A 55,006-nucleotide genomic window follows, 5' to 3' on the forward strand; every position below is an offset into this window, starting at 1 on the left:
GGGGGGGGGGGGGGGGGGGGCGGGGAGGAAGAGGCCGGCCAGGCGGGGCGGGTTGGCTGCGCTCCACGCGCCGTTTCGGCGGCCAGGCCAAGCCTCTGGCGCTCTCTTGCCTCAAGGCGTTCGCGGAGACCAGCGCGCGCGCGCCGCTGCGGCCGCCATTTTAGAGCGTTTCTCCCGCCTTGTTCTCCTCAGCGGGGTCTTGAGGGGGAGGGAGCAGCCGTCCTCTTTTAGGCATCTGGAGCTGTCTCCTCCGTCGGGAAACCTCCCCCGTTGCCGGTGGGGTGGGGGGAATAGGGGACTCCGGCAGGATAGAAAGAGTCTCCTCGGAAAGGGTCTTGTGGTGGGGACTGACTGAGGGCGCTGGGCTGCGGTCCTCAGACTGCCTTGCCTTAACCTCTAGCGCTGCCGACGTGCGGCAAGCAGGGGGGCTCGGTGTTCTGTCGACGGCGGCCGCCTGCCCTAAAGTTTAGGATGATGAGCCCCGGATTTTTTAAAAGGAGCAACAAAGGCGACCGGGGTTGTTGATGCCTAAGCTGTCGTGGACTGGAGGCCCCCATCCTCCGTCGAGACGGGCTGGAGGCCAGAAATAGCTTACGCCTTAGGCAGTCTCCTAGCCCTTACCGTGGTGGGGTTTTTTAAAAAAATTATTTGTATTTGCTGTAGCAGGTTTTCCGCCACTGCCCGCAAAACATAGTCTGAGTTGCAACGCATTGGCCAGCTGCTCTCGGAATGTGCCCAGCTGTTTTGGTACTAACGCGCAGTCGGATGTGGGGTTCTTTTTGAGGACCACAAGGAGTCCCCCGCCCCCCAAAATCTCTTGATTGCCTTTCTGTAGTGTATAGGTATAGATGCGTACAATCCTTATGGGGATTTCTTTGCATTCTTGTTCACAGTGCAGATCAGTGTTCCCTCTAAGCTGAGTTAGTGTGAGCTAGCTCACAGGTTTTTAGCCTCTGGCTCACACATTTTTGTCTTCACTCAGGGAGGATGGCTCCAGAGCAAACTAACTTATGCAGCAGCCAAATTGCTCGCTCACAACTTTAATGCCAGTAGCTCACAAAGTAGAATTTTGCTCACAAGACTTCACAGCTTAGAGGGAACATTGGTGCAGATGCCATTTGTCCCAGTGCCTTGGTTTCCTCGTCTGCTTCCCGTATATTTCGACCCGACTTCACTGGTTAGGATGAGGTCCAGTAGTTCTGCTGTGTACATTTTACAGGCTACTTTCTCTTCCACCCAGAAGAAAGAGCTTTCCGGGGCTGCTAATATCCCAGCCACCCTGCTTCCCTTCCACTCCACTGTGGCTTCAGCAGAAAACTTCCTAACCCCACGATTCAAAAAGCAGGTGTCCTTGAGTTCTTTTAATTGCGGTGCTCTTCCAATTAAACGTTTAATTGGAGGTTGCTGCTTTGCTTTTTAATTCCTAAGGGTTTTTCGTTCATGCTGCAATATCCTAATATCTGGAGAGGCTCTGGCTGTTTCTTGGTAGATTGAAAAGTGGGGTTTCTGTGTCTTCAGGTCTTTGAATGGAATTTTGACTTGAATTTTGTGTGTTCCTTCCTTGAGGCACAGAAGTACTAAATAATACCGATCTCTGGATCGTAACTCTCCTTGTTCCTTTTCTCTTCTGTAAGGGTAATATATTTTAGCCACCCCACTCGTAGGAAGTTTTGACACAAACAAATCCATGAGTTTCAGTCCAAAACTTTTGAAATATGCAGGTGCCCTGTGAACCTTTGAAGATTAAAAAGAGCAATGTCTGACCCACTGTTCTACCTCATCAGCACCTTCCATTGTTCAAGGCTGGTCCTGTAGGAAGGGTTGGGTGGAGCTTGGAGGTTATTTTACACCAGCAGTGTGTCCCTTTCCCCTTCAGACTTTTGTCACTGCTGCTATTCATGCCCTAAGAGCTACCTGTTTTTTTGTGTGTGTGTGTGTGTTTTTTTAATGCCTGGGGGCTGTTTTCCCTTGTTTTGACTTATCTTACTGCAACCATGTACTTCTGAGTCTTGGAAAGACAAAATGTTTGTTCAGATGGCAGACAGGTCTCTGCCTGTGTTTGGCAACAATAAAGCTTTTCCCAATAGAAGATCTAAGTTAATATAATTACGACATTAACATATCTCAGTTTTTATTTCCTTGGCAAATATCTAGTTTACTATTGTTTTGTTACAGTTATGTGTAAAACCCCACTGAATCTGCTGTGTTGGTAAAATATTTGGGTTTCAAAGGAATAAAGTAGTTTTCAGCAATATTTTTGCATATAATATTGATTAGGGGTCTGTTTTTGAAGGCTGCTTTTATTGTATATACATTTATTTTACATAAAATACTGTTTCTTCCTTACAAGAGCTTAAAAAGAAACCAATTGGATTTTATTAAATCTGTAATATAAAATCATGTCTTCTCAGTAATGTAATGATGTTCTTTGACATTGGTCTTTGAGCCCCCTGGGAAGCACTTTTTCTGCTGACAGAAAAATCACTTTACATGCACATAATCCTTGGGTCAGCTTTGAATGTGAAGCTTATTGAAAAGCCAAGCTTGTTAAAGTTGCACCAGGACATGGTCTGATAGCCCTTTCTAAAGGCACTTAGCTGTTTCTGGTCAATGCCTGGGTCGTAGATCACAAAGGTGTATGTCGCTTCAAGTTAAATAAATTCAGTGCAGGAAAACCAGGATGTAAATATAATAAATATTATTCCATTTAATGAATGTTGCAACAGTGATTTTTGTTGAGGATGACTTATGCATTCACTGCAGCTAATAAAATCTGTAATGTGTGAGGAAACTGAAATTGCAATGCTTGGTGAGCCATAGTCTGTTTATTTGACCTTAGCATCATACAATATTCATTGGGTATTTTTCATGCTTTAATAGGATGCACAGATAGACTGGTCAGAGATTAAAGATAGAATTCTGCTGTCAGTATAACCAAGTGCAAACAGCTTTATAAACTGACACTGGCATGCCAGGCTTGTGCCTCTGCACTATTGTAACACCTGTTTTCTTTCTGCCACTCTTGGTAGCATTTCTGAAATGTACATACTGGTTTCTGTACAGGCTTGTCAGAAAGATTAAACACAGGATGTTGTTAGGAAGGAGGAAATGCACAGTATGTGATGTTTTTAGCCCTGGGGGAAAACTATGAAATGTTATGTTCTAGAGTATGTAAAATGCTTCTTAACCACAAGGATTGTCAGACTCAAAATTAAAAAGTCTGAGGACTTTGTCAATTTTTCCAAAACTTTTGTGGACCACTTGGAAAAAATGCTTGTTACACTGTAGATCTATATAAAATTAATTAAAATTAAAACAATTAATATCCTATATGTTTATAGATAATGTATAATTAGAGTTCAATATTATACAGTGTTATCAAATTTAGCTTACTATCTCAATGTACTGGTAGTTCTACCTATTGTGACTCTATGGAAGAGCTTCTGTCCAAATAACACTACTTTTTGATTACTACAGAATTGTTTTCTATCTTCTGCACTTACTAATTTTTTGTAACATTCAGATGGTAAAAATTAAAGATATATATGCAATGGTAATATAGGTGAAGTGGTTTCCAGCTCAAGTAGGTATTCTTGCACTTTTGATAATAGAAAATGAAGATTTTTGTACTTTAAAATTCTATAAATATGCCAGATAGCATTTTAAGTTTAAAGTTATGTATTTTACGTTGTTAAACCAGTAAAAGAAGTTGTCTGATAGGAAAGTAAGGATTTCATATATTTCTTTCCCACCCCCGAAGGGGATTTGAAATTTCTAGAAATTTCATATCTGTAGGCAGGACATCCCAGGTGTTAGTTCAAGTTCTTGGCTTGTTTGTCAAGTTCATGTGGCACTATCATAGTGCTTCAGGATGATTTCCATAGCTGATCTGAGTTATGTAGTTACATGAATCCTGCAATTTATTAATGTTACTAATGAGTGTGTAAAATTGTCACTAGACTATAACTTTAATTGGCTCTTCTTAACATGTTGTATTACATTGTAACCTCTACTGATGTTAATTTTTTAATGTTTCACATTACTTTTACCTTAATTAGTTGGGTTTATCCTATTTCATTATACTTTTATTACTGTATTTCATGAGAACCTGAAACTGCTGACCCCCTCTCATAATCCATTATGTGTAACTAGCAAATCTGTTCCTGTCATTTACACAGGGAGTCACAGCAGAAAGACTTACGATAAGATAGGCACCAAGCCTCTTACATCCAACTACTGTTCCCACCTTCTGTGACTCACTTATATCCCAGAAATATTTTCCTTCCAGTAAGAATTTGGAGACGGGACCTCTGATTCATGAAAGCTCATGCTGAAATTCTTTAGGGGGCCTCTGTTTTTTTCACATATAACTTTACCTATCATATAGGCATATTAGATGCCTGTATTTCAGATGAAAAGTAGTGGGGGAGGGAGTTGTATATACCACTTGGAGTTCCTTAAAGGAAGGAAGTAATTCATAAAATTCATTAGTATATATGATAGTCTGGGAGAAACTGTCTACTAAACTTTTTCATGAAAGCTATGGGTGCTACCTCTTTGAGTCTATGCTCTAGTTTAGTTGTTCTAATTGTATGTATTCAGAGCTTAGTTACCCTGCTTTTATGTGATCAGAGACGCATATAAGCATCCATTAATATATTCCTCCACCCCACAAACAAGCTATTCTCTAAAGGGAATTCTGTAGTGTGGGACCATGTTGGATTACACCAGTGCTCAAACCCCAAGTGCCAGGTCTCGATGACAACCATAAACTGGCTTCTGGCGAATGGCAGGTTTACAGTTTTCGCTGTGAAGTGTTTGCTGAGCTCTCAACTTTTCCTGGTGGGGTTTCTTTCAGAGGCGGGAAGGGCCAGTTTGCTCAACACCAAATTAAAGGGTGGGACCAGTCTGATCATATGCATGTTTACTCAGAAGTAAGTCCCATTGTAAACTCTCTTACTCCTATACGGCTTAATATTAATTCCTGTATAACTGCATAGGGTTGCTGAGAGGTAACTGATAGTCCATTGTAGCAGAATCATACCCTTCAAGTGGTACTTTAAAAACTGACATTTATTTCAGTATGACCTTTCATGCGTCAGAGCTCACTTCTTCAGTTTATTGTCTCACACACATTCAGCATAACCCCATTGGAAAATGTGACTGAGGTGGGCTTTGGAATAAAATAAGTGCTCCTTTGTGTCTCTGACATATAAGTATCATCCTGCTAAAGCAAAGGTTTTGCAAAGATATGGCTGTCTCTGTCAAATCCTAGGTGGGCTTTGGAATAAAATAAGTGCTCTTTTGTGTGTCTGACATATAAGTACAATATAAGTACCATCCTGCTAAAGCAAAGGTTTTTCAAAGATATGGCTGTCTCTGTCAAATCATATCAGTATCTTTGTTGTTTTTGGTTTTAATATGGGGAAAGCAAGTCATGACAGAGCTGATGAATATTAACAACTGAGAAACATGAAGCATATAGAAAGGCATCATGACATGGGGGAATTTCACATTACCCAGTTTCACCCGGTTTCAAGCCGGCGATCATCCGTTTTGAAATGAACCGGTACAGGGCTGCCATTTCACACAGGGCTTGCCCCTACCGGAAATGAGCCGGATCAGAAGCGGTTTGGCATTTCAGACTTGCACCGCTTTGTTTTCCTGCCGTTTTCCTCCCGCGCGGGTGATCGATTTTTTTAAAAAAACGTTTGATTTATAGCGCTATAGCAGTACAACAAAACACTCCATGCATTTTAAAAACTGACATTTATTTCAGTATGACCTTTCATGCGTCAGAGCTCACTTCTTCAGTTTATTGTCTCACACACATTCAGCATGACCCCATTGGAAAATGTGACTGAGGTGGGCTTTGGAATAAAATAAGTGCTCCTTTGTGTCTCTGACATATAAGTATCATCCTGCTAAAGCAAAGGTTTTGCAAAGATATGGCTGTCTCTGTCAAATCCTATCAGTATCTTTGTTGTTTTTGGTTTTAATATGGGGAAAGCAAGTCATGACAGAGCTGATGAATATTAACAACTGAGAAACACGAAGCATATAGAAAGGCATCATGACATGAACTTTGGGAAGGGGGGAAATCCTGCCTGATCCTTTTGGTGGTTGTCTACACACACACATACAACCCACATTAGAAAAGCACTTTCTCCGATTAGTATTTGTTGCTGTGGTGAGGAAAAATGTATTTTATTTTTGGACTTTTCTTTGGACTGGTGCAGCTTTCTGGGACTTCGATTTAGCGTCCCTTATAATATATGCTCAGTGTTACTTTGCTGGAAATTGTAATTTCTTCCCAGTTAGTAGGTCTTGGGGGACAGAGTGCTTTGTTGTTTGGTTAAATTAGGATTGGTCAGTAAGTAATCTTGAAAATTATGTTGTCTGTGAAACAACAATGACTTGGCATTCCCAAAAAAACTTTTGCCACAAAACATTTGTAATGAACAACTTTACCTCAGTGAGTGGTATGGATTCAAAGTCCTTGGAAATGGAAAGAAGCTCAGTGAGCTTCTAAATTTGGCACTCACTAAGTCTCTTCAGAGATCTGCTCAGGGTGTTTTGCATGACAGTGAAAATGTTGTGTTTGTTAGCGTGCCTATGGTGTGGGAGGACTTTGTCATATTTCCAAGATGTCAGAAGAAGTTCCCTCTTTTAAAATTCATGCATGATTTACAAATTAGCTGCTGGTGTTTTGTGTGTGTGTGTGTGAGTGTGTGTTGTTTTTATGTCATTGTGGATAACTTATCTGAGTGATTTTCAGTTGAAGAAGAAGTTCCCTCTTTTAAAATTCATGTGTGATTTACAAATTAACTGCTGGTGTTTTGTGTGTGTGTGTGTGTTGTTTTTATGTCATTGCGGATAACTTATCTGAGTGATTTTCAGTTGTCAGAATGCAAACATGTTAACAGCAGAAACGAAAATGTTGTTAGTTGGGGGCTGTGTTTTCAGTACTGTTTTGAATTCTGTATAATCTTTGACAGTATAGAGTAGAACAAAAGGGACACAGCTGTGTCAAAATGATCAAGATTGTGGCATGCCTACAATGTGAAGAAAAGATAACTGTATTGCTCTTTAGTTTATGGAAGGGGAAAATCATTTGTTTACTTCAGCATTACTTGTAGAATCAGTAAGTCTCCTTCAGTGGGGGGAAGTCATCCAGGACTATCTTGCAGTCTGTTATATCTTTTTTTTCTTTTTTTTTTGCCTACAGTTCTAATGTGTCCACAGCACTGGGAACTGCACAGCTGATATGTATATTAATGGCTCAGATGTGAAACACAAAGAAAAACACCATGACACACAAAATCTCATTTAGGATTATAGCCAGAAAACAGACTCTAGAACATTTCCCTTATACATTTTGTAGGAACTGTGGAACTGTTTTTTCCCAAGAGTATGGCATACCAGCTTTTAACTGTAATTGAGCGAAGTAGGACCAAGCATCACATAACGTGACACCATGTGGGAATGGTTGGCTACTTGTACAACAGTATAGTTGTCAGCTTTCTCAATTTCCTCAGACGTTCAGTTTAGTTAATATACATCATTCTGTAACAGTCATATATTCACAGCCTGTGGTCTGCGAATGTCATCCAGCAGTGAATGGTTGATTTTTGTTAGAAAGATCAGATCCCTGTGGCCGCATAGTTTAGCTGCACTAGTTGCAGAAGGGTTATTTAATCTAGGTCTGAACAGCTTAAATATTGTCGGATTGGCAGACCAGACAGTTGGATGTTAAGAGATTCTGGAATCTGCACAACCTGATCTGGTGGATGAAAGCCTTTCTGGCTGTTCCCTTTCAAATCACATGGTGCAAACTGAATGATTCTGGAGCTCTGGAGCTTTCCTTGGCCACGGATGGATAAAGTTGTAGGTGACATATTGATGTGATATTGCGTTCATATAAATGTATAATTAAATCTCTCTTCTCTTCCCCCCTCCCCAATTTCTTTCTAAAGCTGGAGTGTTTAATACAGTTGGTGAGAGCGGGAGCCACTGTAAATGGATGTACCACACGCTTTGCTCAAACACCAGCCCATATTGCTGCTTTTGGAGGGCATCCTCAGTGCCTCATCTGGTTAATTCAGTCAGGAGCCAACATAAACAAACAGGTATCTTTTTCTTTTTTAAAACCCCTCTTCTTTCTAGTCCATTGGTGCTTTCAGGTTTGCTGTCTGTAGAGCCTGCATCTTCTTCATCATTCTTCAGTCAAAACAATGCTGGAATTGCATAAGAAATTACTAAATATACTTAGTAGTAAAATAAATATCAAATATCATAAATTAGTCATGAGTAAAACTAAACTCTGTTGATTGCTGCATATCACACCATTGCTAGAAGCAGAGCACACACAGGCTGTTACTGTTGTTTAAAAAACCATTCTCAGAGCTCCTAGGCACTGTGATCCCTCTTCTTCTTTATATCACTATTTTTTAAAATGCAACTGGGGCCTTCATGGCAACAGCCAGACTGGTAAACCACCATCTACTGGGGACTCTGGCTGACAGTCATTCATAAGCACCTCAGTCCTTAAGTCCCAGTGGACTGCTTCCCACCCACTATGGAGCAGCAGCAGAATTACAGTGATAGGTCTGGAAAAGAAAATATTTCTGTCTGCTGCTGCAGTAAAAGAACTGCTTTAGGTAATCACCTGACATTGTCATTATGATAATGCTGACCCTGTTAGTTTGCTTGGGGTTGTTGGTGGGGTTTTTTTTTTGGGAAGGCATGGGTTAATATTGCGTTTTAGGGGAGTAATTATTGTATTTTATGTCATATTTTTAATTGGAAATAAATACTAGGAACACTTCAGGCTTTCATGATTTACTTTTTTTTTTTATTAGAGTCTTGTGGGCCACCAGCTGAAGCTGGGCACAGAATAACAGCCTGTGGTGGGGTGGGGGGAATTAGTCACAGTTACCTGGTGACTGTTACCCTGAACGAAACAGTTGTACTTGCTTGCAACAAATCCACATCTGAGATCAAGAATTCCAATGTCAAAAGCTAAATGTGCCGTAGGAGAACGGTGCACGATCTAGTCAAAAGGCACCTCAATTAATACTTTGATCTTACACATGAGGAGCACTTAGGTTGAGAAATACGTTATTAACCTAATGCTAGTCACTAAATTGATGACAGCAAACTTTCATTTATTTACAATTTTTTAAAAAACACTCTCTGTCCTGATTTCAGTGGCACTTATTCCAAAGTAGGTATGTATAGGATTACAGTTTGTTTCTGAGCAGATTTTTCAGCCCTGACACTTCAGTGGGAGAACCTGATTTAGAGCCTAATGTTACATACATTTACGTAGAGGTAAGTCCATGTTAATTTAGTAAATTTTGCATCTGGTAAGTATGAACAGGGTTGTAGCCTTAGAAGTTGAATAAAATAAATAGTAAAACCAGTATAATGGCTGTGAAGCTTACTCTCTGGGACTAGAATACTGCTGTCATACATTAATTACTAACATTTGGAGGGGGTTACAAACCTGTACTTCTCTTACTTTGGCCAGATTCAGAATTGATCTGTGACACGGGAGCTCATCATGCCTGGAGAACTGAGGGTGGTTATGGCTTCTGGCTGCTGCCATGAGGTCCATCAGTGGAGGGCTGACAGGGAACCCCATTGCAGACAGGCGAAGACTGGGACGCAGAGAGGCAGGGCATGCACTCAGTGGGGAGAGGCTGATCGAGGGCTGCAGTTGCTGCTGTTGGAGAGGGCATGCCATTGGGCCTCAGGAGTCCATGGGGGGGGGGCAGAAGCAAGATAGGTGGAGGTCATTAGAACAGTGCTGCTTATTGGGGAGGGCCTTAAAAGCTGTTGTGCAGCACACATTAAAGTGGCAAGTGGACAAGCACTGTGAGGATACAGTGTAAGAGCGGTCGGATGAAGCTGAACTGCAGCTCTGGTGAGAAGGAGCCACAATAAAGGTATTACTTGGAGTGAATTCATCTTCTGCGTGGTTGCCTGTGAAGGGACCAGCCAGGCTGGAAATACACCCTCTGCTAAGCTTACTGAGGGCACTAGTGCTCTACATGTCCCAGCAGGGAGCAAACCCCAGCAACATTATCATTTTGTTAATTTGAGAGAAGTTAAACACAGAGGGTTTAGTATCACAGAGTGAGAAATAACACAAAGGGGCATTCAAGCAACCCCCCCCCACAATAGTCAAAACAGTGAGTGATGTAGAAAGGAAGAACATGCAGAGCATTACCTCAAGGGAAAAAAAGAGGGAGGCTGCAAAGGCAAGGCAGTTTGGTCCAGTAATGCTAGATAAGAAACACAAATTTGCACAGTGTAATTCTGCTTGCAAAAACAATCAATGTACTGCAGTTATTTGCACAAGAAGATATTCCAGTTGGACTGCAACTTAGCACAGGCTGGCAGCTCTGTCTTTTTTTTAGTACATTGCTGGTCTAGCACTTGTGGAAATCTTACTTTGGATCCAGCCCATTGATAGGTGAGCATCGGTATAGCAGATAATGAAGCAAGAGAGCTGCAGCATTGGAAGCTCATATTGGAGTCAAGAATAGGAGCAGCTGAAGGCTACAGGGTGGGTTTGTGCTTGAAATTTCTCACAGTGAGCCAGAGTGCCGTAGCGGTCCATTCTGGAGTTGCCTTCATTCTGCTGCTGCTGCTGCCATTAGCTGCTTTACATGCCCCTGGTCCTGTTGGTGGTTTAAAGGCCACAGTGACAGATGATCACTCTTGTTCCTGTTCTTTCTCTGTTCCCCTTAGGTCTTTAATGAGACAGCTCGAATTGGTATGCTGAGGGGGAGGGGGAGCAAGTATCTGTGTGTGCAGTTTTGTTTCAGAGGGTAGCTGTGTTGGTCTGGAATAAAATCGAGTCCAGTAGCACCGTAGAGACCAACAAGTGTTTCAGGGACAAAGAGTCAGTTGACCCTCAAAAAGCTTATTCTCTGAAACACTTGTTGGTATCTAAGATGCTACTGGACTCGAACCCAGTTGTGACTTTTGTGATGTTCTGACCATGGCAATAACTAAAATGTTGCGGAGCATGCCTCTTGGCTAAAGCAGAAGGGGAGTGCCACAGCCAGCAACTTTCACCATCTGCTGTGAAGTATCCAGCAGGGATCGTGGATGTTCTGCCCAATACATTCAAATGTTTGCGAGGGTGATGTATTACATACAGTTGATGTCTCTTATCACTGCATTATTTTCCTATAGTCCATTCTTAGTTTAGATCATTCATATTTGATACTAATTTCCTACATTTTTTGCAGGATTATGTTGGTGAAACACCTGTTCATAAAGCCGCTCGATCTGGCAGCATGGACTCCATAAGTGCCCTTGTGGCTCATGGAGCTCAGATAGAGTAAGTAAGGTTTGGGGGTATCCTTAGTAGTTGTGTGTCTAGTTAACTAACATAGAGCAGTATACACAGATATTAACTAAATCAAAAAGCCAAACAGTTAACAGCTTACTGAGAGCTTTTAAATTAGACATGTTGAATTACACTAAGTGCTATATTAACATGTCTAGTAATTTACTTTTTAAAGGGATGTCAGTTTTGATGGAGCCTTCAGTATAACTTTTGAGCTGATAGTATTAACTTCACTTCTTAGAAATTTTTAAATACTGTGTATCTGTCTTTAAAATATGACAGAAAAGCCCAAATAGAATTGTAGATGTGCATGTTCAGTACCCTTTTGTTAGAGTTCTGTTCTTGCAATTAACTTTTTCTTTAAAGGTTTTATGTTCGTCATACATTCAGAAAATCTCACAAACCATGGACAAATTGGATGCAGTATTCACTATAAATGTTGAGTATAAGCTGTATAGCTTATAATAATGTAAATAATTACATTAGTAGTTTCTCTTTCAGCTAGTTTTATTTAAGTAATATTTTGTATCATATTTTGGAGGATGAAGTTTATTATTAGTTTAGTGAAATAAGAGAATTCACTGCTTGTTTAACCCTTTGGTTTCCATTAAATGATCAGCCAATATTGAAACTTCATAGTTGCATTACATTTTTATACATATTTTATGTATTATTCAACACAGTGGGATTTTAAAGACTATATCCAGTTTAATTATTCCCCCAGGAAACTTTGGCCTTGATAAAATGTGAGTCTTACTTGAAAAATGATATATTCCCCTTACCACATTTTAGGGTCTGCTGTCTGCTTTCAAATATGGATGCCTAAAATGAAGCCATTCTTATTTTGAAGGACCAAAATCGTGTCTTAGGTTCAAAACCCAAAGATCATTAAAGTGATCAAGATGGTTACCAAATTTAATGCTTTAAGATAAACTTTTTATACTAAGTCTTAGGTGTAAAACTCAAATAATAAAATTAAATTGAGTCCATGCAAGAATTGCAGCCACAGGGTACTTCAGTCGGTTGGTGTTGACTTGTTCAGTTCATTGAATTTTCAGATATCATGTATCAGGTGAACACTCATTGTTTGAAACAACATAATTCAGTTAGGGCTTTTTACGGCTTTACCTGCTGTAATTTTTTACTTAATAGGAGCATTTTCATATAATCCTGTGACAGGCCCATTACTTGGAGCCCATGGGGCTTGAGTTCCATCTCCTTTCTTGACTGCTATGGTCCACCTGAGGGAATTCCAGACACCCATTATTTGTGGCCCCTTTCCCATATCTTTTTCTGAACATTAAGGTGAACTTGAGATGGAAGAATTCCCCCATCAGTTGGTCAGCACTGCTCCTCTGCTCCACAGAGTCAGAGAGCAGTCAGTGTTAATTTTGGAGCTTATTGCAGCCAGCCGACATCATACTGCCTGTTTTGCACCTGAGATTTCTTCAATGTGTGAAATAATGGGAAAGTGAAAGTTTTGAGTGCTGTTGAAACGCAACCTAGTGAAAAGGAGCCCGGGGAAGAAATTGAACACAGCAAAACAAGAAAGAAGGGGGGATCTAAAAGAAGAAGGTACGAAAGGAGCTGAGAGCCCAGCTTTTTCTCCCATCAGCATTTAAGCCTTTTTCAAAGCTATAAACTTCAGGTGGGATAGAAAGACTTTCGTCCTTCTCTGCCAGTATCAAGAGTTAGCAGCAAGTGCAATAAGGAAAAATAGGGGTGATGTAGAAGTAGAGTGCAGGGGAGGAAAATTGAGGCTAACAGGGCAGCAGAGAGCCCTCTATGATATCTGATCTGGATCATCTGGAGATCAGTTGTAATAGATCAGTAGCACCTGGAGATCGGGAACCCTTGTCATGGATCTGGTTGTCGATTCCATTAGGCCGCAGAGGGCTCTGTTTGTTCTGCATCATCCTTGCAACGAAGCTTGTGGCCTGGTGCCTTGAGTGTGTTTCCACTTCTGAGAAATTATTTATCTGTGGTCATTTAGTTCATGGTGGATCACTCTCTTCCATGTCTCCTTAAAGTGCGTCACTGAGGTAAATGATGACACTATTGTACACCTCAGATGTACTAGTGGTAGTGCTCTCTTGAAACTCAATTGGCTCAAGTGCATGAGAGTACATTACAGACACCACAGTATCAAGGGATATTCAAATTGCTATTCACTGGTATAGGTAAACCTACTTTTACATAGTACATCAACCTCCTTATATGAGTTCCGTGATTGAAGAAGGTGCAGGTGCCCACGTCTTGAAATTTATATTTCAGATGGACAGAGAGAAAATACTTAGAGAAATGATGGTTTATGAGCAGATGTGAATCCAGTTGAGGGCTAACGTAAGGTAGAATACACAAAGAGCCAAGTACAAGCCTGAGGTAACAACACCCTGCCCAGCACTCACTTCCCTGTCACTGTTAAGGCACAGACCATACAAAATGTGCAAGTTAGTGCCTCATTTAAACATAATGACAAATCATGGCTTGTTCTTTATGGGAATGAGCCTTGGAAATAGTTATTCTGATTTAGACAAGCTGTTTCATTCAGAATACGCAGGTATGGTAAGAGTGCAAATCCGGGGAATTCCAAGGCTTGTTCCATGACAAACCATGCATATGTCTGAATGCAGCCCATAGGATTAGTAGAAGAGAGCTGAAGGTGTCAAATGGTGTACCAGATTAAAACTCTTAATTCACGTCTAGTTAGCATCTTTTCAAATAAGGTAACAAAAGTTAATAGCCCACAGTTTTTTAAAGCCTACCTACCTACCCATGTAAATAGAACCTCAGATTATGAGTGAAGTGACTTTTCTACCATATGTCTGTAATTGGGCTGCACACTGGGATGTGGCAGGAAAGGCTACTTAGAAAACAAAACTTCAGCAGTCTACCCCCCCATGCCCTTATTTCAGATATCTACTAAGTGAAAATATGAATGAGGTTTAAGCTTTTAAAACCCTCTGAATGTTCCAAGTTGCCAAAGAGAATTAACTTCTTCTTTCCCCCCGTCCTGTCCAAATTTAACACAGATCAGCATGTCACAGCTGAAGGTTTACATTCCTCCTGCACAGCCCAATACAGAGGGTTGTGAAGCAGTCTTTAATCAGCAATCCAGTTTACAGAACAGGAAAGCGAAATTCCCTTCACGTCTGGCCTTCTCCCTATACCTTCCCCTTTCCTTCTTCATACGCAGAGTTTTTAAGCCCATGACCCTTCTGAGTATATGGTGCGAGGAAATGTGGCCCTCAAGCAGTTGTTTGCACCTGTACAGGAATGAGAAAGTTATTCAGCCGTCCCTCGTCTCCAGTCCAGCCGGGCCTCTCTCGTGCTCTTGCTCTCTCTCCCTGCCACCTACCCCAGGGGAGTAGGCTATAAGCGCTGCCACCCTCCTTTTTCTGCTTTTGTCCACGTGGACAAAGAAGTTTAATAAGAAAATTAGGTCCTAAAAAGAAACAACGGTAACTGTTCCTGTTTGGGAAAAGAAAGCAGGCACTTACTTTTAGGAAAGTGCTGTGCACTGAAGGTTAGTTCAACCTTGTACTGAGTGTATGCAATGGGTTTTTTTTTCTTTTAAAAAGAGCTATAGGGAATTGCGACATATCCGGGGTCAGAATCTGGTTACCAGAGGACAGTTTCTACTGGCTTTTATCAAATGATAATTTGCAGATCTGCTGAATATGTATAGAACTCTTCTAGCTGTGAAGGCTTTAAAACCCTTTGAATCGTGTGTGTTGAGAAAGTCCTCAATAGACATGGTAATTTTAAAATATTTATATGCTGCCTTCCCTGCTGACTATGGCGGTCAAGGCACACTGCAAAGCCAGACAATGAACAAAGCCTTGACCAAGCAGCTGTGCATCTTTGCTACAAAATGCACCCCCCCCACTGGAGGGAATTAATTGTAGAATGTCCACCTAAAGACAGTGGTTTTAGATATCACAAAAGCAAACAAGCTAGGAGCCCACACCTCAGGAAGAGACATAATGTCTGCATCAAAAGCAGCCAGATAGAACCCATTCTTTGCCATTAGGTGTAATTGACCATCTAACATAAGTGCAGGATCCAATATTGGCCATAAGTGCTTTACAAAGGTAGCCCAACATGTTGGTAACCAACAGTTGTAAGCATAGCAAAAATAGGCACACGTGGAATTAATAATGTCATTTCTGAAAGTATCTGTGATGCCTTGTTGAGAATTAATCGTTTTATATAATTTGCCTCTAAACTAGCTGAATCTATTCAGGATGTAGTAGAATTTTTAAACAGTTTATGTAGGAACAAAATACTGTCTGGTACTGAATAATATTGGGACTGAGGCACAAACCTCTACATGGTCTGAAGAAACCTTCTATCTGTTTGGCAATTGTTAAATCAACGAGTTCTACACAGGTTAAAGAGGAAATATCTCTAAATTTCAGCAAGAATATAAGTCCTGAAATGCTCTATTGTAATTTTCAAATCTAGCTATTTAAAGTGAACATAGCCTGATAGTGGTATCCTTTTAGTGGTATCCTTTTGTTCTTGTATATGGCTTTGGCAATTTTAGGCACCCAGATCTGAAAACCCAGGCTCAAATGTGGTGATATTGTTTTCTTACCACCTTGGAAAAGTATAAAGCACTTTCAAAGTGTTGTCCTTACCACATCACTTTAAATTTTTTTAACTAATCTTGTGGTATGTATCACAAAGTGTTCAGTAAATCGATTAGTAGTTCTTATAAAATCATGTATAAATATGAACATCATATAGTGTTCATTGGATCTCTACTGAATTTGGTTGTGGCTACAGAAGGAGGTTGGTTTTAACCATACAAATTAACATGCTGTTGACAATTATTAATAATATTTAGTAATATTCTCAGTATCTTCATTTAACTAGCATTTTACAATTAAATGAGATAACCCTTATGGTTCTTGAAGGAACATGCATCTGCAAGATTTCTCAATTATGCCTTACTGTTAAATAAGTATACACTGAAATTTTATATTTTAAATGGTTTAAAACATGAATAAGTTGCTGCCTACAGCACTTAATGTATACTAAACAAATTCGTACCAGTTTTCTTGGGAACCGAAGGTCCTTAGCTTGTGGTAATTTCTTTGAAACTTCTAGTCTAGTCCTATAAAAAGAATGACCTAGCAATTCTGAAATAAGGGGAATTAAAGTATTTTAAATTAAGGTGATATGTTGCTTTCCCTATTGCTGAAATTGGATCTTTGAGCTGTGTATATTTAATAGAAAGCAATGTTAAATGTACCCAGTGAAAAATATTTTGATATGTTTGTGGTATTTACCTTTTCATTTTAGCTGGAGCATATTCTGTGCACAGTATGCCCAACAGACATAAACATGGTTGCTCCATTAACTTTGGTTCAGTGTTCAAGGACACGTGAAGAGGGGAAGCAGGTGGTCCCAATGTCCTCATATCAGTAAAAGGTTTGAGGTGTAACTTTTTAATGTGGATACATATTTTGGATTATCCATAGTAGTTAATTCATTATGATGGAAAATGAGAATAGCACAACATATGTGTCAGTATGTAACTTTGTGCCAGCGTATGTACAGCTTTTGGTGCCATGTTTTCCTTTGACTTTTTAAGCTTAACATTTAGTGACACTAAATCTAGAGTAATTTCTGAAATCCACATTTTAAAAACTTTGCTTGTTTTAAAATATGTTTTCACAGATAGCATGTAGTTTTCAGTAGACAGGAAAAAGTTATAGACTGCTTTTATAACTTGCATATAGAAAACAATTTGGAACCACAGTTGTGGGCTTCAAACTACATTCCTTGCAGTCTGTCTATATTCTTATGACTTTACTATTCGTCATCTTCAAGTTTCCAAGGATACCATCACCATTTGGGAGTGCTTTCTTATGACTCTCCAGTCTGGATTTTAATTCATCTGAACTAATTACTATAGGAAGGAGATTGATGCAGGTAAAATGAAGAAGGAGTTTAACATTCTGTTACAACAGAAAGTTTCTAAACTTGTGGGTGCCATATTATCACCTCACATATGAACTTTCAGAACCTAAGCAGAGCTCTGCAGGAGCACTTACAGACTATTATATATAACGTGTGAGTGTGCAGTTTATTTATTTATTTATTTATTTAACATTCAACTTTATATCCCGCTCGAACCCCCTTGTCAGGGGGGTCTCTGAGCGGCTTACAATTCGGTGCTAATCACCATTTTACTTCCCTGACTAAGGCCACATATTTGTATGGGGTGGGGAGACCTACCGGCACCCCTATGGTGGTGGTTGGTAGTTGGTGGTGTTCTCCTCTTCTTCCTGTTGGCTCAGGCGGTTTCTCAGGCGGGACGCTCTCCTCGGCGCCTGGCGGCAACCCCCTCTCTCTCGAGGCGCGCGACTTCCCGCCTCCTTCCGGTTTCAGCTGCGTCAGTTAAGTTATGGTAAATAATGTCCCCGAAATTAGAAGTAAATCCAAGTTTTGAAAGACAGAATGAGATTGTGAGTGTTTAAATTGTTTGAAAATTACTGTTTTGTTACAGCCATTATGTATTGCTACAAAACCAATGGATTTGAAGAGGCTAGAACATACAGGTTCAGCTCAGACATGATTCCATTGTGTGCACTAACCACTTTTTAGAATCCACGCCATGGTTTCCAACATGCAACAGGAAGTAGTGATTTGAGGCTGCTTGTTTGCTTCCATTTTCCATCTTCTCAGCCAGCATCCCAGAAGTTCACTCCCATCTTCAAGATGCAGAAGCCTTTGGAGGCTGAATGATGACAGTAATTGATATGCCAGTTCAGACATCTATGCCGAACCCTAGTAAACACTTTCACTGCGTACCAAACATGATTTCTCTTTGGGGGCCAAGTTCTGTTATGTTAAATATACCATTTATCTTTTGGTGTTCATGTTCTTTGGCATCTTATTCCTCTTGTGACTTTTCTTCAAACCTTGTATAATGGTAACATGCAGATGAAGGTCCATATACTAATATGCATTTGGCATTGTGAGGATAGATCACTTCATCCCGTAGCATTTCTGCCATAAGCTCCCTTCTTCCATTATCTTAGTTCCTATTTAATTTAATTTAAAACCGAAACACTCCAAGATCAGCTTCCTAGTTTTCTGTTTTTACACAGGCATTCTGGTTGCTTAACTGCAGGTGGTGCTATTGAGGGCAATGTCAACAAGGGTTTGTAGATGAGGATTGACAAATCAGTCTTTATTGGAGAGCATCTGGTGTTCATATCTATTGGGATTGGATTAGGATTTGAAGACAGGAGGTCTCTAAATTTAGTCATGAGCTGCGGAAATCAGCACTGCTGCAACTGTTTCGTGGCAGAGGAATGTTTACTGCTGAGAAGCATTGATTTTTGTGTCTAGAAAGCTGGAGGAGCAGACATAGAAAATCATATAATCTCCAAAGGAAGAGAACTAATGGAGGAGAGGAGTCCAATGTATGCCACCCTGAGTTCCTTGGAGGAAGGGTGGGATAAAAGTGTAAATTAAATAAGATGCATGTTAACCAAGTGAAAGGAAGACACTACTTCTTGTCATGCTTGGGACAAGGCTTCTGATTTTTTTGTGCTTGAATCAGTTTTCTAGCTATATTTTGTCTATGGCAGCCCTTCATTTTTATGAGTGGGTTTGCAGAGGGAAAAATATACAGACAAAACGATGAAGATGAAAAAGTATTATCTATAAAACTTAGTATTACTGCTTGAGTAGTAGCTGGATACAGTCTCCTCTGATAACAGAACTCTCTACACAATCCAAATGTTTTCCTCAAAAATTGGTAGCTATTGCACATCTGTGGAACTGACTTCTTGTTTGGAAAATACCGTTTATCATTCAGTATTCCGGAGCGTGTAGGAGACGATCTAAATGTCATGCCTATATACTACTTTTTAAAGCTTCTACAAACTCAAGCATTTCTGTTTTTAATTCAGACCTTTAATTTGCCAGCTAATAATGGAAAGGTCATCTTTGATGTCTTATGAATGCACAGTTGTTTCTATGCAGAATAAGTAAGACATGCTTGGTCGTAAGCCAGTGTTTCTTTTCACTGTTTAATTGCTTAGAGTGAAAAGATTGAACAGCAACACTGTCCTTGGCTTTGCTAAAGTAGTCACTTGGGTTTCTTTGTAGACCATCTGGCAGGACTAACTAGTGCTTAAGTTTGTTCTGTGTCAGTTCCTGCTATCTGAGCCACTTTTTTTTAAAGACCCCCGGAGGGGATTTTTTAATTTTTTATAATACTACATAAACTACAAAGAAAAGAAGGGAAGGGGAACTACAACTAAGGAGAAAGAAAAGTAACCCACACTAAACTAAAAACCCAAGAGTAGAAGATCATTACCCTGTTAGACTGCAGTTAGTAATGAAAAAAAACCTGTTAATAAACAATATACTTTGTGAGATCCCGTCTTTCTAAGCTTATGTGTTAGTTTATTACTTGTTATGAGAAGATTTCCAGAGCATCTCCTCCAGCTCTCTTCCTAAGGGCAATTTTCAGAGTCCTTCCGCCTTTACATCTATGCTAATTCTCTCTAAAGTCTTGATGGCTTCTTAGACGTTCACTCGAAATTCTGCAACCCTCCTCCGTCTCCAAAGGGATAACACCGCCAATCTTAAGCCTCTTCCTTCTTGGTCTCATCCTCGGGGCCCAGTGGCATCTCACAGGCTTCTTGATCTTGAAGTCAGGTTCAAGCTCTTTTCTATCAGCCGAATTTAAGACGACACTTAGGTCCTTGTAAATCTTTTCTGTTTCTCTCATGCTTTCCCTCCTTGTCTCTTTGAGATCGCTGTTAGTTTTAGTGTCCATCTCTTTTTCTTTGACAGCCCTCTGTTCCATCTTTTCTGCTATTGTTGCCAATTGCAGCTGGCGGGACACGAGTTGTTGATTTATCTTGGCAAGCTGATGGTTAATACCAACAAGTTGGTCAAGAATCGGCTTCTGCTATGAGTCCTATAACTTTCACTTCCCTTCTTCTCGGAGTTGTTTTCGCTGACTTTTTTGGCGTGTCCGCCATTTTTACACATTAATTCCAATATAAAATCGTTTTCTCCCCGGCTCTGAAAATCGCTTACACGCTGTTTAGTCGCTTAAATACCTACGGATATCTCCCATAGCTTTTCGCTTCCAAGTATCCGTTTACAATTGTCTCTTTATCTCTCTCCCTCCTCCCTCCTCTGCTTATCTAAATGCCCTCTCTCAGCACGATTCCAGTCACTCAAGAGGTTTGGGGGGGGGGGGAATTTTTGCTTCAAAGCATCCGTTTACAATTCTCTCTCTTTCTCCTCCCTCCTCTGCTTATGCAAATGCATCCGAGAGGCGTCCCTCTCAGCAGGATTCCAATCGCTTCGCCAGATCTTCTGCACTTGACTGGGTTGGCACATCTTGTGCCTCGCTAAGAGGACACAGACGTCAGGGCGGAGGGCAGCCTCAATTTCCCTGCAGATAGCAGGAAAAGAGGCTCACTCTCAAAAGCCCTATGGCCTGGGGGGCCTCCCTGGACCCCCCCTGGAGGTGCCGATCCAGCGGCACCCCTCCCCTCTGCTGCTGTGTGGAGCGCCCTCCCCGAGCCTCGGGAAAGGCATCTGCCATCGTTGCGCCGTAGACTATCTGAGCCACTTTTATAGGTTACTTTATCTCTCTCTGTCTCAGATACATGTTCATCTAATAGAAGCGCTATATTTCATCCCACAAAGAAAGGATGCGTTGCTACAGGCTTTTTCATTCTCTCTTTTTTAATCCCAAACATATAATCTGCACTCTGTTTTTTATCTCTACTAGACTGAAGTACAGAAATTCAGTACTTACAGAAAAATCATTATTAAAGTTAATGTTGTTGCAGTGGCATATTTACGGGCCAGGAGGCCATATTCTGTCTTGACCATGTCATGACTGGCAGCTCCTTAATCCAAAATTTTTTTGGAGTTGTCGAAACACTAACACTGTTATCCATGGCATTAGAGAACAGCATTCAGGAATGCTAGATAACTTCTCTTAGGACCAGTCAGTGTTTTTCTCTCACTGCTTTGTGCTTTTAGTAACACAGGGCTCCCCCGCTTGCTGAGTCTTAAGAAAAATGAATGGGAACAGTTCTCTGTAAAGTTGTGTGTTAAGTTCCGCTGCAAACTATTTCAGCCTTAAGGTGATGGTGGAGGAAACTTACAGACTTGATTTTATAAGAAGATACTATGTTGTACAACAAAGAGGAGCCGCTCAGAGACCCCCCTGTGGGGGGTTTGAGCGGGGTAGCAAGCCGAAAGCCGAAAGTTAAAACATGGCAACTACCATGTTAGTCTCTGATACAGATTGGAATTCACAGGTCTTCGTTTCTTAGCCTTACGAAGGAAAACATAGCAAAACTTATATTAGCAAAGCTAGATCCTAATAAGTAATGTGAAATGAAAAAATGGCACCAAAATATCTGTGCGTCTGCAGCAATTTCTGCAGCAGTTTTCAGGAAATTATTTCTCAGTTTTTCAGTAGCTGTTAAATCAGTGTTTTTGAGATCATTTCATTGTGCTTTCTATTCTTGGATGCCAAAGGGTTAAAACTTTCAGTTTATTGTCTTAAACATTTTGTTTAATAGCCTTGGGCTTGTGTCTGAGGATTCTATGGAAAACTCTTTTTCATTATAGGAATACAGTAGCAGGGGTAGTTTTACTTTTTAATCCCGTGTATTAGCTACCTTTTCATGTAGGCATAGTTAGTAATTCAGTTAAGATGCCGGTTACCAAATTTTTAAGTAACAGAAGCCATGAATTGACAATTTGTTTCTAGTACCTATCATGTTTACATTTCAGAGAACTGACAGAATTACATTGGGCTTCAGGATGAAAATCCGTGCTTGAGAGTCCGTGCTTGAGTCAGGCGCGCTGTCTCATTATTAAGGTGGTCACATGATGATGGCTTAATGATAATTATGTGCTACAGCACTTTATGTATGTTAATATAACTTTAAATCTTAATGTTGCCTGCAAATATGTGATCCCTTATGCTATAAGTTACCTGTTTTATGCACCATTGCCCGTTTTTTTTTAAATCAAAAAGAAGATTCTGAAACTATAAAAACTACACATGTCAATGTTTTACAGCTACGTAATTCGAATTGACTTGATTTTTTCAAGTAATCCTAGAAAGGGGGAGCATTCCATATAGAAACTGCTGAAACTGCCACAGGTGCTTCTCCGAAAACCTTACAGTTGTGGCATTGAATGTTCAGTATCGCTTCCTTTCTGCACACAAGGCATACTGTTGAGGTATTTGTTGCGGTGATTGGTTTTAATGCTAATCTAGGAATTCAGATATAGAATATATAGATTTGCATGCTTTTGCTTACCCTAATTACAAGTATCTATATTTTATTTGTAAACTAACAATATATTTATAAGTTTAAATATTTTAAATGGGCATATTACATTAAGAGCTGAGGTTTTTCTTAAATTGTCTTATGGCATTAATGAAGAAAATGTTTAAGTTGAAGGTATTGTGGCATTTTAGGGGTTGTTTTCTAAATATAACTGTATACCCCTTTATTAAAAATAGTATTTTAAGTGGATCTGTGTTTTTGTTCTAAGTATGTGACGTCATAAATGGATGGTACCTTCATGTGATCAAATGGCCCATCTACCACTTGCTAGTAGTCTACCTTCTTATCTTCTGCACTTAATAGATCTTCACAAGGAGGAGAAAACTAGGTTGCAGGTGTCCTTCACTAAAGCCAGAAATTTCACATTATTAGATTGATATTTAGGAGACACTTAGGGAAACCTTCTTTAAAATGTCACTTATGCCTTGATAGTTTTCCTTGCTGTGCTGGTAATTTTGAATTTAAAGGTGCTGCAATCAAAGGTTTGGGGGTGGTCTCAAAATTTTATTAATTATTAGCTACATCCTATTGGATGGAAATACTTTGAAAGGTATGTTATCTGATCATATGCATAGAACAGGTTATCTCGTACTTATTTCACATTATTGAAATGAAATTACAGTTATGTATAGTAGGAGAAATCTTCAGGTACCTCACAATCTCAAAGTAAAATACAAATCACATTTTGATTCGGTTTTTGCTGAGGTACAAGAATGCCTGCTTGATTGCTTCAGTGGGGTTTGATTTGCTCATGAATCTTTTATCTGGGAGTATTGCAGGATTTATATTCCTAAAACATTAAAGGATACAGCTAAATGGAAGACTAGTGAAACCCACAGATGGGGGAGATTCCTTGCTGAGTCTAATCATAAGTAATGAAGATTCTTCAAGCAGCACATTATGCAAGAGGGAAATGGATGAGGCAGATGAGAACTCTACGGTGACTGATATCCTTAGTGTTGCGATGTATGTGTACATATACATCATTCTTAAAGGTCAGATGTTAGCTTTTACCTCAGATGACATTTATAAAATACATTTTCATGCAAACAGCTTGAAGCAGAATAGTAGCTCCCCCAGCTGATCTCTCAGTAGCAAGGATTATCTTGCCCTCTCCCACAAACGCTTCGTGTTATATACACAAATACTTTCATGTGAACAGTTATTTCGCCTGTCCTCCCCCTCCCGCCACCAAACTTTGTCAACTATATTTAAAAGTATGAGATCATCTTTGAGTATAGCTGTGTTTTATGGCAGTATTCTCTTCTCCATGTGCATAATTTATTTTTATGGCAGTAGAAGTCATTATTAGTAGAATACATTTTAAGGAGGTATTCTGCACACATCTGTAGTTATTTTTCTAGTTCACCAGTGTACAGCATCTTTCTTTGTCACAGAACTCCTGTAGAAGCTAACAAATGACTTCTCAGCAGTCATGCACATTCATTGTACATCTCCTTGACATGGTTAGATGAGCTGCAAAACTTTGATAGGACATGTTTTTTAGCTTTTTCCCCAATTAAAACAGAATTCAGTCCTTTGAGGAATGTTATACCTGATTAGTTCTGTCTCTGGACCCCTTCTTTTCTATAGGAATATAAAGCTTAGATTACCTTTATGCAAAACCTTACTTAGGAAACCTTATCTGAGATTTAGTTCAAGCAATCTTGGCAGGACAATTTGTCAAATGTCCTTAATTTGAATCAAAAGCAGATCTTAATTCTTCTAACGTAGTCATGGTTTTTAGTAGGTTTCAAGGATTGGTACACTGAATTTATTGTGGAAGTGTATACCTTTGTTACATTGACATTACTAAATGGTTGTTTTAATTAATTTTTAATAATGCAGTAAAGCTTACACAGGTAATAACTTACAATATTGTGCCATCTCTTTACTTTGTCATCTTTGGTGTAAGTCTGAAATCAGAGCTTTCAGATTTCATGAAAAATAGCTTCTGTACCATTCTCTCCTTGAAGACCTTCTTACAGAGTCTTATTGAATACCATTTTTAAAAAATTAGTAAATACTAAGTTTCAACTAACCTTTTTCTTGCATTAGGTATTCCATTCTTAGTAGAAAATAAGAAAGTCTTGATGTGGTTAAGAAAAGGGAGTTTTTGCAGAAGGGCTTCTTTAGCTTTGTTGCACTGTCTTGATTTAGAAAGGTTTTGCTTAGTGTGTTGTGCGGAAACTGAGCACATTTCTTCTGAAAATTCGATTTGCTTTTCTTCTTTCTCCACCTATTTCCTCCAAGAAATAGCATTACGTGTCTCTTCCTTGTGACTCCAAATCATTGATATGTTCCCTCTCTTTTGTTGCATCCCTTTAACAGGACAACTGCCTTTAATTAAATTCCTACAATTTAGCATTCTTAAAAAATTAATTTTGATTCTTTAAGAAGGTCAGTGTCTACTTGGGGGTTTGCCTTTTATAGGCTTAAGAGATGCATAGAGGGCCATAGATATGGTAGCTCAAATTTTGCTTTCCTGTAAGAATATAGCAACATACTTCCTAGGAGATAACCACTAAGCTGCCATCCCACAGGAATTTTCTTTCCTGTCACAATACAATTTCCCTCCTATGAGGGAGGGGAAAAAATGGATTCAAGGGGATAGAATGTGAGCCTGAGTATAATTCACCCAAGCCTGGATTGATAACTGAGGTAAAATTGACAGGCATGAGATATCTCTTTTCCCCCCAAAGTGAAGACCAAGTTTCTTTGAGGAAAAAACCCCTGAGGTAAATATTAACACTTAACCAGGCGTTGTAGGATAAGTCAGGAAAACAGTCTCGGGCAGGTTTATAACCCATCCCCCAGCACTCTGCTGTACCTGAGTTAAACATCAGGCTCAGCCAACCCTATTAACCTCCTGAAACACCTCAGTATACTCCTTTCCCTCAGCAAGGAAATCTAATCCAAAGATCTGTGGTCTCATATCTTTAACACTCTTGTTAGACATAATCCTTCTCTCCCAACCTTTAAAACCTGACTTCTTTAGACACTCAACCTCCTTCTGGTCAGTTGCTTAACTTTTCCCAGTATAGCTCCGATTAGCTGATTCAGAGCACTGCTCTAATTTGCTGCTTTGTCTCTGGATGCACTTCTGTGCTCTGACTTGTCACAAATACATCCTGAGACTTTGGTGTTCGTCATTATTTGTTACAACTTTTTTGTATCATCTGGCAGTTTTTTTCCCCTTGTATGCGACTTCGCCCTGTTCTTTGTTTAATTTAAAGCTTTCAGGGGCTACCAGCATCTGTCCTCTTCAGACGCAGATCGGTGCCTCGGGGATGATCAGCGTAGTACCTGACAGGGTCCCCAGGTGACTAAGTAGCTTACAATCAGGGGAAAGGTGTTGTCTTGAACCGTATACCGATTCTCTACCCATGATTGTTGTCCAGGTTTTTTAAAATTGTTTTTAAAAAGTTTACTCAATGATATATTAACTTCTTGGGCCTCCAAACAGATGTTCAGCTGAATTGCTTTTCCGCTTGTTTTTCAGCAAAAACCTCGAGTAAACTGAATATGCCAGCTTCTGTTGCTAAGAGAACGCAAATTTGTAAACATCCTAGAACCCGTCAATCAAATAATCAAGTAGACAGCTCTCAATTAAAATTGTTGCTAATACTGCTTATTTATTTCTTGGATGAGTTAGAACAGATGTTTACTTAGTCACATCAAGCAGAGCTAAAAAAAAATTAGCTGCAATTCTTAAATGCTTGCTTCATTGGTCCATTTGCTTATTCACAGTAATAGGCATTGTTTCTTGTTTCATGATACATAAGTAAATACATCAGTTCTCAATTACAATCTTCTCTTTTCTGTATGTGGTAGCCATTTTCTCTTTTGCTATTGCTAGCTGTTTTACTTCTGTTATGATAACACTTTACCCTTTAGTGTTCATATTTAGAAGCCATATATATGGTTTTTGTAGTGAATAGAAATACAAAATTCTTCAACTTTAAATGTCTTTGTTTCTGTTTCATAAGCTCAAAGTCTAATGGTACATCTTTGCCAAGGAATAATCATATGTTGAAATAGTGAATAATCCATTTATGATGTCACATATTTTGAAATAAGAACTGAGTTTAATAAAGAACATTAGTAGGAAAATAATGTATGTGATACATATGTAAATAATTGATTACACATGCATACCTACTTATTGTAAAGAGCAATAGTGATGTATTTTTTGGTGTTAGATTCTCAAATGCCATAGACAACTATTAAGTTCTGTAAATATTGTTTTGGATATTTATTTTCTTTTAGATTATTCCTTTTATCAAATTAAATAGTAAAAGACAGGACTTGCATCAGAAGTCTGGAGTTTTTTGTAAAGTTCAGATGCTTCAGACTGCAGGCAAGAAACTTTAGCAGTTAAATAGGAAGCTTTTACATTTTTATGGCACATAATTATTCTTAATTGTACTGTTTCCCAAATCTTGCTTAGAATACAGTTATGTGCTAAGAGAATTTTATAATTAACATTTGATAACTTAAAAACCCTTAATGGGGAGTTGCAAAGTTCTCTCTCATCATCTTCTGAATTAGTAAAATCAGCAGCAGCAGCAGCCTAGTCGTTTTTATTATGGGGTATAATTCAGTATATTTGTATTGTACAGCTTGAGAAATGCCAGTGGCCTGACAGCAGCAGATCTTGCACATGCCCAGGGCTTCCAGGAATGTGCTCAGTTGCTCTTGAATCTCCAGAACTGCCCGCTGAACCATTTCTATAGCAATGGCACCTTAAATGGGTTCCACCAGAATACCAGCCCCCATCTACTCAGTAAAGGCACAAGTCGGAAACGATCTTTTGAAGATATGGAGAGTGCTGGAATAAAGAAAGCTAGGACTGAAGGTAAGGCACTGGGTCCCTGATACTAAGGGAAAACAGTAAGATAAATTAAATATTAGATAATACTGGTTTTATACTTAATAGGTATTGGCCTTCTTATGTTTCTGTTATTGAGAAAGATGTTTTACAGTTTCTAAATACGCTTCCTTATAAATGTGCATTTTAAGAGTGACATTTAGATGCAAGTGTCTAGTGTAATACATTGGGATTTATTTCAAGTAAGTGTATTGTAAATCATAACCTTTTAAACTATGATTCGCTGGCTTTAAACCAGTTCAGTAATAATACTTTTTATTATTTATGTAGCTTTCTTGTGTATTCCAGTAGACAAGAGTAAGAGTCCAGTAGCACCTTAAAGACTAATAAAACTTATGGTAGGGTATGAGCTTTTGTGAGTCACTGCTCACTTTTTCAGATATCTGAAGAACAGTGGCTCATGAAACCTAATATCCTACCACAGATTTTGTTAGTCTTTAAGGTGCTAGTGGACAAGAGATTCTTTACGGACAGGCCCACACAACTACCCATCTTGATTTGTATATTCCAGTTTGTGTAGAAGAACTTAAAGTAGCCTTGAAACCAATAGTAGTCTCATGTTACTGGGAGAACTGGCTAGGATTCAGAGAGGATGACTTGCCTTATGCCACCCTTGAGTTCATGGCTAAATCTATGATTGAGCTTGTACCTGGAGGGGTCACAGTGCATTCTCTTGCAGTGCAAATGTAAGCAGAGTTACACCCTTCTAAGTCAATTGAAGTCAGTGGACTTTGAAGGGTGTAACTCTCTTTAGAACAGCAGTGTAAATCACTTAGTATGTGCCTAGGCATGCATCCTCGGAAATAAGGATGCTTCCAGAATTGCAAGGGATGCTGAGTCTGTTCCCCTATCATTTGCAGTCCATAGGTAGAACCTGGCTTATCACAATGCTGATTGCTGTAAGAGGGAATAGCAGGATCAACACAAGTGGCATAGCAAATGTGCCTAAGCAGTGCTGGTGATACCATACTACTAGACAGAATATCTTCCCTCCTTTACACCACAGTGTGTTGTCACTTCCAGTGCTGAGGGGAAGTAGCTAACAGAAAGGATGAGTTCACCCGTTTATCCTTTAATACATTAAAATCCTGTGGTACTCTGTGTGTGTGGAATAGCTATCGTAGATCACACAAGTAGCTCTTAAATTCATTACAAACCAAGTGGGTGTGCAACTTCATGTAGTTAACTGTTCCATGAAGCACACCCTCCCCCATGGAGTTGAGATGATTTCATAGCAAAAACCACAAGATCACAACTGCTCACAACTGCGCAAAGTTTAGTTTCCTGTCTATATCACCTTGTCGGTGATAGAACTCGGCCTTCCTTAAGTTTCCGCTCGAGCCTGGATAAAAAATTTTAAATTCAGAATTCGCCTTGCTGATCTGGATTAATTACCTCATCTTCATTGAGTTATAATTGCTTTTTCTTCTTTATACTGGTTCAAGGTAGTTTATTTAAAATTTGGCTCCCTGTTTACAAAGCCAGTTTTAATAAGGAAACCTTTGCCAAATAAAATGTTTATGCTCACCTAGGAATTTTTTTTTTAGAGACTGGGGTTTGTTAATTACTGGTGCTAAACATAAATGCTCTCCTCAACATTATGGCATTGTGTTTAAGGATGCTTTTACTCTCCAGTCTTATTTTTATTGTTAGGCAAGTCCTAAGTTTAGACAAGCATATACAGGTATGTTAGGGCGATGTAATGCCTTTAGCTCAGCTGAAATGATGGGACAATTCAAAAATATTCCTTCAGAAAACTGCAGGTGTGTTTTTTGTTCTCATCTACCAGACTGCATATTTCATACTTTTCTTAATATCATTGCTAGTTTTAAAAGTCCTGTGATAAATATATTATTCCCTGGGTCAGATGCTTGGCAAGCATTCCCAGTGTTCAGAAATTGAAATGCCTATATTTCTGGAAATCAAAAAATTGCATGGTGAACGCTACTCTATTTTGCCATATAATTTCGGTACATCTGACAACCAGAGTTTATTTTAAGGCTGCACGGCCTTTAGGCTGTTAAATCCAGGGAAAGGATAGAAAGGTTTCCTGTTCCATCCTGTTCTTCTTAATGAAATAGCTGGCATTTTTTATGAACGATTTTTGAATTAAATTTGTATCCAAAAATGCAGTAGTACCACTTTCAGAATATAGTCTTAAAATTTCTCATAATTAAATATGAAATATTCTAAACAATCTGTTTTAACAGGTCAAAATATTGATGGCTTAATACCGATGACAAACGGAGGACATGAAGATGATGCTGACAATATGCATGTTGATAGAGAGTTTGCTGTGATACCAGGTGGGAGTGGAGAGTTGCCTGTTAACCACCACAACATTCAAACCGTTGAAGATACCAAACAGAAGAGTGGTTCTGTTGGACCCAAAGAGATTGAAATTTACACAGTTTCTGCAATGCAAACTCCTTGCCGTTGCAAGAATCAATATGCATTCTATCTCTAATTTAATCTGATAACTTCCAGTGTCCCAAAGTCTTAAACTATTGTATTGCTGAAAATAACTATAATAAGACTTTTAACTAGCAATCCACACTGGCAGTTTTGTAGAGGATATAGCAAGGATCAAGGAAACTGTTGATTATAGATCTGTTTAGACAGCTAGTGGTTGCTCCACTTCAGTTAAAGGTCTGCATGCCATGTGCCTTGATCATAGTTGATCGTGCTTGCTTCTTCAAAGAGAATTCATGGTTGTGACAATTTATTATAAAAAAAAAAACCTTACTGCCCTCATAGTAGTCCTGCCTGGCCATGATATTGCTAAAGCTAGCTCAACAAATGTACAAACTCTGCTCCAACATCAGTGTGTGTGCTTAAAAACAATATATCCCTTTGGATCTATCATTCGTTTGTACTGATGCTTTAGGTTTGTGGGTTCCATTTAAAACTAAAATACCATTGGGGGGGGGGGGAACCTATCCACATTAGTTAATAATGGTTGTAAGTATCATCTGCCAGGGTATGTAAATTTTCCCAGATCAAGGAGGCCTCTGCGAGCACATTGAACTCTCCCCTGCCCCGTAGGAGCTTCCTGTTCACTGAACTGGAGAAAGCAGCTCGATGTTGGCAGAGTGTTGTCTGTGCAGAGTTGCCTCCCCCTCCCTTGGAATGGAATGGGGGGAAGTTGCATTACTCTAGAGGCGAACTCCATGCAAGACTTTGGGGGCCTTTTGCACTTTACCCAAATTCTGCATCAGCACAAGTTGCCTGGTCTCCATAGCTACATTTTAAAGGCCTTGTCTTGGTGTGTTAGAAAAACACCTTGAAATCTGTTGTTGTACACAGCAGCATTAGCGTAGATTGGGATGACATAGCCATTACAGTACGAAAGGGAAAGGGAGGAAAATCCAATGTTAATACTATTTTGAAATTGGAAACTAATGTTAACTTTTTATACTGTGGCGTCTTTTATAATTTCAACATTTACCATTGCACTCATGAGAAATACCCTGCCTTTCAATAAAGTGCATGACTCTGGAACTATACAAAGACTTTAATAAGGAGGTAACAGCTACCTTCTTTTTCAGTAGGCTATTCCACTTACCAATCATAATAGTGCACTTTATTACGTCTTTCACAGTTCAACTGAGTGTTTTCCCAATAAACTAGGACTAAGTTATAAAAATTGACATGCTCTATTGCCATTATATTTAGTGGCTCAGTTCAGAATCAGCTTGAAGCCATGATTTACTTTGATTATGGTTAGTTTGTGAAACCAGTATTTGGTTCAGTCCTCACTTGACATATCCTAGTTTAAGCATTTTCACTCTCTTCCCTCACCACCTAAAAGCACCTCATGCTTTGACAGCATGAAGGAAAGCTTTGCATCCGCCCTTTGAATTTATACCTCCCGATAACACTGGCCAATAGGAAGAACAGTTCCTTTCTGTATGGGTTTGAGCTTTAACCCTTTCCTCACATCAAATTAAGTTAAACACACAAGCATGCAGAACAAGTAGGTGAGTACCTACTTGTTCTGCGGGGATGACATGCTTCCCAGACCATCCTTACCACAAGCTGGGAGACCTAGTCTTGTACCCCAGCAGCAGCAAGACAAGAAGTCGGAGTGGGTGGTTGACTCCCCTCCCAGACTTGCCCTGTTAGTGTGAAATAATTTGGACTGTTAAGCAAGCACAGCCGCCTTTCATGCTGCTTTAGTTTAACTGCATCTAAGGAAGGCCTGTGCCAGCATTCCTGGGACTTTAAGAGGACGGAGCGTAGCAGCTGAGCATGTGAATGCTGGTGAGAGGCTTAGATGTTGAGCTTTCCTTGCCGGTTGTTTCTGTAGCCTAGGGAGTGTGTGAGAGTGGTGATGTGGACCAAGCCAGGATTAAATCTTGATATCTCTATTCAGATGTCGTGCACAAATAAGGTGTCCAGCCTGGCTGTGGTTAATGAACCAACTTCAGGTCCTGGTTGGGTGACTGACTAACCATGTTCAGTGGGACAGGCTGAATGCAGACTGTTAAGCTACCCATTTTTAGGCAAATCAGAGCATGGCTTTGTGTGATGTCTGATATAAGCCGACGACTCTTTAAATAGAAAAATAAAATAATGGCATATCAGATTAATTGTGGTACCTCTGCTGTATATTTTAGTGTATCAGATATTTGAGGTGAAAAGGGATTAGGTATTTTGCCAAAATGCTGCACTGAGATATGAAGCAAAAATATCCTTCATTTGTACATAGATGTCTGTATTCCATATTTACCTGGACCCAGAGAATTCTAGACATTAATGTAAAATCCTGCCTTGCTAAACAGACCTGGCTATTCTTCTCTGCAAGTTAGAATATTTCAGCATACCAAAGTTATGCAAGTTACTTTTAGTGTCAGAACAATACTTTTATGGCCTTGCTACTGCTTCTAGTCATGTTGCATACAAGTCCTTATGTTTAGGAAAATATTACCAGTGAAATATTGTTTTTTGGGGGGAGGACTAATTATTGCATTAATTTCTGCAACTGAAGACCATTGACCTCTTTGGGATTTTTTAATTCTTTTTCACAATACTCCAGTCATTTCCCACTTACTATTTCTGGCATTTTTGCAAATGGATTGTGTAAATTCACAAAGTAAAGTTCCTAAATTCTTTAAGGAAGAACATGGATTTATTCTCCATTGCTGTGCTTTAAATAAAAAGGTAATATGAATTCAGTCGATGGCACTTGGCATAAACATTCTCACTTTCACATAACACTTTTTTACAGGGCCTGCCTAAGCGCATGTTCATCTGAAATCCAACAAAATTAGTATCGGCATAACCCTTACTGCTCTGAAATGTCAGCCTATTCACAAGGCTACATTCTGTTGATGATATTAAATCATGTACATTCTATTTCTTACATTTAGAAATATATCTAACACTGGCTTTGCTGGATTTTCCAAAATAAACTGAGACTTTTATGATCTAATTCATATTATAACTTAGAAAATGTGCTTACAAGCTGATCTTCAGCATCTTTACTCAGGAGAGAATCCCACTACGTTCAGTGGGGCTTACTCCAAAATTGCTGTGGGAGTAGAGTGACCTTCATACTTAATCAGTTTAAGTATATTTATGTGGGAAGTGCTTTATAAATTTAAAGATAATATTTACACTGTATATAGCAATTTGATTTGTAATATTTCTTTTTTAGCACATTAAGCACAAAGGTCTTGTTTCGAGGGTGACTTAGTAAACTGATTACAAGGCCTAAATCGTGGGATCTGTTTTGGGATAATTTGTTTTGATGTTAATTTATAAAATTCTTAATAAAAAGTGTGGTATATTGGAGACAGTTTTTATCTTTTGAGTCAATTTATGGTGACAGGTCTATTTCTTAATGCAGATACGAACTGCAGTAACTCCATATTGAATGCATTGACAAATGGATATTTCATCAATGGACAGTTGGACTTCAGCTCCCCAGCACAGCTCAATGGATTGAGTGCCAGGCGTGAAGAATGCTTAACATTGATAGTACCTAACGAAGTAGTCTCTGCCAATAAGCGTACAATTAATGTTGTTAATGGCATTGAGGAACCAGAAAAAATTATAAATACTTCCGATATGTGCGGTTCTTTGCATCTGAATGGAAGCCCAAGTAGTCTTGTGTCAAGTAGGCCTTCGTGGCTGGAGGACCTTGGAGATACATTGCACTATGGGCATTATCATGGTTTTGGCGATACTGCTGAAAGCATTCCTGAACTTAGCAGTGTTGTTGAGCATTCCAATTCTGTTAAAGTGGCACAGAAGTACGACAATACTGTCTTAGGTACAATGTATCTTTATCATGGTTCCTAAAGCTGTCAAATCTACATTTTGTGGATGTCAAACATATTTTGGGAAACTACTTCTACTAAACAATATAATATGGGAGGAAATATCTGAAGGATGTAGCAAGTAACAGTTTTTTACACATTGTTAAGAGAATTTGCCACTTGACAGCCTTATGCTTCTAGTTTGCATGCACGGGGTTCAATAGTTATGTGAATAGGTGCTTTTTACAATGGAATGTTTGGTCTTTTTTATGACAAGTTCTAATTTTGTACTTTTTTTATTTCTAAGCTATAGACACTGTACCCTAGAAAACTGTGTTCACTTTCATTAAGCCTCTGTTAAAACTAAACTTTGTAGGAAGAGGTTGGTTTTGGATATTAGCAACGTACAAATTCTCAAGGCTTTCTGTTGAGGCTATGGTAAGTCATGTGCACACCAGCTGTGACAATGCAAGGAGTGGCAGTGACAGCAGACATTTCCTAATTTGCTTATTTCTTGAAGGGGAAAAAAAGTAGATTTTCTTGTAAGCTGTCCCATATATTTAATGCTCAAAATGCAGTAACAATTGGATAGTTCTTTAGATGCTTCTCTTTAAAGTTACAGCTAGGTGGCAATCTGTCCTATTTAGGGGGGGGAAACGCCAACTTTCTTGTAGCAGAAAATTGGGGAAGTGGGTTTTCTATGTTCTACTGAAGGAAGAGCTTGGGGCGTTTTGATTTTTTGCTTTACAGATATTCACGCTATTTTACCATAGCTCACAGAATGGCATGTTGGCATTGTGTTTTACTGTGTATGTGAATTACAAATACTGTTGCTTGTTGAAATGTTTGTCTGGTCAATATATTTCAGCTTTACCTTTTATTGTATGCATATACTGCGTTCTTGTTTAAGGAAATTTAATACTGTGTATGCCCAGCCTAAAAAAAAGAGGGGCTGGGTTTTGTTTTGTTTTCAAGCCGAGTTTAGTGGGAATACATTGTTTAAAAGTTGCATAAATTGTACAAGCAGAATCCATAACACGTGCACTGCAAAACTTTTCTAATGTTATTTTTGTGCTTTTTGTTTTTGTAAAGTTAAGCTGGGTAAAGAAAATGTTGAACTAAAGGCAAACCAGGTGTGCGTTTAACTTGTGTTACATGTTTTTGTTTCCAAAGGGACCTTTACAAATTGAATTTAAAAATAAACTCCACCTTGCAGTTGACTTTAGTATTGTTCTGCAGCATTTGTATTTTCTCTGGCTCCTACATACAATCTAAAACAACACTACTTCCAAGTTTCCCCTTCAAAATATGGTGAAATTAAACAACAGCTTATGCTGGTTAGTCATGTGATACTTGCAGAGAAGTCACTTATTTTTAGTGAGAGAGAGAAACTGTTTTTCCTATCATGGAAGACTCTTTAATGTGCACCTAAATTAGGTTGTAAGGAGCAGTCCTGAGCAGTGTTCCCTCTAAGCTGAGTTAGTGTGAGCTAGCTCACAGTTTTTCAGCCTCCGGCTCACACATTTTTGTCTTAGCTCAGGAAGGAGGGCTCCAGAGCAGACTAATTTATGTAGTAGCCAAATCTCTTGTTCACAACTTTAATGCCAGCAGCTCACAAAGCAGAATTTTTGCTCACAAGACTCCACAGCTTAGAGGGAACATTGGTCCTGAGTAGTTCTGCTCAGAAGTATGTCCCATGTAATGTCGTATGCTTCATTCCCAGGGAATGCTTGCAGCCTAAATCTCTTTTAGCCAAAGTTAAATTGGCTATAAAGGCTTGGACCAGTTTCTCTATTCCACTAACACTGGAGCACTCCACTGGTGGAAGAGGGATGTGTCCCCAGTGTAAGGCACTCTTATTCAGGGTTGCCGACAGACCTGGAGAAATACATCCTGTACCTTTTAATGGGGCTTCAAAATACTTTTAGGATCATGGTCTTTCTGTGACTTTAAATATTAATTAAAATCATTTTTTTCATTGATGCTACCCAAAATTATTCCTCAAAATCAAGTTGCAAGTGGATAGGTCCAGGTGGCAGAGTTTGGTGGATTGGCTATTTGGATGGCCTGTGACACAGAGCATGGCTGCTAAGAAAGGAATGAATTTTAGTTGATTATAATGACTGAAGAATATCAGATTTCTAAAGTGTGCAGAGTGAAAAGACACATCAGAATAGATAATTGTACATACTTCCGGAAGCCTTTGTAATGCGACAGTTTAGCCTTAGCTTGGTACTGTAGTATGTCTCTTCCATTTTGCCTTTCCAATCCCAAAGGTTCTGTGTGGGCAATGCAGGCATTTGATTTCCCCACTTGTCACGGAGTTAATGCTGAGCCTCCAAAGGTGGCCAGGGTAGCTGTGCCCAACAGTCCTTCCAAAAGGTACTTGGGCTTTCTTTAGTCTGTAATGGAAAACAGTTCCTTAGTTGGAAATCATTTGTCCAGAATGTCAAAGGGTGGCCTTGGTGAATATCTGAGATGAGAGAAGAAGGGATTGTGTGGTATCTTGTGTGCTGGGCCAAAACTGTTGAGAGTTGCATTACATTTTGTGTGGATGAGAGCAGGGGGTTGGTATAGATGTTGGAGCATTTGCTGCTTCAGCTGTTGTTTAGCGGGGCTCCTTACTCAAAAACATCAGCTATCTTGAGTAGAACTTTGAGCATAAGACAAATGGGCAAGGCAGTTTTGTGTATGGATTTAATAGCCAATTTGAAGTTAGAAGCTCCTGTCTTTGCTGTAGAAAGTTCTGGGCATGTGGGACAAGTACACAGAGCCTGGAGAGTGAATCCCCAGTGCCCAGGGTAATGAGCCACCACCAGCCCCTTTGCTAGTCCTCCAGCTAAGAGACCAAGGGACAGAGTTCATCCAGAAGTCAGCCCCACAGGGTGGGACACTTGTAAACTGAGTCCCCGAAACAATAAGTTTGGTAGCTGTAGCCAATGTAGGCCAAGGTGCTGGGTTAAGATTGAAGCACCAAAACCCAAGCAGCACAGAAATATAATTAATACAGCTTTCTAAAAGGTACAAATAATAACATATAGAAATATAAGAGCAGTGGAAAACAAGGAAAAAAATAATAAAATCTAAGGTAACTTACATACTAATACAGGCTTTGGTCCTCTGACCCAGGTGTTACCTGGCCAGACTGAAGGCACAAGAGTCCAGGTAAAGTTTCAAAATCCAAGAACAAGTATTCTGGTCAAGCAAGGCCCACCCTGGTCAAAAGGGAGGACCCAAAGGTAAAACCAAAAGGTACATACTAGAATGAGCAATCTCACTTTGTGCTGGACTGCCTGCTGCTGGTCTGGTTCTGTTTGACCAATCGGATGTGTTGTGAAGACACAGGACCACATACGTCTGTGGGTGGTACAGGCTCACAGTCACATGACTTGCCCTCCACCCAGGGTTGCTTATGCTAATATGATGGAACGTGAGTGCCAAACTCCTTGGTCTCTGCCTTGAAGCTCCCATGATGATCTCGCTTGACCCTGTGTCCATTGTATCCCCTCATAACAGCAAGTCATCCCAGAGAGGGGCCTTCTGCAACTTTCACTAGGACCAAAAGCTCGAACCGAAGACTTTAAAAGCCAAGAAATTGCTAAGCAAAGCCAGTTCCTTGACAGAGCCTCCCATTCAAATTGACCTCCTCTACTGGTTTGAACAGAAAAATTACCTCCACTGTGTAGCATTGTCCAAGAAGCTTAGTAAATTAGATTAACTGTGCGACTGAACAACAACAACTGGTTTGAACAGAAAAATTACCTCCCCTGTGTAGCATTGTCCAAGAAGCTTAGTAAATTAGATTAATATCTACCTGTCCCACCACATAATTGTTTTATATTCCCTATGTAATGTAGAAAGAATAGGTGTTCTTGCCTAATTTAATTTTGCCATATTTTGTTACCTGGGAAGTATATGAAGCCGTAAGCAACAGCCATTGCTCCATCTTTCATTTGCCTTTCTTTGGCTATCCTACTTGAGCATGTTAAAGAATGTCTGTATAATTCTCACAGCAGACTGCAGTGTCTGTTTTGCTGTAGTGTAGGGTAGTTCGATGGCTGTCTGGATCTGCATGAATTGTTCCCTGTACACTTATGCAGAAAGCCCCTCAATAATAAGCACCATCAGCCTGCTGCAAAGACTTGACTGGTTATTTCAAATCATTTGGCAATCTCACTCCTACAGCTGGCTGGCAATTATTTGTGATTCTCCTCTGGGCTTTTCCTCTTGTAGCTTTTGTTCTCTCCAGCTTCTTCCTCTGGTCTTGCCATATTCTACAGGGCAACAGACTCAGAATGCATGGCTCTTGGCCCACTGTTGTCTCAAGTCCCTGGGTTATGCTTTCCCAACTGTTCCCTTTGCTAGGCCCTTCTGCCAATGTGCTTGGTCCGGAATTTGATTTTTCTGCCTGCCCCACTCCACTCTGAGATGGGACGGCTCACTGCTACAAGCTGCTGATCCACCACCATTCCACTCTCCCTTCACACAGTGCGATATAGATTTGTTGCTCACCGTCTGCAGTATTTCCCTTAAGATAGATCTTCTGTTGCAAAGGCAGGAAATTGTGGAACTCTTCATGGATTTCAATGAATGGCCATGGAAATTGCTGCCTAATTTAACCAAAGAAAGGCACAGAAACAAAGATATCTCTGTGTATGTTGCAGTGATCCCCTCATTGCAAGTGACTGCTATTTATGGTGTTCTGTGTTTTGTATAACATCTAATCTACAGATTATTATAATCCTCTGCTTAGAATGTGGTATTACAAGGTAGCACTCTTAACACTGCCTTTTTTGCACGACACCCATGAAGAGCTGTGCTTTCTGTTGTCTTGGTGCTGAGTAGGACTCAATTCCTGGTGCTTCACGAAGGACCTTGAGGTGCTTTCAACTGGAAAAATAAGCCAAAAAAGGTTGAGGAGCAGATAAGAACCTTTACAACAATTTAACAACAAGAACCTTTTAACTACACAAAGTATAAGTAAAAAAAGCATTCAAACAGGCAATCATACATACCAAAGTAAGGAAATATTCAGATAAAATCATATAGCTCAAAAGTGCTTAACATTCTTCTTTAATGGTCACAACACACAAAAATGGTACAACTGCAATATATCTGTATCGGATAATCTGACAGTATGTTCTAGAAGACCAGCAGACTGACTTTCCACCATTGCGGTCATCACTGAACACTGAGGATCATCTACCCAGTGGCTCAGGAGCCACCTATGGCTCCGCTGGGCGCTGTTACCCTTTGTGGCACTTGCCCCATGTTTCAGAAAAGTGGGCAAGGCCCAGAGGGGCTTGTGGTTGACAGGTGGTTCCTAGAGGTAAGCTGCAAACCTCAAGGTGTACGCGTCATCCCAAAGATGGGAATAAATGTGGCTCTTAGTTGATGGCAACTGCAGATGTGGCTCTCTGCGAGCTGTGGAGTACCACTGATCTAACCCTAAGACCAATAGACCTTCCTTGTGTGTTTTGCCTCTATAACTTGAGGGCTTCTGGGTAATAATAATAAAAGCTTGCATCTGGTTGGAGCTGATCCCTCTATTGCCTGCATGGAGCGAGTGTTTCTCCCCCATCCCTGGCACCGTAGCTGATCCCCCTCTAAGCTTCATACGTCCAGCATGGGTTGTCTCATGTCCTCTAGTTTCCTTTTCCTAGATGGCTCTTCTTAGTTGATGGCAACTGCAGATGTGGCTCTCTGCGAGCTGTGGAGTACCACTGATCTAACCCTAAGACCAATAGACCTCCCTTGTGTGTTTTGCCCCTATAACTTGAGGGCTTCTGGGTTCCACTCACAATAAAATCTTGCATCTGGTTGGAGCTGATCCCTCTATTGCCTGCATGGAGCGAGTGTTTCCCCCCCCCCATCCCTGGCACCGTAGCTGATCTCCCTCTAAGCTTCATACGTCCGGCATGGGTTGTCTGATGTCCTCTAGTTTCCTAGAAGCTTTCGAATACCTAGGTCTGTCCCTCCGTCAGTTTTGTTGCTTTTGTCACTGCTGGCATGTTCTCGGGTGGTTGGATTCTTCATTTTTCATCACAGTATGCCCACAGCCCAAGACTGTCAGCTGCCCATGCCCTTGACTTTTAATTTTATTTTTTATGTTGAAGTTTCTATCCCACCCCGCTCTTGCGACTCGGGGCTCAGGCTGGCCCACAACATTTTAAAGTACATGGTTCATCGTTGAAACATTTAACGTCATTAAAACCAAATCCTGACAAGTTCCGCTAGAGGTTGCATGTGTATAAACAACACTGGGGACAGGCCCGAACCCCACAGAATACCACAATCTTGCGTGTGCAAGGAGGAGACTTGTTGCCCAATAGCTACCCTCTGAAAACGGCCCTGGAGGAACGAAGAAAACCAATTCAAGGCAATTTTGTATCCCACCCCGCTCTTGCGACTCGGGGCTCAGGCTGGCTCACAACATTTTAAAGTACAAGGTTCATCGTTGAAACATTTAACGTCATTAAACCCAAATCCTGACAAGTTCTGCTAGAGGTTGCATGTGTATAAACGACACTGGGGACAGGCCCGGACCCCACAGAATACCACAATCTTGCGCGTGCAAGGAGGAGACTTGTTGCCCAATAGCTACCCTCTGAAAACGGCCCTGGAGGAACGAAGAAAACCAATTCAAGGCAATGCCACGTATCCCCGGTGAGGCCAGGCAACTGGCCGGGACCAAATGGTCAACTCTTATCAAATGCTGCCGACTGATCTAATAAATTGTGTCTCTCTTTAGCCTGCCTCGACAGGATGCTTTGCAGGTGAACACTATGGTCATCTTTGACCCCTTCTGACTGCCGCTCAAAAACGATTCTCATTTCTTCACACTCTTGAGTTTCTCTGTGACCAGTACCGGGGAGAGGTAGGCAAAGGTTTTTGCTCCATGGTTTGGTTGGTCATGTCCCTGGAGATACGGAGAAAATGGGTAGCAATTCGTCGAAATGTCTTTATTTCTGTCTTCTGCTGCAATGCAGTGCCTTACAGAGAGCTATTCCACTGCTCGAGTGAAGACCTCCCCCACCCACAGGCAGAGAAAGTCAGAGCCCTTCCCTCCTCCTCACTCTAGCCCCAACCCCCTCCAAGCTGCCCTCACAAAGTCTCTCGGGCATGCTCTGTGGTCCGGTTCACCTGCTTCGCAGACCCAGCAAGCTCACTGGCGGTTTGGTTGGTCATGTCCCTGGAGATACAGAGAAAATGGGTAGCAATTCGTGGAAATGTCTTTATTTCTGTCTTACAGAGAGCTATTCCACTGCTCGAGTGAAGACCTCCCCCACCCACAGGCAGAGAAAGTCAGAGCCCTTCCCTCCTCCTCGCTCCAGCCCCAACCCCCTCCAAGCTGCCCTCACAAAGTCTCTCGGGCATGCTCTGTGGTCCGGTTCACCTGCTTCGCAGACCCAGCAAGCTCACTGGCTCCTTCCTCCAGCCCAGGGTATATTTCTACATCCACAGATGCACACGCAATGCCAACCACTCGTGGCCTAAATGCCCTGTGCATGGCCAGCCTTGGGCCATCAGCTTTTCCTTCCTCTGTCCCCTGGTTCCAGGCCTCTGGACCTCAGCCATGAGAGAGTCTGCCTGCCCCTGCTGGTCTGCTCTGCTGGTTGTCTATTCAGGAGCTGAGGTGTTCCACCCCACTCTCCTTAAAGGTTGCTTTAAATTCTTTCGCAACCTTGCTGCTGTTATCCCTCTGTTGTTTTTAACAATGTTTCATCTCTTCCCATCATCTCCTATTTCTGTTAGAAATGCTATTTCTTTTAACAGGAGGAGGAGGAGGAGATTGGATTTATACCCCACCCTTCACTCGGAGTCTTAGAGTGGCTTACAATCTCCTTCCCCTTCCCCTCCTCACAGGGGACACTCTGTGAGGTAGGTGGGGCTGAGGGAGCTCCTTCAAGGACTGCTCTTGTGAGAATAGCTCTGAGAGAACTTGTGACTGACCCAAGGTCACACCAGCAGCTGCACGTGGAGGGTTGGGGAATCAAACCCAGCTCTCCCACATTAGAGTCCGCACTCTTAACCACTACACCAAACTGGCTCTCTTTACCAAATCTCTTACCTACCAACTCACAGTGTCTTCTGCAAGCTAGCAGTATCCTTCTGAGACCCACATTAGATATTCCTCAGTCTCTCGTACTGTGAGATGTCCAGGGGCAGCGCCACAGCATTTATTTCCCTTTTCTTTTTTAATGTTTTTTATATGTGCATGTTTGTGCGTGTGAGTGTGTGTGCACCTGGAGGTCATGGTAACTGACCCCTACTGGGGGCCTGGAGGATATTCAGAGAGATGGCTGAATAAAAGCCTGCCCCCTGCCTCCTGCCTCTGGTATTCCTTGGAGGTCGCCCTTCCAATTACTTGCCAGGGTTGGCCCTGCTTAGATTCCGAGATCTGATGAGATCGGTCTTGCCTGAGGGCAGCATTTACTTTCCTTTTGATGAGATTTATGATATTTCTAATAAATGTGTGTGTTTTGTTTACAATTATACAAGCAGTGTATAGTGGATGCAAATGGACGTCTGCAGCAGGTAAAATAACAAGGACTCCTGAATCAGATTCTCAAAGCAACATTACGGACCTTGTTGTCAAGATAAAATTACAACTCAAAGCTCACTTTCTATCCCAGTTCTAAACTGCAATAAATTTCTTCTTTGTCCTTCTGAACAGAGTATTGTATTTCAAAAGCACTTACATTAATTAAGGGGCATTAACGATATTTCATTAAATCTCTTTTGCTTACCCATTAATTTGTCAGGCAAAACTGTATTGATGGCCTTACCAGATGTAAGATCTGAGGTAAGAGTCCATTTGCCTCTTTGTGTTGTGCTTGTATATTTGTAGATAAAACATAAATTACAAAGATATTGTAAGTCCCTTATGCGCACACTCTCAAGACATCCAAACTTAAGGCATTGAATCCCTTTTGTACCATCCTGTATGTCTCATCTAACTTTTCAGGTTAGATTTTACACTCTAAAGCATCCTTGAGCATTTGGTACCGTTTATTTTTGCATATTCATTTCAAGCCGTGTAGCCTGACAGACAGAGGGGCATGGAAGAAGGAATGCTTCAGTCAGTTTAACCATTCTGACAGAGATATGTCCCACTAGCACCTTTGTATCGTTGGTGCTACTTCTGTAAATCCCCACCAGCAAGGACCACTTCTCATTCATGACTTCCTTTCTTTGCATGGCTCAGGTAACGGGGCTACCCAGCATAAGAGTCTGCAAGCTCAGGACTTTGAATGCTACAGTTCAAAAGCAGGAAGCATAGACACTAGTCTGAAGTTTCCTTAAGCAATCCATTCTAAAATAATGGCAGATGGGAAAACTTTAATTAAGGATATATGTGTTGTGCACAGTACCGATATGATTTTAACGATAGTATGTTTATATGTAACCAAAGAACCGTTCCTTGCTCTATAGCCCCATCTAGTGGATACATAAAACAAACCTGTCCACTCCAGCCAGTTTTCATCTCCGTTCCAGTTTCCAAGGGGAGGCCTTCCTATGGGCTCAAGAACAAAGCGCACTTCAAGCAATTTGATATTTAGCCAGTTGTGATCGTACCAGTCGGTACCAATAGCAGGACATTTTCTGTCGACATAATGGAGAGGAAGGGGTAGCTCCACTACTGAGAACAGACATGCTGCTTTCGAAAAGTGTGGGGGGGGGGCGCTGGCTGAGCAAGTGTTTCGGGGCTGGCCCTGCAATGGACAGGAAAGGGAAATTCAAATAAAGGTAGCTGAAAAGGTGAAAGCTTAACGTCCCATAGAGAAGGATAGATTTGCTGCTTTTAAAAAACAAAATGCTGTCCCTGGATGAGTATTGCATCAATGAAATACTAATAATGCTTACTTTTCACATGGCACTTTAAGGGTTCGTTTGGATCCATGTGCATTTTCTCACTGAAATCCGTTACAGCAGATCTGTATTCTGTTGCAGGAAACAGAATACTACAGGAAACTAAAAACACTTGCTGTGGTTATCTCCTTGCTTGGTACTGCATAATAATTAATGTAATGTTAGCAACAAAGTCCTTTTTCATGTAAAGGGGTTGGCAGTGCCTTTGACATGTATTTCTAGGTTATGTATAGGTCCGTTTAATTGCTCATTAACAATCACTCAGTGTGCAGAACCACTAAAGAGTAAGCGAAAGATACAGCTATAAGCACTCATGTGGAATAATCTCCTATGTTCTGAAACTGGGGAGGGGGGAGGGGGAGAGACAGCCTTCCCTAAGTGGTACCTGTGGGGGCCACAATGACACACACACACAGCCACATTTCACACAGTAAGCATAATAGCACAATGCAGACTATACGGGGAAAGAACAAATTCAACCTTTCAAGGGCTGAGAAAACATATTCCCGCCACGACAGCAAATATGTCTTGACTGTGTTCAGCATTCGAGTAACCAACCTCTTTAAAAAAGGGGGCTTTTAAAGAGGGGGCTCATTTAAGCTTTTTAAAAACTGGTGTCCGTGAGTTGCAGGATAATATTACCCAGGGCTTTTTTTGTAGAAAAAGCCCAGCAGGAACTCATTAGCATAATAGGCCATACCCAACAGCAGGAACTCATTAGCATATTAGGCCACACCCCTGACAGCACCACTTATTAGCACATTAGGCCACACCCCCATGTTACCAGAAAAGTGTGGTCATCCAGCCACACCCACCTTTTGCTTCTTATTCTCTTTACCTTGTTTGTTGTCAAGACCCAGGGCTTCTTGCATGTTAGGCCACACATCCCTAATTGTAGCCAATCTGAATGGGTTCCTGCTGTTGGGTGTGGCCTATTATGCTAATGAGTTCCTGCTGGGCGTGGCCAACTTGGGAGCCAGCCGGAACTCCGTTCCTGTGCGTTCCTGCCCAAAAATAGCCCTGATATTACCATTGTTGACCCTGATGATGATTCCATTTCAGAATTCCATACATACATTGTGAACATGTCTCTGTTAATGTTCCTTGGGATAAACATTAACCTGCCTGTAGGAATGACATCATGCTAAGGGGTGGATGGGGACACGAAAGCAGCCCTGGAGTTAAGCAGAACCAAGTGGTTGGCTCAGACCCAACCATAATGACCTTTTGTGGTGCTACCAGTCATGCAGCTGGGCTGCTGCTGGCCTCCAGGAGAGCAGCAGCCAGAAGCTTTCCTGAGATGTTAAAGGGCCCATCCAGCTGTGCATGAGTTCAACAAAGTGATTTAGGTTTTACACTGAGGTCTGCACATGTACCCTCATTTCTTTATCTTTCTGGAGGCTCAAATGTCCAAAATTCAGGGGGGTTGTGGTCAGGAGAGAAGGATTCTTCAGGAGGAGAGTACTCCTCAGGAACAGAGGACCCCTCAAGAGAAGAGGAGTCCTGTGTAGCCAGCTCAAAATTAACAGAAGCCGGCAAGCAAGAAGACGAACTGCAGGCTTGTTGGGGTTCACAGCTGACAGTCAATGCAGAGCCATCAGCAGCTTCCAGCCAGGTTCCAGCAGATGAAACCCAGGTGGTCATTACCAGCCCTCCCGTTTCACCCACACCCTTTGAGCGCTGGAGACAAAGGCTTAGAATGGAGCTCCAGGAGAGAAGACAAAGAGCATGTCTCCTGGCCCATTGCCAGCTGCTTGCTGATGATGAGTAGCTGCAGGGTTACTCCCAAGCAGTTGGCTGCAAGTAAGAACTCCCAGCAGATGCCTATAAAAGCCAGTCAAGGGAGACTGCTCAGTGTGGAAGTAACCAGTCACCACTTGGTAGAGTCTGTGATTGTAGCTCCTGAGTTGATGCCAGTGAACTTTGGACTGGCTTGGATATTGGACCTGCTTGCTCTTGCATACAACCTTGGACTGCTAGACCTTACTTTCTGGACCATGCTCTCTGATAACTGACCTTCTGGACTGAATCTTGATTCTGACTTTGGACTCTGACTTGGCTTGCACCTACTCTGACAAGGGTTTGTTTGTTTTTTAGTCTCTTTTTCTCACTCTCCTTCACTTACTCCACATAGACAGCAGTAGTCTTGGATAAAGCAGACAATGTACTGAGTCAGAACTCATTGGAATATTCTCGACTTTTATTGCCACCCTCCCATTCTGGGCTACCACCATTGGCTTCCTTCCTTTCTCCTTCAGGATCTGTGGAAAAACCTGCAGAACTACAGCAGCTCTGTAGGTTTGCCTTATTATTGTGTCAGATGACAACTACTAGTTGGCAGGAGAATCTTTGAGGTTGTTGAGAGGCACCTGGCTGTGTTTGATGAGTGCAAATCCCCACACCAGATGGTATGCACCTGAGAGTGCTCCAAGAACTTTCTGAGCTAGCAGAGCTTTTGTCCATCATCTTTGAGATCACTTGGAAGACGAGAGACATGTCACAGGACTGGAGGAGGGCAAAATGTTATTCCAATTTTCAAACAAGGGAGAAAGGACCTCTGTCCAAGGAAAGATATTGGAGCAGATTTTAAAGGGGACAATCTGCAAGCATCTGAAGGACAACTTGGTGATCTGAGGAAGTCAGCATGGATTTGTCCCCAACAGGTCCTGCCAGGCCAACCTTGTTTCCTTCTTTGATTGAGTGATGGGGCTTACTGGATTGTGGGAATGCTGTCAGAGTTGTTTACCTGGATTTCAGTAAAGCTTTTGACAGGGTTCCCCATGAAGTTCTGATGGGTAAACTGAAGGACTGTGGCCTGGCCTCTAGGATAGTTAGGTAGATAGGGAACTGCTTGGAGAACCATAACCAAAGAGCAGTTGTCAATGACATGTCATCTGACTGAAGGGAGGTGTCCAGTGGGGTGCCACAGGGCTTGGTTCTAGGCCTGGTACTTTTCAATATTTTTATAAAATATCTGGATGAGGGTGTGGAGGAGCTACTCATTAAATTTGGCTACTCACCAAGTTGGGAGGAGACGTGAACACCCTGGAAGACAGAGATAGAATTCAACAAGATCTGAACACACTGGAAAAGCGGGCAGATGTGAACAAGATGCAGTTCAACAAGGATAAATACAGAGTTCTACATCTCAGTAAGAAAAATGAGAAGCACACATACTGGATGGGGGATACACTACTGGGTAGCAATGTGTATGAACAAGGTCTTACGATATGGGTGGACTGTGAGCCAAATCTCAGCAGTCAGTGTGATGCAGCAACAAAAAAGGCTAATGCAGTCTTGAGGTGTATCAACAGAGGTATAACATCCCAACTGCAAGATGTCATAGTCTGTCTGTACACTACATTGGTCAGGCCACACCTGGAGTATGGTGTGCAGTTCTGGAAGCCTCACTTTAAAAAGGATGTGGAAAGAATGGAGCGGGTGCAGAGGAGAGCAATGAGGATCATGTAATGAGAATTGCTAGAACCCATTCTCATTACATGCAAAAATCAGTAACAGCAGCTGCTTCTCATGCTTAATCGGTGTGTGCGTTTGTGCGCACACACATGTGTAAAATCTCATAGTGTTGTGTAGCAGAGGTCTATCAGTGACTACTAGCCATGGTGAATAAAGGGAACCTCCACATTCAGAGGCACTAAACCTCTGAATCCCTGAGCCAGGAGGCAACATCAGGAAAATGCCTCGGCCTCTATGCCCTATTGTTGGCCTTCCAGAGAAACTGGTTGGCCTTTGTGTGAGACAGGATGCTGGACTAGATGGACTATGGGTCTCATCCAGCAGGACTCTTCTTATGTAGTGGTTAAAGTGTTGGTCTAAAATCTGAGAGACCTGGATTCAAATCCCCACTGCATTGCTGGTTGACGTTAGGCCAGTTACTTTCTCTTGCTCTAACCACCCTTTTAGGGTTATTGTGAACCAAAAAAAAATCACTACATCCTCTTTCCCTTTCCTAAAAGTCCCCATAGCCCCTCCCCTTTTCCTGTTTTTTTAATATCTGCCCTCCAAACAACCTACTTTTATCTGCCGGTCTGACTTCAGCTTTCTTTCCTTCCCTTCCTTCCATCCTCTGGCAGCCTCTCCCCAGGAAAGCTGCAAGGACTCGCAGGGGGCACCCCACTTTGTCCTACACCCCCTCCCCACACTAGTCCCGCATCTTAGAAGCTCCCATATCCTCACCTTCCCCTGCTTCCTTCTCTTCTTCACACACACTCTCCAGGCTCCTGTCACACGTGCCAGATAACGCGCGGGGGGAGCGAGGCATGCAATCAGATGCGATGGCGGTGAACCCGTGTTGTTTTCGTCGGCGCGTGTTTCCAGCATACTTCAATGAGGAAGCAGGGACGTGAGAGGAGCACGCTGGAGCAATAACATGGGGAACGTCTGTCTGCGGCCCGTCGCAAAGCATTTGATAGTGGACTTTCCCAGGTACTTTTTAACTCCGCATCTTCGGCTGGACAATACAGGTTGGCGACGGGCGACGGGTTGGCAACGCTTACCAGATATTTCCATGTGACCGCGCCCTTATAATCCACCCGGCATTCGTGGCTCTCCCGCAGAAAATTCCGCGTGTGACTGGGACCTCCAGTCTATCATTCATTTGCTCCCCATCTTATTTATTTACTTAATTTATACCCCACCTTTCTCCATAATAGGGACCCAGTGCGGCTTACACCATTCTCATCTCTTCCATTTTATTCTCACAACAACCCTGTGAAGCAAGTTAGGCTGAATGTATAACCAGTAAGAATGTCAACCGGTACATTTCCACAGCATAATGGACATTCAAGGCCCTGGTCTGAAACTGTAACCACTACACCAAACTGGCATTTGTGGGGTAGCTGCTGTTGAACAGTAGCAAGCAGCCAGGCCTGGATGAGCCATGCAGGACAGATGATAGCAAGATGTCTGCTGGGTGCTACCAGGCCTGACCCTAATGAGTATTCCCTCAAAGACCAAAATGTCCCTGAAGATGGCCTTGCCCCATCCCCCTGCTGGTTGACGTTAGGCCAGATGTTTTCTCCTGCTCTAACTTCCCTTTAAGGGTTATTGTGAATATAAATTGAGGAGAGATGAATGATGCATGCCACACCAAGCTCCTTGGAGGACGGGTAGGGTAAAAATCTACTACATAGATACAACAAGCAAATCTAAAAATACTCCTGGTGGTGAGGTACATAGACTTGGAGCACATCAGTGTGTGTTTAGAATAGACTGTGTCCAATCTGTATCGTATATGGGAGACTGAAGGCATTCTTGTTTTTGCAGCTTGTGTGTTCCTATTGCTTTGTGTTTTTTAAAAAAAAATTCCACATGCATTTTGCTCCCTCTAGTGGTTGATTCGATATTACATCACTGTATGTCCATCATATTTCCCTGCAGTTGCACACAAGCAACATATGCCAGTTTATAGTCACTTGCCATATATACATCAGTCATATAGAAGGTGATGGTGGGAAACCTGCCTGTTTGCTAATAGAAAGAGAACCAAAGACCCCAAGACCTAACTGTATGTCTGTCAGAGCAAAAGTAGGAAGTGAATCGAATGCTTGAAACAAAATGCATTACTTGAGCCAAACAGGTAATTAAACAGAAGAGGAATGTGTGCTCTTGAAATAAATTTATTTGCTACCTTGCAAGAACTGTAATTGAAAAGAAGAGAAACTTGTTGAGTGGAGCATTTGAAATTGACTTCTGTGAGAGCAAAACTGGGAGAGCGCTGAGCAGGAATAAATTCCCTGGCTGATTTGTAGAGCTGAGCCTTTTGAAACATCTATACCAATTAACTTGAAAGCGGTATATGCTGCCCTAGAGAACTAAGATTCATGTGGAAAGGGAAAAGGTAGCATTCTGTACTACTCAGACTGGAAATCATCTACTGATGCTGCCCAATTTTTAGTGGATTTCTTATAATATTGTTCCTGAGAGACTTGTCTACATATAGCCAGCCAGTTTCCAATGCCGTTTCCTGGCCATGCTGTGTTCTCAACATTCCCTGCCCTGTCTCTCAACATTCTGTCATTCTTCAGCATGACTAGAAACAGGATCCCAAGCAGGGCTATGAGCAAAGTCAAGTAGCTCAGTTCTCAAAGGCTTCCTGTGAATTCTGTAGATAAAAGTAAATGGAATGCAGTCTGGGGGACATAGTGAAGAGGGGGCAAACCTAGCTTATTACTCCAGACTCTGACTGGAGTACAGGGACTGATTTTGCTTTTATCTCCAAGGCATTGTTGACTTTGAGGGATGCTTTTCGGTTAATTCCTCCCATGCAAATGAATGGCTGCCTGTAAAATGCAATATTGGTGCACAGAAGCTAGACCTCCCCCTCCCCCCGCGCTTGACACTGGATGGACTAAGCGAGGATCCCATGTGTCCCATCAAAGTGTCCCATCAAAGTGTCCCCCTCCCCTCTCCATGGCTGTTGAGAACAGCAACATATTTCTACTTCACATAGCTACTCTTTCTCCTGGAAAAATGACCCGAGCAGCACCTGGGTTCAGGAGGCAAGAGGATCTCTTTCTTTTCCTTGGCAGAAGTAGCTCTGCTCCCGTACCAGGGAGGAGGTTTGAATAAGACATTTTTTGGGGGGAGGCTCCAGGAGTATCAGCTGACCTGCTGTGGCCTGTTGGTGTAAAAAGTTCCTTTCCAGAGCTTGGGAGCTGCCCCTACTCCTATTGCAAGTCTCCAGTCTGAGTTCCAGTGTGGTTGAATTCCTGATAGTACCTGTGATGATTCCTTGTTTGAGAGAGTGTGTGTCCCTTTAAATGTTTGATAGTAACTAGTGTGCCATGATTGGTGGATGGCAGAGTGTGGGAGGAATTATTCTGTGTGGATCTGTGTGGGTGTGTCAGGGAGAGATTGGAGAATGACAGTTGGAATAATGACAGTTGAGGAAAAAGCAGTTGATGTGCAGTTGAATTTCAGTCAGTGAGACCTCTGACAATGCTGTGTGGAGTCAGAGAGTGAGAGAGACTAAAGAATCTGTGTGGGATCCGAGAAGGATCAGTATATGGGTGTTAAAGTGATACAGTTGACAAGTTCATTTACAGAAACCTTATTCCCAACCAGTTTAATAATTACCAACTTCTTATTTTGTTCCCCTTTCAATAAATCCTATTTTATTTAAATATATCCCAGAATTCATATCAATTCTTCCTCTGGACCACAATAGATCCCTGAAAAGCCTTGAGCCTGTGTTACCCTACCAATAAGAGAAACAGAAGGTTTGGAAATCCTTAAATTCCTAGTGGCAGCTGAATCTACCCAGTTTTACAGAAATAAAGAGCACATTTAAAGAGAAATTCTAGTTCTCCCTAATAGGAGGTCGTCACACTACCTCCTTGTTTGGAATGCAGTTTCAGGGCTGGTTGTACCACAGGTCTGAAAACAAAACTAAGCATAAGCAACTGGCAACTTTCTGCCCTTTAATAGGTGCTCCGAATCTTCTGCAGGGTTTGGGTGTGTGTGTCTCATGTGTTGCCTGAGGATGGGCCAAGATACTGAGAGTTGGGAAATAATAATCTGCACCTTCCCACTGTGACAGGGCTATGCTAAGCAGGTATACTCAGAATCTTATTCAGGTCTATTCAATGGGGCTTACTCCCAGGAAAGTGTTTTTTAGGACTGCACTGTAAACCACCATGTTGTATAGTAACTATAGCTGAGAATAATTAATAGCAGTCAGGTTATCATAATCCTGCATATACATTAATAGTTATGTGGGCGGGAAACTGTTAGTTTGGTAGACCACCAAACAATTTAAGATCTACTAGTAAATATCAGTATTCTATCGGAATATCTATGCCAGACTATCTTCTACCACTTACTGATTAGAAATTGGGATAAAATTTGCAACATTAGGAAGGGTGTTTAGATGACCTTGAGGCTTTCCTGTAAATGTGAGATTTCTTGCAGATTTCCTACTGAGCTCCCTAAAATCTCTATTACTGGTAAATGTCAACATTAAGCATGTTCCATTTTCACATTTAATATAGATATGCCAATATGCAAGGAAGAAATACAGGTAATTACTAATTTTGAAAATGAAGAGTTTGGAATAATTTAATATTATATAAACATCTTTCCCAGCCAAAGAGAGATTGGACAGGAACCAGTAAATAATATATTAGGAAATATTTGCTTGGTTTCAATAATTAATCCTACATCTTCAACTGTGGGGATCATATTGCAGTAGTATTATTCATTATGAGAGATAGTATTACTAGAGGCACTGGCTGAATCATTATTATGGTACACTTCTGATTTCAAGGTGTATAACAACATAACTGCATACTTGATTTAGGGCTAACACATTACAAAACACATCACTATTAAATTATGTTTGGTGCCTCATTTGTCTCAAATAAGAAAACATTTTGAAAAGGTTTAAAGACCAACATGGATTCTTCTTACATATCATCAATAAAAATACATTATCGGACTTCCGGTGGGTGGATCGGCGATGGCGGTCGCTCTCCTCAATGCTCGAGAAGGTGACTAGCATACCATCGGCTTGGAGGGGTGCCACCTCAAGTGGCACTCCCACAGAGCCCTTGTGATGGGTTCCAGGCCAGAGGGCTCTTGAGGGTTAGCCTCTTTGATGGCTTGATGCTTGAGAATAGAGGCTTCCCTCCGCCCTGACGGTCCAGTCGATGTGTGACCTCTGGGTACAAGCCAATTCAACCAGGACAAGCACAGGAGATTGAGCGGAATAGCGAATGAAGAAAGCGGGGTCAAGACATGACCAACAATGAACGTGAGTTTGAAATAAATGGACTATTTTCCTAAAATGAAGTCCTCCCCCGTGGGAAAAGCGGAGCGCGAGGAGGGACACCTCCTAAGCACATGGACAGTTTAACGCAGCGGAGGGGAGAAGAGGGGGGGAAACAGTGATTTATTTTGAGAGACTTACTTGAGACTTACTCGGTGCGACAGTGAAACAACGAGTCTTTCGAGCCCTGGCAAAGCGGTTTTAAACTGTAAACAAAGTGAGAACATGGCGGCTTCTCGAGGGAAGTTCAAACCAAAAGGCAGTCAGACTCCAAGACCAGAAGAGGGAGCAGACGTCATGAAGATGTTAGCGGATATGCTGAAGCCGGTATTGGAGCAACTCGGTGGTATTAACCAGCAACTGGCCACAGTAAACCAAAACTTCGCTCTGCAGCAGCGCCAGCTGGCAGAGACGGAGAAGAAAGTGGAGCACGCAACTGAGAAAATCACAGAGATGGACACCGCAAACAAGAAGATGAAGAAAAGAGTCACAGATGTGGAATCAAAACAAAAACTGCAGGAGAACCGTTTGCTACAGCTGCAAATTGAGAAAGCTAACATGACTCTCAGATTTCAGGGAGTGCCTGAAAATGAAAAAGAAGATTTGAAGAAGACTCTGGGTGAGATTATCGCTTCAGTAACAGGCTTACCAGCGGATGAAATAGTCAAAGATATGGAGGCTGCCTATCGGGCATACTCCAATTACATTAAAAAAAATAGCCTGCCTGGGGAGATCGTGGTCAGATTTGCAAGAAGACAGACCAGAGATGCTATATTAAAGGCAACTTTGGCAAATCCACTGAAATGTGGGAATATAATTGTTAAGACTTTAAAAGATATCCCATTGTACCTTTTCCCTTAGAATAAAGTATTTTTAAAAAGCAAAGAAATCTCTTCTTTCCAATAGAGCAAGATCCATCAAATAGTCTGAGTATTAAACAATTTTTGACTATTTACAACAATTTCTTCAAACAAATGGAATTCAGTATCGCTGGGCGATTCCCGAAGGTGTCATCTTTAAAATCAATGATAAAAGAGAGAAGATTGACTCCATTTTCAAAGTGAAGGAATTCCTGAGACGGCAGCTGGGGTCAGGGGAAGAACTTAAAGACGAAGAAACAAAATTTGGAAGAAGATTTAGCTTTTAAATATGGTTGGTTTCAATATAGACAAATTAATGACTTGTTTAAAAAAGATAAAAAGACTTTTGGTTTTAGAAAAAGGTATAATGATATTGAGATTATATGGCCTGAGGGAGGTAAAAAACTTATTTCAAAAATATATAAAATATTGTTAAAATGGTATACAGAAGATGAGACAGTTAAAGAACAGATGATAAAATGGGCGGTAAATATAAATAAAGAAATAATGATGTCAATTTGGGAATATTTATGGAAGAATGCACTGAAAATATCAACATGTAATAACCTAAAAGAAAACTGTTATAAGATGATGTATAGGTGGTATATGACACCAAAAAAGATTGCTAACATGAATACTAATATGTCAAACAAATGTTGGAAGTGTAAAAAGGCTGAGGGCTCGTTTTATCATATGTGGTGGACTTGTGAAAAGGCTAAAAAAAATTGGGTTGAGATTCATGCGGAAATTGAAAAAAATTGTGAAGTGTAAATTTAAGAAAGAACCAGAAATACTACTTTTGGGACTAAAAATGGAAGAGGTCAAGGTGGCAAAAAGGACATTGATGTGGTACATGATCACAACTGCCAGAATGACATATGCGCAATGTTGGAAGCAAGATAAAGTCCTGGAGATTGGAGATTGGATTAAAAAATTACTTTTAATGGTTGAAATGGACAAGATGACAAGAAAACAATATGGAAGCAGAAGACTTTTTAGCAGATTATCTAGCAGATTGGAAAGATTTAAAAGACTATTTGGAGAAGTATTGGGATGTAAAAGACAATTTATTTTGCTTTGATAACTATTGAATGTTAAAGTTTAGTAATATTGAATAAGAAATAGAGAAATGTAAAAATGAAGAGATTAGTTACCTATTGAACTTATAATGAAAAAAAGAAAGCAAGAGGGAATTTAGGAATTTTGCAGGAGGTTATAGCACTGTGGGAAGCCATGTGGGGGGGGGAAGGGAGGAGGGTAGGATTAAAATGTATAACAAATGTTGATTTTGATTTACTATATCCTAAATAAAAATTGTTTTTTTAAAAAAAAAAGATGAAGAAACAAAATCAAGTAACTCTGCCACCTCTGGAATGGATGAGGACTCTGTGGATGAAGCGGGAGCGGGAACAAGTCAAACTGTGTATGATTTTAGAGAGAGAAAACTGAAGTAAGGGCAGAAGGACTCTGGAAATGGCCCTTTGAAGTAAAGAAGATGCTCAGGAAGTGTTCTCAAAATAACTAACTCACTAACATTGAAGCAGTAGTAAAAAAGAACTTACAAGTATATTGTTATACTAACACGTTTATTACTTACATA

The 55,006-nt window shown here is 40.9% G+C and overlaps 1 protein-coding gene across 1 annotated transcript; it reads left to right on the top strand.

Moving 5' to 3' along the window:
* The first annotated feature begins 5,838 nt into the window (after window positions 1-5,838).
* Window positions 5,839-35,093, top strand: ANKRD10 (ankyrin repeat domain 10). Its single transcript, XM_015421334.1, has 6 exons — window positions 5,839-5,865; window positions 7,977-8,129; window positions 11,265-11,356; window positions 27,354-27,589; window positions 29,833-29,928; window positions 33,474-35,093. Exons 1-6 carry the CDS (start codon window positions 5,839-5,841, stop codon window positions 33,926-33,928), a joined length of 1,059 nt encoding a protein of 352 aa, XP_015276820.1. The 3' UTR covers window positions 33,929-35,093.
* The last annotated feature ends 19,913 nt before the right edge of the window (window positions 35,094-55,006 follow it).

The sequence above is a fragment of the Gekko japonicus genome, unplaced genomic scaffold (genome assembly GCF_001447785.1).
Source record: "Gekko japonicus isolate JY-2015 unplaced genomic scaffold, Gekko_japonicus_V1.1 scaffold553, whole genome shotgun sequence".
NCBI classification, from domain to species: Eukaryota; Metazoa; Chordata; class Lepidosauria; order Squamata; family Gekkonidae; genus Gekko; species Gekko japonicus.

Coding starts and splice junctions, on each gene's coding strand:
- ANKRD10 (XM_015421334.1), top strand. CDS start 5,839: ATGACCCCATTGGAAAATGTGACTGAG. Junction 8,130..11,264: donor GAGCCAACATAAACAAACAG/GTATCTTTTTCT, acceptor CATTTTTTGCAG/GATTATGTTGGTGAAACACC. Junction 27,590..29,832: donor AAAGAAAGCTAGGACTGAAG/GTAAGGCACTGG, acceptor CTGTTTTAACAG/GTCAAAATATTGATGGCTTA.